The sequence below is a fragment of the Strix uralensis genome, chromosome 8 (genome assembly GCF_047716275.1).
Source record: "Strix uralensis isolate ZFMK-TIS-50842 chromosome 8, bStrUra1, whole genome shotgun sequence".
In the NCBI taxonomy this organism is placed as follows: domain Eukaryota; kingdom Metazoa; phylum Chordata; class Aves; order Strigiformes; family Strigidae; genus Strix; species Strix uralensis.
The window spans coordinates 34,180,669-34,252,757 of record NC_133979.1 but is presented as its reverse complement, the minus strand read 5'-3'; positions in this window follow the sequence as shown (position 1 = coordinate 34,252,757).

The window sequence follows — 72,089 nt, the reverse complement described above, 5'->3', positions numbered from 1 at the left end:
GTTAAATCCAGTTGGTGGCCGGTCACGAGTGGTGTCCCCCAGGGCTCGGTTTTGGGGCCACTCTTGTTTAACATCTTTATTGATGATCTAGATGAGGGGATCGAGTGCACCCTCAGTAAGTTTGCAGATGACACCAAGTTGGGTGGGAGTGTTGATCTGCTCAAGGGTAGGGAGGCTCTGCAGAGAGATCCGGACAGGCTGGAGCGATGGGCTGAGGCCAACTGTATGAGCTTCAATAAGGCCAAATGCCGGGTGCTGCACTTGGGCCACAACAACCCCCAGCAGCGCTACAGGCTTGGGGAGCAGTGGCTGGAGAGCTGCCAGTCAGAGAGGGACCTGGGGGTGTTGATTGACAGCTGGCTGAACAGGAGCCAGCAGTGTGCCCAGGTGGCCGAGAAGGCCAATGGTATCCTGGCTTGTGTCAGCAATAGTGTGGCCAGCAGGGACAGGGAAGGGATCTTACCCCTGTACTCGGCACTGGTGAGGCCGCACCTCAATGAGTGAGTTCAGTTTTGGGCCCCTCACTCCAAAAAGGCCATTGAGTGACTCGAGCGTGTCCAGAGAAGGGCAACGGAGCTGGTGCAGGGTCTGGAGCACAGGTCTGATGGGGAGCGGCTGAGGGAACTGTGGGGGTTTAGTCTGGAGAAGAGGAGGCTGAGGGGAGACCTCATGGCCCTCTACAACTCCCTGAAAGGAGGGTGCAGAGAGGGGGGATGAGTCTCTTGAGCCAAGGAACCAGCACCAGGACAAGAGGTAATGGCCTCAAGCTGCGCCAGGGCAGGGTCAGACTGGCTCTTAGGAAGTATTTCTTTGCAGAAGGGGCTGTTGGGCGTTGGAATGGGCTGCCCAGGGCAGGGGGGGAGTCCCCATCCCTGGAGGGGTTGAAGAGTCGGGTTGACCCAGCGCTGAGGGATCTGGTGGAGTTGGGAACGGTCAGGGTGAGGTTCATGGTTGGACTAGATCATCTTCAAGGTCTTTTCCAACCTGGATTATTCTGTGATTCTGTGATTAAGGGCCAGATCTTAGAGGAGTGAAGTGTGCACTGTACTGAACTGAGATGTGGGATGGGGCACCCAGAGTGAGACCAGGAGCACTGTATGACCTTCAGAGGCTCTGGAAAAAATCCAACAAGCTTCAGCGATCCTTTATTTAGAACTAGTTAAGAAACCAAGGACAGAAATAAAACCCCATCTTCTTCCCATGCCTTTACTCATGACTGGAGAAGTACTTTTGTCAGTGGCTCTAGAAGGCGAAAAAAAAAAAAAAAAAGAAAGAGAAAAATGAACTGCAGAAAATAACTGTACAATATAGTCATTTACCTAGAAGTGGGTATGTTCTATTTCCTACTCTGCCAAAGTGAAACAAGTCTATCTACTTAGGGACCAGGAAAGGTGATCTTCACCTTGTCCAACACTAAACAGAAAAAAACCTTCAAGATTACTAAGGCACAAAGAGAGAGCAAGCAAGCTGGAGCCTGGCTTCACAAAGTACTGGCTGACACATTCTTGTGAGTCCTGCTTGGTTCCAGTCCTTGTTCCAAAGGCTATTTAGGTATTTCAGCTAATTACTGTATAATCTGACAGAAGTGTCTTCTTTCCTGTGCCTGTCTTGCACCAGGGAAGAGCCCTGTAGACTTCTCATGTTTGTATAATCAAATTCATGTTTGCCGACGCTGCACTAAAGGGGGTTCACCTCCCTTACTCCTCGCTTCCTGCACAAAGGTAAGCAACAGTCTAACACAGTGGAAAGATAACAGTATTTAGCATGGACACCTTTCATTTCAAACTACATTTATTTCACGCAGAGGGTAATACAATCTCCATTTTCATAATATTTCATTTAAATACATCCTGTGTAATGGAATCTTGGTATTTTAATATCACATCGCTGGTAAATGAAACTCTCATCTCATTCAGTAAGAACAATGTTTGCTTTTGGCCTAGAGCAGAGAATAGTGATTGAAGCACTTGGGAATTCATTTCAAAGCACTGTGGAATGCATTACCATGGCCACATCCTCTCCTTCAGAAAACACCCACAAACAGTGTCAGTCTACAGGGTGCAGTTTTTGAAAACATGTGTTAGCAATTGTCAGAAACTAAATGTGAGCCTAAAGGAATGATTAATTAGGAGTGCAGCCAGCAAATTGGCACACATGGCGAACATGAATAACACTTGTCTCAACAAGCATTTATAATTTCCTTTCATATTGTCAGAGGCAAAGCCCAGCAAAGATGAACACAGAACCAATTTTCAAAGTTTTTACTCACTTTGATTGGATCATTCATGTAGGTTTTGATCCCCTTTAATGCCATCATACAGCAATATTTTTCTCTGTATAATACAGTGTCAGGATCATTATTAAAAACTAAGATGGTCAAGAGAACAAGAAATGGAGGGGAGGTGTAACAGGCAGAAGCTGGCGAAATGTGCATCACTTATATCCATACTGCATCAAATTGAAGGAACAGGAAAAGGTCATTATTTAACCATCAGGATAGTCTTTTCCATGCTGGACAATTCACAGAAAGTAGAATTACTCCACCTTGTAGATAAGGAAGTGCATATGATCTACAGGAATGCCCCAGGGAGTGAATTCTTCCCATTGAAGTATTACAGGTAAAATAATTCTTTGCAAAGATCATCTATCCTCATTTAGAAAATGTCACTACATAAAGAATATCCAGATTTGTGTTACCTTCATCCACCAAACTTGCTTAGATATGGCCTTCTGCAGCTGTAGGTGGCTGCGACAGAGTCCCTCCTTCTTATCTAGAGTCACATCAGACATTACTTTTTTTTGAGGCCAAGTGAAGGGAAATCGCTGGCATAATATTTCTCTTAAACAATTCAATACATCAGAGTAAACCAATTTTTGTAGTTCTGTACTTATGACAAGTTACATGTATTAATGAAGGAAAGCACCTGTCTTCTGCTTGAATAAATCTTGAGTGCCCTGTTTTTATTGCTCAAGTACTCATAGTTATGTTTTAGTAGAGTATGAGTTTTGAGGAATAAAAACATAAAGAAATAGTTGGAACAAGGCATGAGTTTGAGCACCACTTAAACTGAACAGTTTTAGCTTTGAAAGCAGAGGGAATCTAATACCATTCTTTACGTTCAAAAAACCCCTTATGAATTCATCCAGGAGTTGTGATCAAACTTAAGAACAGAATCACTGAGCAGCTAAAGAAAATGGGCAATTATATACATTTAATATTAGTGCTTATTATTACTTAAATAAATACTAATATTAACTTAAATTATAATAATCAAATACAGCTTCTTTACTCCAAAAGTGGAGGGTAGCCAATACCAGCTACTGGTATCTTTGGTGTCTAGAAATTATTGACAGGGCAACATTTATTAGGAAAAAGTAACAAAGAATATTTAATGCCCAGCTACAGTAGAAACCAACATGAGTATTATATGTAAAAGATAAAGTGATATGGGGTAGATCTTCGATACTTTTCCCAAACTAATTAACACTGTTATTTGAATAATCTCCTAGTCTTCATTCACAGAAAAAGGTATGGTTGAAAGTCATTCCTTTCCTGTGGAGGGTTTGTTTCAAGTCAGTAGCACTCACATACACTGGAAAACATAGATTTTCAATGTTTTAAGAATTTATCTCAAGTAAACTCAACATTTAAAGGGTTTGATAATTATTCTATTGTGCCTTGCATTTCGGTACATTTCTAGTTAAGTTTTTAGGACAAAATAAAACTTTGGCCAGTTTAGCGCTGCGGTAAATAAGATGCTACTTGCTGTGAATAAATATCCAAATGTTGTTAATATTTCCTTGGTGAAAATAAATGCTTCCTTTGCTACTCTGTAAAAAGCATCTTTTAAAAGATTAATGATAATTTATACACAAATTCGTATATACATATAATAAGACAAAGATTTTCAGAAGTGAGAAAGGATGTAAACGCCTGGCCTCTCACAGATTCATGGAGCTGTATGAGACGTTACTGTCCCTTGTTGTTTATTGCTCCTCTCTTTGCAGATACCTGATAGCAGACGTTCAAGTGTTTCTCATCAAAATTGTTCATGGCTTTCAGAAGGATAGCCCAGTAATCTGCAGGTCTCACAACACAGCTATTTCAGGTTGTAAAGCCAGGCGGTGTCCTGTTGTTTGATGGGCTCTGTAAGCCATACGTTCTTCTCTTCAGGTCGTGGCAACAGACGCCACGATCTTTGGAGCATTTACAAAACAGAAAAGCAGACAACTTAGCCAACCAGTTTACCTGGGTAATTATAGCCATTGTGATAACAGCTAGCCATGATGAACATTTTTTAAAGGCTGGTTTGAAAAATAAAATGTTACACAATAAAAGCTTACAAGGCAAACCATGATTGAAGGGAGGAGGGAGGAAATCTAATACTGATAAGCTAGCTATGCATTAAAAACACTCCTGTCTTGACTACTTCCCAGAGATCCCTTTTATCATATAACTTAAGGAATATGTGATGAATACAGCTAAAAACAGAAACATGCCCAAAATATCAACAAAACACCTGAAAATAAGAACCAAAGAATTCCTTTAAAATGTGTTTTCACAACCAGGGACACACAGAAAGCATTTCAGACAGTCTTGATTCACTTCAGGGGAAGATAGTTGGGTTTGTGGGGTTTTTTTAAAGGAAGATAATAAAGTACATGTATAATATTGTTCTGCATTTTGTGGGGGCTGAAGAGACCCTGTATATCCAACTGTGAATTAAAGAGATGAGAAGCAGTCAAACTAGAGCAATGGCCTTAGATAGTGTTCTTTTATTTATTTATTTTTTAATTTCCATAATAAGTCTAACAATGTCTAAACGCAACATTGTTTAAAAGCTAATGTTATTAATTCTTAATGAAAAAAATTCACTGGCACTAGAAGACTTCTGCCATCTGGCTAACACTCAGAATTTTAACAGAGATCCTAATTAGGTTTCAATACTTGAAAGAAGACACTAGGTGAGGTTTCTTTTATCTCAGAAATCATGACTCCTACAAAGCGTGTGAAGGAAGCAGAGTGCAAGGGAGCTGAGAAACTTTCTCAGCTGGTATGTGAAATCCACAATGTTGTTAAGGAAAGAGCTTACTGCTTCTCAGGTATTTAAAAACAGATGTTACAAAAAGAAGTAGTCTTATAATGAAATCTGGATGGGGGAATGCATGGAGGAGTTTGGTTGTTTGATTTTTCTGGAACCTTCATGTCTGCATTGGAGAAAGCCTGTATTTATTATAGTATTATATTTAGTTCAAAAACAATGCAGTCCACAGCCTTTGTGTCTTTCACAGTAATCCAATTCCAAAGAATGCAATTGCCATAGCCACAGCGAGTCAAAATGGTTCCAGCAACCAGAGCTAATCCTGTAGAAAACTATCAAAATAGCAGCCTTCCAGAGACCGATCAAAAGAAAGCCAGCGCAGAGAGCACTGACCACTACTTTACATGCATTTTGTTGCGGTGGCTCTTGTAGGGTATGTGGCTTCATTCCTGTATCAATGCCAGTATAAATTAATAAAATCTAGAGGTTTTATAAAATAAAATGTATTCTGTATGAAACACATCCGAAGACAGGAGTGGTTGGATGGAGATCAGAAAATCGACAGTTCTCTTGGCTACCCAAAGGCTCATTTAGATCAGGTCTAGACACATTTTGTGAATTTTGTTCACAAAACACATCTGAAACACCATTGTGGACACTAGTCTTTAGCTAAAAATACCACAACCATCCTTTAGCATATCTTTACCCATCTTACCTTTCTACAATATTTTCCTGAAATTGTGATCGCAAGAAGATGAAAGGGCAAATAATATTTACTCAAATGTTAAAAAAAAATAGTTTATTCTAAAATCCAGAAGTTTTCCTTGTACTGGAAACCATCGTAATTGTACACACACAGAACTATGGTCATGGTCTTTAAATTTTGTTGCTTATATTTCATATATATATATATGAAATATTTTATAACTCCTCCATTCTTGGAGTCCTTAAGATTGTCAGTCTCTCTGTTTTCCTTACAGAGAAATGGTTCCAGCACTAGCAGTTAAATTTATAACATTAACATTATAAGAAAGATATTAAAACATTGGTCAGACTGGAAAAAAAGAGAAGACCAAAAGGAAGAAGACCCTTTAAAAAAAATTATCAAAACTTTTAAAGTCATGTGGGACAGGCCTGGCTCATAGTTTTTTAATGCTTCATGTGTACCACACTAAGTACTTTCATACAAAAGACAAAATGAGAATCTCCCTCTGGATGAAAATGTCAACGATTTTTTCAGAAATCATAAAAGAACAATGAAACGTTTCCAAAGGAAGTATTTCTGTTTTGAAAAGGCAGAGCAAGGTTCACACTACTATATTGGTCTTCATGAATGTAGGGTTTAATAAATTCCTTCATTAAGTCCTTTATAGACTCCTCCAAAAGACAGTTTCCATGTGACAGGTCACCTGATTTGTCAATGGAGGGATTAATTTTGCAATACAAATTGTATTTAACTGCCTGATCTTCCCTGTACTGTATTGTCCATCAAAATTAAACCCTTCTTGGTATAAGGCAGCTGTTCTTGTGACATCCTTAATGCTATACTGAGTTCCTCAGGAGAAGAGTTGGACCAAGAGTTCCAAATGTAGGACACAGGTGGGTACCTCATGCTTTTATAGATAGGTTGTGGAATATCCATCCTTGGAAGTATTCAGAAGGCAAACGGACAAGGCTCTGAGAAAGATAGAGTGACTTCAAAATCAGATGTGCTTTGAACGAGGAAAAGAGCAGGTGGTGTCAGGAATCCCCTTCCAACCTAAAGAGTTGGAATGAATAGCACGGAAATAGAAAAAGAAATGGAATTATGCTGTTTAATAGAGAAATAAATAACTTAATTTACTAACTAAATGGTAAGCTTAAATATAAAATTTAAATAATTTAATAAAGTGAAATTCTATTATTCAGAAAAGCAGCTACAAAATTATGCGGTCTTTGAAGTAAAAAATTGAGCTTTACTACATGAAACAACTCCATTTTTCATGTAGGCCACAAATCATATTCTTAAGTGCCTAAGAGTTGATGACAAATTAGATTCCCACTCACAGTACAACTTGCGCTCCGTTCTTCTGTATACCAGTAGACATTAATTTTAAAATGTTTTATTTTAAGCAGATATTAAAAACCAATTTATGTATAAGTTTGAAAAGAATATGTCCTAATACAAAGTTTGTTTTTTTCTTGAAATCACAATATAAGGCCTGAGATGGGAGGGCACTTAAGGATGCAAAGTCAGGGCATAGTATGAAAGACTTTGAAGACCTATGTGGCGGTGAAACATGGCTGTGCAGTGCCTCATCCTGAAGGACATGACCACTTGTACCCACGAGAGCCTTTAAGCTCCATCATCGTGCAAACTGCAAACCCTGAGGGGCTGTAAGGAAGACAACTGACTGCACAAATAACATTTGCTAGATTGAGTTTACAACCTCTTACTGCTCAGATAGCCCCGACCCCCAAACCCCATTGCCTCATTTAACTAAAGGTCACTGTGTTTACAAATATTTGTTCACTAACGAGATTAACATGCTTACATAAAGCTATTGAATTTTATTCCTATTTCTGAGATGCACAGTTGCATGAAACACCGTTTGTGAAAAAATGCTGTGGGATATTTTTCAATCCTCTAAAGTAATGTTTCACCTAGAGCGAAGAAAATAACCTGAACCCTTCAAGTTACTATCTTTTCTCTGGTTTACTGAATATTTTATAAGAATTCCATAACAAGATTGAAAATGTTTGTGCATAAAGAATCATGATATTGATTTAGTTCCCATAGTTATAAAATATAAACCAACTACCAAAGAACAACCATTCCTAGTCTTTCAGTTGTTCTATTTTGTATTCCATTTCATGTTCACAGGATGGTACAACATTTATTTATGTTATTGCAACAATCTTCGCTGTACCATGGGAATTCATTATGGGAGTTTTCAGGGTACCGGCTATGTGAACATTTTTCCTGGATTCATAATTCAGTAACAAAATACAAGTGATGAGTCTAATGATGATTTGTACATGTTTTGAATTTACAATAAATATCATTATTTATCATTTACATATGACGAGTAACCAGCACATAGGCAAGTTATCTCACAGGCTTAGACTGAAGTTTTTTGATGCATTTTTGCTGCATTTCAAAAGGACAACTTTTAAAGTACTAAAGAGCATATAAATTCAATTTAAAAAAAAAGTAATCAGAGTTCACAGATATTTTATGTGCTAAAATATAATTGACTAACTTCATTCCTAGGGAGGTCAGTAAAATTACTTCATGCAATTGATTTGCTTCTTGTACCAACCAACCTATTTTGAGTACATAACATGTAACTCACAAGTTCAGTTCCTTTAGCTGATTGGCAGCTCTAACCCTTTTGTCTCGTAGCTTTCATCCAGCCCAGTTACTGCTGGGGTAAAGGACCAGACATGTAAGCAAAGCTACAGCAGTACAAACTCCTCAGGAGATGCCACCATGTCCTGCCCCACCAGCTGACAGAAGTGGAAAGATCTTCCCAGAGTTTCCAACAAAGTTTACCTTCTTTCCTCACTCTCCCTCCACAGATCTGCCTGCCCGCCCCCCCCCACCCCCCCACCCCCACCCCCTTTTTTTTTTTTTATGTCTCTTCTGAGTTCCTTCTCAGCATCCTGGGAGGCACAAGGCAGCGAGCCCTGGGACTCAAGTGGATGCAGAACTAGAAGGCTGTATGGGCAGAAAGCAGAGAAATTAAATCCCTTCCTTCCACCTTGCAGTCCCACCAGTCCCAGCAATCTTTTTTCTTTCACCTGAATCTTCACTGAATTCTTCTTTTTCTTTCCAGCCCTGATTTTCCCCTAAATTTTCCTCCCTCATCCCCTCAGCTCTCAACATCCCTCTCAACGGCTTTTTTTGTTGCTTCAGCAAAGCTGAATTTTGTGTACATACTGAGTGCTTCCTGTCTTAGGTTCATTAAGACTAGCTGATCCACAAAAAGCAAGTTTATTTTAAAACCTTTATGTGCAGCTAACTAAATGCTTGCTGGAAGGCTTCTAAAGCCCAAGTCCTGCCTCATAATCATATGTATACAGCTTTACAGTATTTGTCTATTCACAGTAGACAAATGCAAAAGAAAAAGTCCTACGTGATCAGACCTGTTAGTAGGAAAAGGCTGTGTTATTTTTTAAAAACTGCCAAGCTAAGTGTAGTTGCAAGGATATTCATAACCCTGAACCCTTTTAAAAAGGAATGCCCACCAAGTAAATCCACATCACTGTGAATTATTTAAGTAAAACTAGTGAAAATGCACCAATGCACAGAAAGCAGAAAAAAGGAACCCTGTGGTATACCGAGGACAGCACAGAAACGCTCCCTAGGAGGCTCACTGACTCATAGACTCCCGCCCCTTCCAAAGCTTGTGGTCCTCATTGTCTGAGATTATCAGTAAAGTTAACATGACCCAAACACCTGGGTCGTCTTTTACCCATGATGAGCTGAGGATGTTACTTTACTGCAGATGACAATGGAACAAAAGCAAAATTAGGGACAGAAAAAGAGGAAAAATAGGCTTTTCAAAGTCTGAATACATCGAATTTTGTTTGGCCAAAGCAAAGCTTAACTCCAGTTTTATTCTACTATGAACAAAAAGACCTTAAACTGGTACCTTTTTAGCAAATAAAAATAATAACTAGTATTAAGCTATCAATTTGTAGTCACTTGTGCTATATGACATACACCAAAGCTATGGAACAAGATGAATGTTCAAACACATTTCAGCAAAACAGGAGCCAGTTTATAGAAATTGAGGATCTGATCCTTCAGATTTAAAAAAAAAAAAAAAAAAAAAAAAGTGGCAGATTCAGATTTTCTTTGTGGAAGTTAACATCTCAGTTTGGCTTCTCTGTACCTCTCAGAAAAGTACTGATGGAAAATCACATCAAGTCTATTAAGCTTTTGTTCAGAGAAACATTGCAATCTAAAATTTCCATGGCCCCAATTGCCAAAAATGTCAGAAAACTGTCAGGTTTTATGTCTGCTTAGGAACAAAACAGTAATAATACAGCTTCTGCAAGAGATCTGATTTTCATCTGACGGGTTGATAAGGCAGGCTGAGCAGAAATTAGACAGGCATAGAAGCAGCAAGGGAGCAGCAAGCAGCTCCAGCACTCATCGGGGTTTTCAACAACTTATATCCCTCCTCAGTCAGAGTTGTTAAGCTGATGATTTAATTAATAGGACCAAAATACATTCAAAATTATCCCTTTGAAAGATTCCTGTCCAGCTTGTTTCACTGATGCAGGTGTTCTTAGGAGGCCCGAAATGATGCAGCTGTCATTGTGTTTGGCTTTTTAAATGTTTGTATTGTATTATTGTTGTTCTAATGCTTTTCATGTTGATGTTTTAATTTTTGTTTCAGACACTTTGAAAATTTTTGAAATACAATCCCTACAAGACAAGCTTCTGCTTTAGCATAATTTTACTTTTGGCAGAAAAAAAAATAATCATACAAATAAACAAAAACAAATCATAGGGGTTCAGCTTCTGAGTTTAATACATCTGAGGGATGCATGATCTCGGGTTTTCCACAAATTGCAAGCCAGGCATTAGACTCAACATCTGTGTTCAGCAACACAACTCTCTTAGAAGATGATTCTGGCAATTCCTTTAGTGGTGAATGCGTTTCTAAATTGAGATGAAGCTCGTGGACCTGAATCATCTAAGACCTTTTAATTTCACACTTCCCCATTGTTGTTAGCATAATCTCTAAGGGAATTCTTTGTCATGTGTAGGATCCCATTTCCACCCAGCTCTATAATTTCATCAGTAATGAGCGCGTTAATGAGCACACATGTAAATATGAACTCCCTCAAGGCCCTCCTCAACGGCAATCTTGGACCTATTACTTACTTCAAGATATATAGCAAAATTTAGATATATCTCAGCATTTTGGATCTTCATCACCTCCTTCTACAATTTTCCCTCTGATGGTGGTATGTACTTAAATGGAAGGCATGCAATTTCATAACATGAGACCTTTAAAATGGGTTTTAAAAACAAATATTTTAATGAAAAATCACATATAGAAATAAAAAAAGAAAGGAAGGCAGAGTTTCTTTTGGCAAAAGTGTTTTACAAGCATAGAGAAAAATAATAGTAATTTGGCAGGTTGCAAAAGGTTTTAAAGTCTGTACCCAGAGGACAGCACAAGAAAATCTTTCCCTCACTAGGAAATGTCTTATCTGAATGAGACAGGATGCTTTACAACACCTGACGAGCATTGAACTGAGGAGCAGGACATGCTTGGGCTGCAGATGGAAGCAGCAAAAAAGCAGAAGAGTCAGAGGTGTCTAAACTGCAAGCAGTCTGGGATCCAGATGTACGCGCTGACTGTCTCCAAGGGAACATCCTGGAACAACGCTGTGCTCCTGAGCACATCCCTGACGGTAGAAATCTTCCCCAAACACCTGCAGTTACACCTCCATGGCCCACCGAAAGCTGCATCCAAGCAGGTACTCACCATCCTCCCACCTTAGCCCAGGGACCAGGAAGACAACCCGCCTCACGTAACTCATCCTATCTGACATGTCTGGAGCAAACTGAGATCTCAGACAGGACTGAACATTTCTCTCATTTTAGCACACACACACACACACCCCTTTTTGCCTGTAAGTACAACAAAATAGTAATATGGGTAATTTACTCAGCGAGTGTCTGCCTCAGGGTGTGTGCATGGATGCCCTCCTCTCCCTCCCTAAAACTGAGGCTGCCTGCTGTGCCACAGGTTAGGATGGAGAAGGGCGCTGCTCCCCTCTTGCATTAAAAGCTGTACAAGATTTGTAGTGTTATATAGAGAGAGAGTATGATGCCCTGCAAATATTTACTCAGAAGGGTGGAAATAGGCAACGGTTTCAGTCTCTGTTCTCACAACAGAACCGATTGTACAAAATCAATAGTTTTATTAAAAAGTAAAAATAAATCTGCCACCAAAGCCTTCCCTTCCCCATTCAGGTAAATTACAAGTCATGGAAGAGGGATGTTGCGTGGTGTTTTCTTAAGTGTATACTGATAATTGGTTAAATAAGAAGGAGCTAAAACTCTTTAGAAAAGGTTTTCTTTTCTCCTGATTTTAATTGTAAAGGGTAAATTAAAAGTCAATATTCACATCTAGCAGCACAACAAACATTTTGTTGTGTGTACAGCTTGGAAACATTCTCAGTGGGCTATAGCACACAGGATTTGCCTTTCAGATGAGGATCTTGTGGCTGTTGGAATATATCCTTTAATAGAGCTAGAGACATTGGTTAAATTATTTGTCAGTCATGATTAGCACTGACACAACCATGCAATCAACAAGCTAATAAGTTCAGCATCTTCAGTGCTATATTATACTTAAACTGTTTAAACAGTATAACTAGTACCTTCTCTGAATACATTCATTAAAGGTGAAATTATAAAACTTTCTTTTTTATGTATTAGAGACTCCATTTAACCATGCTCATTTACAAACTCAGTCATGTTACTTCTAATATCATCAGAAATAAGTTCATGTTCAGTAAAAGCCACTAATCTCTTCAGTGAAGTAACTGAGGGTGGAAAAAGTGTTTTTATTCTAATCTGAAGCCTTGTCTGTGTTTTTAACAGTCCATTAAATCAATTTGGTGCCTCTTTGTCAAGAAAGATCTGAACTTAATGTTAGGCAGAAGCCTTCTCTGAAGGGCAGAAAGAGCATCACTCTTTGTATCAATTCCTATCACTTGAGCTGAGTGCTTTGGTAACCTGTACAATATGCAGTAAAAATGAATTACTGAAAGGACCCAACCTCTTAACTGTAAGGACTGTCAGCTTGACTTCAGTGCCTGGGAAGCTGATGGAGCAGCTCATCCTGAGTACCATCACACAACACATGCGGGACAACCAGATGATCAGGCCCAGTCAGCATGGGTTTATGAAAGGCAGGTCCTGCTTGACAAACCTGATCTCCTTCTACAACAGGGTGACCTGCTTATTGGATGAGGGAAAGGCTGTGGATGTTGTCTACCTTGACTTCAGTAAGGCCTTTGACACCGTTTCCCACAGCATTCTCCTGGCGAAACTGGCTGCTCGAGGCTTGGATGGGCACACGCTTTGCTGGGTAAAAAACTGGCTGGATGGCCGGGCCCAGAGAGTTGTGGTGAACGGAGTTAAATCCAGTTGGCGGCCGGTCACGAGTGGTGTCCCCCAGGGCTCGGTTTTGGGGCCACTCTTGTTTAACATCTTTATTGATGATCTAGATGAGGGGATCGAGTGCACCCTCAGTAAGTTTGCAGATGACACCAAGTTGGGTGGGAGTGTTGATCTGCTCGAGGGTAGGGAGGCTCTGCAGAGAGACCTGGACAGGCTGGAGCGATGGGCTGAGGCCAACTGTATGAGCTTCAATAAGGCCAAATGCCGGGTGCTGCACTTGGGCCACAACAACCCCCAGCAGCGCTACAGGCTTGGGGAGCAGTGGCTGGAGAGCTGCCAGTCAGAGAGGGACCTGGGGGGGTTGATTGACAGCTGGCTGAACAGGAGCCAGCAGTGTGCCCAGGTGGCCAAGAAGGCCAATGGCATCCTGGCCTGTATCAGCAATAGCGTGGCCAGCAGGGACAGGGAAGGGATCTTACCCCTGTGCTCGGCACTGGTGAGGCCGCACCTCGATGAGTGGGTTCAGTTTTGGGCCCCTCACTCCAAAAAGGCCATTGAGTGACTCGAGCGTGTCCAGAGAAGGGCAACGGAGCTGGAGCAGGGTCTGGAGCACAGGTCTGATGGGGAGCAGCTGAGGGAACTGTGGGGGTTTAGTCTGGAGAAGAGGAGGCTGAGGGGAGACCTCATGGCCCTCTACAACTCCCTGAAAGGAGGGTGCAGAGAGGGGGGATGAGTCTCTTGAGCCAAGGAACCAGCGCCAGGACAAGAGGGAATGGCCTCAAGTTGCACCAGGGAAGGTTTAGACTGGATATTAGGAAGCATTTCTTTACAGAAGGCATTGTTAGGTGTTGGAATGGGCTGCCCAGGGAGGTAGTGGAGTCCCCATCCCTGGAGGTGTTTAAGAGTCGGGTCGACATAGCGCTTAGGGATATGGTGTAGTCGGGAACTGTCAGTGTTAGGTCAATGGTTGGACTGGATGATCTTCAAGGTCTTTTCCAACCTAGACGATTCTGTGATTCTGTGATTCTGTAAGTACGCAGTACTTTCAGATAAAAATTAAATGAGAAAGTAAGTAATAAGATAGTATTGTGAGCAAAGAGAAATCAGACTAAGTTAGTCTTCACTTAGAGACATTAAGCAAAGCAGCAAGGTCAAGTGCGCTTTCACTGGCCAGCACAATAGCAGGTAACTCTAAAACCCACACAATGGCAGAGCTCAAGTCTGGTGGCAATACTAAGACAGCGTTATGTGCTATCAGATTGTCAGGGTAACTGATTATATCATGTCACAGATAGAAGTGATTACAACCAGCCCTGAGATCTGAGGCCTCTTGAATTTAATGATAAGAGTTGAGCAAAGTTACAAAAGCAGTAGGGGCATAGAGTGTACCTGCCAACGATCCAGCAAAAGCACCAACACTGGGATTTCTTTGACTTAAGAAATTGCAAACACAAATGTTAACATGCTACGCCAAGATCATCACACCAGATTTAGAACCTGTGTCCTCAAGCGCAGATTTGGGGTTTCTGGAACACAAGAGTTGCTCAGTCATTGTACAGTGACTATGCATTGTACAACACAGCACTGAGTTCATCTCTGGGGCATGCTCAGGTTGCTGGTAACTTCTGGCCTGAGCACCCACCAGATCCTGTGCCATGAACAGCACTCTGAGAAGTCATCTACAGCATCCAAGACATCTTAGAAGCCATTTGCAACACTGAGCAATTAGTTTCATCCAAGTTAAAGTGAGGTGATCACACTTGTTAAATTATTGGCCCAGTCAGTCTATCCACAGCTCCACATCTGTGGATTCCCACCACATAATAGTGCTCCTTCTCCCAGGAGATCTGTCACAGTCAAGAACAACTGGGTACTCCTAGAAGCCAAGGCAAAAGTTACAGCTTGAAGTTCCTGGGGTTCATCTCTGTCACAGTTTTCAAAAGCGTTGCTGAGAAGGTTTATATACCTACTATTAAAGTGCTCTTTTATTCTGCAAAGCAACTCTTAAAATGACACCTAGGGGTTCTACATTTAATGTTTCACAGAACGAGTTTGCTCAGTCTACAAGTAAAAAGAAGGTTTCTTACCACTGTCACACAGACCAGCAAACAGAGTACGAGCAGTGCTTCGCTCAGTCTCCTGTCATTGTCAGCAAACAACATTATGCAGTACCGAAACTCTGCCCTTCTGCATACTTTTCTATTTTTTTGCCTTTATCGCCTTTCTACTTCCCCCATCCACAGATGTATAGACACAAACGAAGACAGCATTTGTTCCTGCACTTTTCTGACAGCACATTGCTACAAAAATAGAAAAAAGCTTCCATCCCCAAAACAAGCCTTCTCAAAAAAAAAAAAACAAACAAAAAAAAAAAACAAAAAACCAAAAAAGACTTCTTGAGTAGTTTTTATGTGGTTCTGTCTAGTTTGCTCTCTTGGGGATGAAAATGCATCCAGCTGAATAGCTCTGCCCATGTTCCCTTCACAAGACCAACAACCTTAAAGCAGCAGTGTTCTGGTGTAATTTTTCCCGGACACTCACTTGGAAAGTCCCTATTTCTCCTCATCCCCTTCAAGGTCCCAGTGTGACAAGTTCAATGGACCTCGCAGCACTTCACCTTTAATTGCATCTCAGCAGGTCTGTACAGCTTGTGGTGGCCACAAGCCTTTTCAAGAGGGGGCTGGGAGATCTGTACTGCCCTTTGAAAGTCACAGCTGAATACAGTCCTGAATATGATGAGACATGGGGAAAACACTCCAGCTCCCTCCTCTCTGCCGCTTCTGTATCGTCTTTGAGAGTTCAAACGAAATGACAGTGAGTTACAAAAATGCCTTCTCATTTTAATCCCCAAAGAGGGTCCTGAGTGCAATTACAAGCAAAAGGAAGAGATCACTGTTTTAATAGGTATGCTTCAGCTGGAGCTGAATTGCTTCTGAACCCTAAACCAAAAGTTCTGTGGCACGCAAATAACTTCAAGAGAGCTGTTTGTTAGAGAAAGCCAGTCTCTAGGGAGCTGCGCCGTGTTTCAGTAGGGAGCCCTGCTCTTTGCCACACCTGGCAGCCCTGGATGAAGGCAATCCAAGCCAAGTGCAGCACTTAGACCTCTGCAGGCAGGTAGAGAGGAGCATCTTTAACACCAGCCTTGAGGAACTGAGTAATCACACAGCTGAAGAGCCGTTTGGCTAGTGCAAAGGTTCAATGCCTCAGATGTGTTGAAAACCTACTTTCCTTCAAAGGGCTGCTCTTGACTGTGGAGAATGGCAGATGATGTAGCCTTCCACATGCAATAGGTTTACTTGACCATGAATGCTGCTGCAAAGTGGATGTGCTGAGAATTACTCTTTAGCTACCTTCTTAAATGCACACATACGTACACATATCTTAGAGCACTTTGGAAAATACATTTTTATTGGCTCATCGATGGGGAAAATAAAGTTGCTGGCAGCAAGAACTTTACGTACCTTAAAAACAAGAAATGCATTAGCATCTTTATTACAAATGTAATTGGGTTTTTTTAATTTGTGATTGAGGAAAGGGTCACCAGTTAAAATACACCACTGTAAAATTTGCAATTTAAATTTCATTTCACGCTGGAATGTAGAAACAGTTTACATAAATAGTATCCATTAATCATTAAAAAGAAAGGTTAGATGTAAATTAGGCCGCTATTATTTTTTCCTGTGATTATTTATGGGTTGGTGATGAAATTTGTTTTCACAAGGAAGAAGAATTAAGGCTTTTCAAAAGCAAAATCACATTCCTACAGAAAGTATAAACTTCAAGCAAGGAAAACAGAGTACTTATTGATTTGACCCCCAAGGGCAACACAGAAACACAGTTTAGTCTTGTTTACCTTTAAGGCAGAAGCCTTTCACTTCAACCAAGTTCAAAGGAGCACTTTTTGTATTGCCACTACTCAGACCACCAGTTTCTGGCAATCTGTTTTACATATCCCCCTTTAAATCTGGGGAAGGAAAAAAATTACAAAAGAGAAGAAAATATCCTGAGGGTAGAGACTGCTACCTCATCAGCTAGTGTAGACTGACTTAATGGCTCTGTGATTAGCATAGATATTAACAATCAGCATTTTACCTTTCAGGTCTGCTTTTTTTAAGGCATCCAGTTCCAGAAGTAGGAACAATCCTTACTTTTTCAATGAAAATCACTATGAACAAATCCGCATGCTCTTTCAGAAGAATATATCCAGTCAGCAAAGATGTAAGATGTTCTGCATCCTCTGCAAAACCATTCATGTAGATTGTCTTTGCACAAAATCCCAAGAAAAATTATTTTCCCTTCAAAGATATCCATACAGTACTATTGAATACCATGTAAGATATATCACATATGATACACCAGTGTGGGATACCATACCGTGATATAGTATGGTATGGGCAGGAATACATTCTGATTGCAGCAGAAGAGATGATTAGAAGCAGTGCATTCATGTGCCCTGAAACTGTGCTTAGAGATCATGAAAGATTAAGATTTTTTGATGGATGTGAAGATAAAAGGAGAACGTACTGTTACACAACAATTTATTCTACTGTTTTAGGAAACCTTGGGCCAGCTTAAACTAATTCATCTCATCACTCTTTTTGTACAACTGATAGATAAATAAGAAATGTTTTCTCCTGGCTGAGAGGAATTTTATCTGCTCCTCTGTTGTGGAAAAAAAATTTTGATCTTTGAATTATCTGAAGCCTATTCTTTTATAATAATGTAACTTTCCTTTTTACAAACTACAGAGAGCTTTAACAGATGTTTTCAGCTGCATTTCCAGGCTTTGGGGGAAAATCTCTCTTCAAGTTTATGTTACATATTAGTACGTTGGTTTGCACTAAAATTAAAAGTTAAAATATACAAATCTTTTACATAGAGATGTATTAAAATTCTATGATCCATTCGTTACGCTCACTCTACACAAGACTTCCTGGGTCCAAAACTCTAACATGGATCAGACATCCCAGAGAGAGGACCAGTGAGAGCCAGTCTAGAAATCCTTCCTTTTTCTCAGAGAAAATTGAAATGAGACAGACATAGGAAGAGTATATAATTCAAGAGTATTTGAATTCTGGACCTCCATGATGGGTGAACCTGTTGCATGTCAGTAAGACATTGTCCTGTAGCCAGCAGGTTCTCTCCAAATGCACCGGGAAAAAGGATGTAACACACAGTCTCTGGTTTCAGAGCTACAGGTTCCAGCTCTTGTTACTGTTGAAAGTTTCAAATATCAACAAATCAGGATTTCACTAGCCCTGACTCCACAATCTTAATTCAACACGAAAAGTGATAGTCCCATCCTAATTCATCACAGATGAACTTTACACTTCCCTGAATTAATTCCTACTAAAGCAAGGACTTTCCCAAACTCTCTAAAGAATTTTGAAATAAAATTATAAATAATAAAAACTGATTGTTGAAGTGACTCAGTATCATTGCCTTTTTATAATACTTCTTCACTTATTAATACACAGACTTTGCTTCTACACCATTAGGGGTCAAATCTTTAGTGCCACTCCTCTTTATGTACTACTTGATTTCTCATGGGGCCTTGGCTTGCAGATGTAGCATCATTTTATTTAGGATTTAGTGGAGAGAGCCTGCTAACACTTGAAAAACAACAGAAAAATAAGAATTGCTGAAATGAAATAATTCAGTATCCAAAAGATGAGGGGCTTTTTTTCTTTGCAATCTAATAGTTTCAAGATTGATATTTTATCAGTTCATGGAGTGCCCATGGTAACATGATCTCAAGATACACTTCTGTCTCAAATTTGTGAAGTCTTACAATAGCATGTATTTTCAAGCCTGGTGCACTTGACTATTCTCATTTTCATCTATGTTATTATATTAATTGTCACTGCTTTAATGTGTGTTATTGTATAAATGGTTTCAACCATAAAGTTTTATGACTGCATCTGCTGAGGTCCCCACAGATGCTACAGAGCACCCCAGGGGTCTTTAGAGTGAAGCAATTTAAACATCAGCCTTTGCTTGAGGCTGTATTCAAGACCACAGTCAAGGCCTCGTCAGGAGAAACTCTTTGTTTCCACTGTGCATAGTGGTTATTTCACCTATTAAAAACAGCAAGAAGATAGAAAGGCTTAATGGCTTTTGTAATCTCATTGCAAGTACATACAGAAGGGGTTCTTAAGGTTTAATATATTATTGACTAGACCATTGGCCTGAACTTCTTTCCACTTATTTTTCTCCCCTCCATATGAAATGGAAAATGAGGGCAAACTTTATTTTATGTCCCCAGCTGAATCGAAAACCACTAATAACTTACTCCATTTACACAGGGAAAAAGTGAATAATCTAATTTAAAATTTCAAGAACAACTGTCAGACAAAACAAGTTTCTGATGTTATTCCTGAAGGACAAGCACCAGCCCTTGAACTCTGTATGTGGTCTTCATTATGGTGCCTTGGCGTAAGCCCAGATGCTGTCTCTTACAGACACCTCTTAAAAAATGTATGAAGGCCTAGAGAGCACAGCAGGGCAGCAGAAACCTCCTGAAATCTGCATATTAACATATTCATTAAGCATAATCAATAATTAATATGTCACTTCAATGAAACATATGGATTAAATTATGTCTTGGCTAGGACTATTCTGAAAAGATTCATAAGTATTCAGTCCATTATTTATTGTGCAAATTTAATCTCAAAGTAGACATCCTGGCATTAACAGAGCAGGACTTTCCATCCTTTTTTCAACTGACAATGCTGAGAACTTCCCAGTGGAAGGAGACATCCCTTGAGAGCAAAACCAAGCCTACTGATGATAGACTTATTTTTCTCAGGTACCTTCTGCAGCTCCTTCAGAGGTAGCTGAGGAGCGATCAGGGGTCTCGTAGCGCAGATGCATGAGGGCAGTGTAGTGCACGGGATGATGTGGGGGCACAGGCAAATGGGACACGGGGACCCATTAAGTGTAAACCCTGCTGATGATCACACTTCTTGCACCTCCAGGAGCATAAATATATACAGAAATAGAATATATATAGAAAAAAAAATCCAGCCTTTCCATTTTTAAGTATATCTCCCTTGTTCCCATCTTCAGTACAGGATATAAGTCCTTTTCTCCCTCACTGAACAACCATGAGCCATCTACTAGTTATAGCAGAAATGTTAAAAATAAATACACTTTTAATGCATTTTCCATTCTCCATTAAATCTTCTTACCAAGTGGGAAGGGTAACAGAACAGCAGATCACACATTATTTTGTAGAAGTTGTTGGCCACGTTATTCTCAAGTAGAATAGGGGAGGGAAAAAATGAGATTAAAATGTCATTTCAAAATGAGAATTTCCTGCTCTGTATCTGTCCCTTTCTTTGTCTTTGTCTCTGTCGCAATCAGATCTAAGTGATATTCCCTTGAGTTTCCAAATCATATTATTATCACTTCAGGAACATTAAAGAACTGTGACGCTCACAGCAACAGTGTATTTTTCAACAAACTCTGATTTAAAATGTGGTATGAAATGTTAATGTATGAGATAGAGAACCCTACAGAAAGATTATATAACACACTCAGGTTTTTCCTCTAAAAATCCATTCCCATTGAATTATTAGCTTTTCAGAATGAAATATTTCTGAAAGATGATTTAATTTCCCCAAGAGCTATTGGTCTTTGCTTGAAATGGGATATTGGGTTCTGTCCCTGATGATTAATTTGGGATGTGATGAATTGCATCAGATGCAGAAGTTTTACTTTGCATATATTAATAGTATGAGAATTTAGGTATTTTTTCCCATTTCCAAAAAATGTTATGACATCTAAAAAATAAGAACAACATAAATGCATTATTTAAAAAACATGATTTATGACAAAAATAAACAAATTAGGAGTCCAGTCCTGAAACTGCTAAGCAAGACTGGGCTGTACAATACCCCTGCACTAAAACCTTCACGTAGCTAAACATTTGGGGCTTGGATGTTATTTGTCTTTTGCTTTTAGATTTTTATACTCTTCATTTGCTATTAGCAAAATATTTTTAAAAGGCTAAGAGACACCTCCAGTCATTACTCCAAAGAAAATTGGATGCTAAATATGGTAAATCATCACACATGACCAGAACCACATACTGCATTCCAAATTGCTGACTAAAAGAACAAAAGTCTTCAAATAAAGAAATCATTGTTAAGCTAAAAATACCTTCATTTTCATTTAGCTGTAACTGACCGTGTTTAACACAGATTTTTTACAACACATTCCTTGTCTGACCACAAATTTCTAACTAGGTATGAAACACAATAAATTTTTCTTAAATTAAAAAAATCTGAAAAAAATAAGAACAATTTACTGTAACATTTTTCCTCTCTATGTCTTCTCCAGAACAAGTTCCCCCACCTCAGGCTCTTGTTCTGAGAGATACACACTCTGCATATCAACAAAAAGCAAGACTCAATCGATAGCTAGTTCATGTCTCTGTTGGCTATATGATTACAGCTTACTAGCTTTAAGACCAGGGTAGACTCATTTTTATAACCCAAATGGCACTTCATACACCTTGAAGACCACAGAACTCCGTTCAGTAATTTCCTCCCTGTAACTATAACTCATTGTGCAACTCACGTATGTATTCATATATTAGCCACATATTCAATTCTGATCTAAAGAGTTCAAGTGGCAGAAATTTCACCATATCCCTAGATAAGTTTTTCTTGCAGTAAACTGCCCTCATGGGTAAAATCTTGAAATTTATGCTTAGCCTTAAATTACACTTGAAGTAAACAAATAATTGTCTAACGAAAGACAATAAATTGGGCTTTTCGATGTATGTTCCATTACCTGGAGTTATCAGTCACTGTCAGTAAAAACAAGAGCCACAAGCGTGTGGGTGAGGAGCATCATCATCCTGTTTTCAGGTAACAGCAAGAGCCCAGGCAGAAGCCCAGTGCTCAGGCTCAAGGTGCAAACACCTCTGAAGGCAGCAGCACTCTGCGGACGTGCGCTGCACCTATGTGCTTGTAACTAATCCGTGTCTCTAGATGTTGTATCACATGGGGAGAGTCTTGCGTTACCTTCCTCAGAAACACCTGGAAACAAAAAGCATGTCATTTATTCCAGATAGTTACACGTAAACTTTTTTTCAAACCCCATAACTGCATATTTTAAACCCCTTGTTTTAAGGTGAAACAGAAATTTTTAGACTTTTTCTTTTCCAGGCTTCCTGTTCAAAAGTTGTTTCTACACATGTGTTTCTATCTAGCATGAAGTACCGGCGAAAGTATTTCACCATTCATAAGTTTTCCTTAACCAAAAAAAATTTGGAAATCGTGTTGGTATTACTAAATACACCTGCATTTATGAAGAAAATTTATCTTTACTTTGTGGAACAAGAGGTTTAATATTAAACATACATTCTTCATGAAATGTCATGAACCATTTCACTGTCTTCAGGTACATTAACTTTAAATGGTTTGTCATTTACATAACTATATTTAAGTAATGTATAAGCAAAGTCTACTGACTGCGTTATTCTGTCCATATAGGTAGATCGCCTTTTTAAATTGCAGAAATGTTATTCTCATTTTCCCAGATAGAGCACCTGGGAGTTTTTGCTAGTGATGCAATGATTTCAAACATTGATGCCACAAAGGAATTTTGCTCTTTGTGTATTTTTTTTAAATAAATATTGCAGATATTTAAAAATATAAATTAGGGAAATGATCTTGGAATTGAATTTTAAAGTGGTAACTAGAAAAATTATTAAATTAAACCGCTGTAATTTAGTTAATAATCCCACTACATTTCTTTAACACAAACTCAATAGCTCTTTTCCAGTTATATTTTAGTCTCTCTCTCTCCCCTTGATTAAACATTATGCAGCAATATATGGCAGTGCAAAACTCTGAGTCGTAATGATAATTATAATTCATTAAATATTGATCAAATTAAATCTAAAATTGTTTGGATGCCATTTGTTTGCTAAATATAAAGTAAAATTCTATAACATGCAAATAAGTTAGTAGCTGTATACATAAACTAATAAGATGAAAATATGAACGCATAATAATATTCTCAGTAAGAGAAAGGTTTTGCTTAAATAAAAACTGTAATTTGAACAACATGATTATCCCTGATATCGTCCTTGAAATCCTGTCATTTGACTGCTGTCACCAGCAGCTTAATTCCAAATGCAATGTTAAAAATTTTTAAACAACTTACATAAAAGTTTCATCTGCACTTTGAAGATGGTAAGTGCATATCAAACAACTGATTTTTGCAGACAAGAGGCTTACATCTACCATTTTGTATAGAAAACTGCCACTTGCAATTAACAACTGTTTCACATTTTCAAGCAACCAATGTACCCTCCTGCCAGAGAGGCATCTGGTCCAAGACCCATGGAACAAAGATGTTCCTTCTGGTTGCATTTTGACCAGGCTGTTGAGCTTCAAGTTTCACATTTTTTACCCTCAGCACCCACTGATGTTAGTAGGAAAACCTAAGCAGGAACAGAGGATTTTAGCATCTCTGTGGGCTGGACCTCCATTTCTTGGTTTTATTTAGGTTTCTACACTATTAAGATTTTAAAGGGTTGAAGGTGCTCACTATCTTAGCAGTGATACAGCCTCACACATAAACTGTTATGGATGTTTTTCTTACTCCATTCCTCATCCGACTTGCTTCCATCACTCCGGCCACGAGGGTGGTACTGGCATTCCCACAGGATTTACCAATCAGTGAGAACCTTTCACCTTCCACCATGACTCACAAGGAGGGTATAGCCATCCACATAGTGGCATTTGGGACAAGCAGCTCCCGGAGGTTGTTGGGTCTTTTTCCTAGTAGCTGAGAAATGCTTCTACAATGGAGAAACTGTCATCCCATTGAATAGCAGCTGTGTGGTTTTCATGCCTTCATCCAGCTTGCTTGCATGCAAGTATTGGACAGTCATACATCTTCTTTTCCCACATTTTATTACCCTGTTATCTGAAGATTATTTAGCCTTTCATAATTTAAGAGCCCCAAGTAAAAACCCATTGAGGTCTTACAAGAAGTGTCATGAGAGAATTATGGAGATAGTTTCTTAACACCCTTTATAAACATTTCTACAAGTTTTGGAGATACATTTATTACTGTCCTTAAAAAGTGAGAAATACTAGAATTAATATATTGTCCAACTTGTATTGCTGAGGAGTTTATGATTTTCTTTTCTTTTTTGAGAGTTTGCTCACAGAAACACACATTACCCAAAAATAGACCACAGTGAGGATCAGTTGTCCATCATGGCAACTTTGGAAATATGGACATTTGAGTTGACATAATTCCATACTGTGAAAGTATCCTAGGCATTTTTTCATAATTTCATTGTGGAGCTAAAACAAAGACAGTTTGCGAATCTGGGTTCTTCTTTATTTTTCAGAAAGTGACCAAAGTCTTCTGGACTGCAGAAGGCTTCCATTAAGAAGGTCACCAAATCAATAGACCACTGCTTTGGACAAAAGTAGCCCAGCCAGCTCTTATGATGTATTGTTGGGATGTCCATACAATAAGGTCCTAAATTCAGGTTTTAATAGAAAAAGAAGGAAAATACAAAAATCCAGGTCTACTACTGTACACAGCACACAAACCTGGAACATCTACGGCTGACTCATTTCATTTCCACCTCCAACGGTAGGTGCTGCATTCTATTCCCAATTTATTTCTGTATAAAGGTACAACATGAAGCATACTGATAACTGCTACTTTCTATTCAGTACTTTTATCCTTATTTGCAATTGTACTTATTTAGGGATGTACAGCGTGTTCTAATTGATGTGTGGGAAAGGGTGTCTTTTGAGCCTCTGATGCTGACTTTGATGCTTACTGCACTCTTGGTAAGTTCAGACATGACACAAGGCCCTGTATACTCTGAGCCCGGGCACTTCACCTTCATGTTTCCTTCACAGGCAGTTCCAATTCATGTTCCCTGAAAGTGCTACCTAGGCTTCCAGCAAGGGCCGCGGCCATCTGGTCCTCCTGACATCAGATGCATAACGCAGGACAAGTGTCTCTTCACTCAGTCTCCACGGTGCTCCGGCAGGCACTGAGTCTGGTCTTCAGGCCCATATGAAAAGGACAAGATGTCTAATAGCATGATTTGGAAAGAAGTTTGATATATGAAAACTCTTAAATGACCCAGAAAAAATCAGCTGGTAATTTTCTTCATCCAGGCTCACTTATTTAGGCCCTGGTTCAACAAAGTTTTAAATTCATTCCTAACCTTAAGCAAATGCTTCACTGTTTTGTGTTGGTTTGGATTCATTGGTGGTTTTTTTCCTGAGTAAATGTAAGAGTGAGATCTAAAGCAAAAGCAGCTTTTGCCGTGGTTTTTGAATGGAGTCATATGGGTGGGCATGCTTTGTCATCACCTGGTATAGAGAGGGTCAGGACCTCAGTAGAAAAGACCCCATAGGCATTCTGTAGAGATTTCACTTACTTTGCATGTTATGCATAACTGGGGCACGTCCGGTAATGATAGCCAGTTTCATAAAGCTGAGGGACTTGTGATGAATTATAGTATTGCAGAAAGAAGGAGCAAACCAGGGGCTGGCAGGGGTGGGCAGTCAAGCACACGCAACAGGGGTAGCTGATGGAGGACATGAGGACATGAATAGTAGGAAAGGTGAGCAATATGCAGGCTGATGTGAATGGTGAACTAAATTTGTAAAAGACAGAACCTTGATAGTGGGAACGAAAAGCACATACACAATTATGGAGAGCTGCTGAAAGCAAAATGCATGGCTATTTGGGAAAAGAGCAGCTCTGGTGAGATCTCTGTTCTAGCAACATACAGCTGTTGACACTCAGCAATCTCCTGCATTTTCTATGTGTTTCATCAAGAAACTTTTAAAGAATAGTTTCAGTTTATTCTCCCGCAATTCTTGTCACCAACTCTGTGTGTGCAGCAGAGCACAAACTGGCTGCCAAGATCCGCAAACCTTCCACATCTGGAGACAAACTTGAGCATCCACAATTGATTTTAACACAGATTTAATAGTGAATACCAGGGACTGGAATAATAGGACATCAAGAAATAAATGATTACCTGAGAAATTATTTTAACAACCTAAATCAATTTGTTATAACACAAAATTTTACAGAGGTGTGACTATGTCAAACTTCTTGTATGTACCTTGAGCAAGACAGAGGACAAGTAAGAGGGTAACACCAACACAGAGGTAGTACATCAGATATTTGTCCAATGACTTGAGCAAGACTGTTTTACTTTTCAGATGGAAATTTATATGAACAAGCAGCAATCCAACATGTTTTTCAGAACAATAGTTTATAACAACAGAAAAGTGAGTATTTATTTTCCCTGAGCAATGTCATTTCCGATCGTTAATACGCCACAGACTTATGGATTACTTCTTTGGCCAACCAGGGAGCAAAGTCATTGATGATCAAAACAGTTTGCTACAGTTAGATCAACAGATAGACAAAAGGAAGTCAATACAGTCCTTGTGCACCAGAGTTCATTCACTTGGAGGTAAAGTTAGATAAATGATTAGTGACCATGTCGGGGATAAATGATTACTGGCCATGTCAGCTGCATGGTGCTTAAAGTGGCTAAGAAAGAGTGAGATATTAACTAAGAGGAAATCTGCATTACACTAGTCAAAACGCAGTATTGATTTTAAAGAAAAAACTTTCTAAAAAGACCACAAATCAAGATGAAGTGTCTCTGGTTTGGAATTTATACCAGAAACATTGCCTGAAATCAGCACCTCTCTCAAATGACAATTGAAGGCTCTGCAGTAAGTTCAAGGTGGTTTGGTTCACACCTTAAAGATGATGATTCCAATACAAAATAGGTCCTCCCTCACTGTTTAGTAGGCGTTGGTGCATCTCCCAGCCTCAGGATGATACTAAGGAAATAAAAGAAAGTTTGGACGTATATTCATCCTGGTGGTAGTTGGTAGCATGGCAGATAAGCAGTTTTATGTAGCGTTAATTTTTCACAACCGTGTTGTATTTCGTTCCTCCTTTGGTGAAATAATGACATGTATAAAAACTTGGACTGAAAGATTATCAAACATTACTACAGAAAAATATAATTTAAGGGAAAAAAATAGAGTACTAGTAATGTGTATCAAACACTGTGATGAAAACAAGCAGATGTTTTCACCGAGACTGCCAGCTTCAACATGAGCTATTATTTCTTACAATTAATTATTTTTCCACATTCTTATTAATTTTATATATGATGTCTTAGATGTAACTATTTAGAAGTGTTTGGATTTATGTCATGATGCCCTAAAAAATGTAGCTGGAATCACTACAACAAAATGTATCTCAATGAACAATTAAATTTGGTTTTATTGTTTACAGATAAATAGCTGATTATTATTATAAACAAAGAGTGGATTATGAATAAATCTAATACTGCAACTCGTCTCTGTTGTTACACATTATAGTTGCTGGACAGTTATTTTTAAGTTTAATTATACACAATGGGAAATAGGATACCTAACAGAAATTGAACTTGATTAAACAAGATTTTTCAGTAGGTTAAGTTATACAGTCCGATTCTTATTTACAGGATGAGCTTTTCATTTTATACTGACAATGGATGTAATAAGTAGTATAACAGATCCTCAAATACTGGTATAAATTATACCTAGACAAACTACAAGCCTGTTTAATATGGGGGTAAATCATCTTTCAAAATTATAATAGATTGTGGAGTCTAAAAATCTCATTTGTGTTAAAAAGGCTTCAGATAATAGAGGACCAGGCAATGGCTTATAATCAGTGAAATTATTGTATGCTATAAGAACATGTACATACGACAAAAACTTCAGCTGTCAGGGTGTAATTAAGGAAAGATACTGTCTTTATCAGCCTTGTTTAAGTAAATGAAATAGCAAATACTATGAAAGAAATATTAGCATAATCAGTGCAAAAGCAAATAATTTCCATCAAAAATCAAGGCCATTTTTTTTTATCAAAAGTCTCCATTAAACAATTCAACCTTCTTTCCTTTTCCTGGTGGCAAACCCAGTGCTGCCACACACAACCAAGGTCACCTACTGCCCATGTGCCCCAAGAAGAACTGCAGCTTCAGAAATTGAAATTGAAATAGAGCCTTTTTTTAAAAAAAAAAAGTAACGAAAAATGACCAGACTGGGATGGGAAGTCCAGCACAAGTTTCAGTCCACAAAGTGGCAAGTTTTAGCAGCAGTTTACAGCAAGGCTGAATTAACTTTCCCCAAGTGTCTTGAAATGACGCATGCGAAGCTGTCGTAAGAGGCTTGGGAGCTGAGTGAGGATGTATTGGGAATGCATCAATGCCCATAATTTAGATGATGTATCAATGTGACAGACAGATGGAAGAGTCCTAATTGCATGCCAATAAGGAAAGAAAGTCTGCCTATAAATTTTCATACTAGGAATAATATTCTTTTTATGTTACTTTGAAAACTATATAAAAAAATTCTCTATTAAACTCTATTATACCCTATTAGACATAGAGTATACTTCTACAGAATCCTATTCAAAGGTTATTGCTTACCTTCCACAGAGTTTATAAGCTGTATATCCTCTAATTTTTTCAAGTGATCTTATGAAAAAGAAAATAACTAGTTAGGTCACAGAGACCTGTTTACTCCTACCTGTCTACTAAACTTCATAGCTTGAAATATTTTCAAATGCATTCTTATATGCATATGTTCAACCTACTCCTATGTTCATTTTAGGATTTTAAGTGCTGCTAATTGTATAATAAATACCAACACTCTTTTCTGTTACTTCCTTTATTGCTAGACAAGAGAGAAAAATGAAGGGGCCTCAGTGAAGAAACCTTTTTTAAAGGTCACCTTTATTAATAGCAGAGATTATCTCACCAAGTTATCAATGTTCAATATCATTGTTTTGATTAAACGTCATTCTAACATGCAATGACTATAAAACAAGCTTTTCTAAGTCATCTCTCTGTGGGTAATAGATAGAAATTCTTAAATATATTTAATGGCAGGTTATAACCATCTGTTTCACCCGGATTTTCCAAAGCCACAGTATTGTGACACGCAGGATGATACATCGGTGCCATTGATGTTAAGTAAGCATTTATGTCCTGGGAAAGTACTGTTTTCTGTTTTTCATTCACTGTAGTCTAAGCGTCTAATGGCAGACAGGTAATCTAACATCCATTAAATGTCTAAATTATGTAGTCATTTACAGACGTGAAACAGTAGACAAATCTGTTAAGCACTTCGGTAAGACCATAATTTGAAAGCCATGACATTATCAAACCCTTCCACAGTTCACCACAGCTAATGCATTCAAATCCAACACAGTAAATTTGTTAATGCTGTCAAATCCTGTTTATTCGACACTGCTTATCTGCCAGGGGCAAATGTTTACATTATCACTCCTTCTGAGACATCCCTCTGGTTTCATTGAGGAGTGATGTTGCCCTTGTAGCAGGGAACAGCAATATCTGAAATTTTAGCACTTTTCAAAAGAAAGAATAAAAGAACAGATTGTTCAGTTTTACTCTCCATTAGTGAGTTAGTTACAAATTCTGACAGAGGAAGGCTCAGAGATTTAAATAACATTTCAATCATTAATCACTCAAAATTATGGATAAGAGAGTTGAGAATTGCATGAGAAAGAATCAGGCTGTAACTGAATCTGGTACACAATTAAGTAGAACTCTCATGCATCAAGGAGAACATTTGGGGGATTGTTAACACTTCCATTCTTACATATGTTTCTCCAAGCCATTGTTTTAAATATATACCAAGGCAAATTTAGCAAGGTTTCTAATCCTTATGTAAGATGGATAAATACAAGAATGTTTCATGTTTAAAAGCGAATTTTTCAAATTATGCTACATTTTCAGCAACCTTGAAAAACCTAGAGCGGTTATCATTCCTTCCAGTATATTACTGCAAGTTTGAATTTAAAAAAAAAAAAAAAAAAAAAGTTATCTAGTTCATCTAGTGAAGGGCCTCGAGAGGCAGGAGAAGACAACTCTGTGCCAAAGGCTTATTCTTTCCAGTCAGCTTGGGCACCTCTAGCCTGTGTTAGATTCATCAGTGTAAAGATACCCAAGTTAGTTTAAGTGTCATCTATGACTCTGCTCCTTCTTTCTCACTGAATATACAGGCTATGTCCTAACAGGTTATAATTTTCTCAATTAACTAAAATATCCAGCTTTTCCCATCTGCTCAGGTTAATAGCCAAGATCGCATCCCTTATGGTGGCTAAAACAAACTGCCACTATCTGGTATTTTCAGCACATACCTCACAAATACATTGATGTTGACTGTGTAGTCCTGTTGTCTGCAAGCCTGTTACAACATTTTATAATCATAGCAAATATCCGTTACAAATAGACCTTGTCAAACTCACAATCTCCACTTGATTTTGGTTCATACGTGAAATTAGTAGTCTAGGTGCTGCTACTGCTTTAGGATGCTTATCCAAGTACCTCTAAGCAATTTCAGAAACTTATGCTGCCACAGTGACTATGATTTTTTTCTTATTTAAGTGTGGGGTTTTCTGGGTTTGGGGGTCAGTATTCTTTTACTTTTCACTGGAAGTGAACACGACTAAGCAAATGCAATTGCAGAACCGAATTTGTATCAGGATAAAAATTTCTCTTGGTGTACTCACATCAAAGCCTTTCTTTCCCAGAACTTTCTCCAGTTTTAGCTCCTTGTTATTAAATGTGTGCATCCATAAAAAAATGACAAATACTCACTGCAAGTTCTTGAGCCTGAGCTGCTGAAAACATTACCAATGACATACCCACTGCTGTAACCTCGAGCTTATCACTGGATTTGTGACGCCATGGGCCTTCCATAAGAGTTGGGCTTCTAGTGGACATGACTTTTTACTGATTTCCAAGGACTGTTGAGAAGATCAGAGGTCCTCAGTACTTTTTAGAGAAAATATAAATCATTGTTCTTCTTGATATATTAGGACATGTCATGACCTTCTTTCTAAGGATGCTTTCCAAGGGTCTCACATTATTACAAACTTGGTGTTCTTCATTTCTTGCCATTTGAAAGCAGCTAGTATAAAAATAATTGAAAACTAAACCCATGAAGATTCTTCTTGTTTGTTGTCTATTAAAAGAGATCCCCAGAAGATCTACTTCAAAAGAAAAAGCAACTCTACATCATTAACCTGTACAGAAAGCATTCTCTAGGAGAACAGAAGCTATTACATTAGTGGGTAATTAAAACCCTCAGATATGTTTCATACCATATTCCACGCACGTGCCAATATTTAAGCATCTGCCAGATAGCAGGTGGTTTGTAAATCATTATCTTTTCAAATTATGTTGCTAATGGCATGTGTGAAATGACTGAAAAATTACATGTTTCCCCTTCTCCATCATTAAAATAAAATAAATTGCTGCAGTACATTATCTAAAGCTTGAGACCCATAAAGCATTGGCAAACCTGGTTTTTCCACTTTCCACCTTACTCTGTTAGCATTGCTTCCCCCATTAATGGTGGACAATACAGTCTGTGATATTTTACTTTTATGACTTCCCCCTACTAGGAATAACCAAAGACAACCAAAAGCATCAGCATCAACTAATTCTCAAATGAAGCACAGCCTATTAGTTAGGAACAATCAGCTATTTCTTTGAACAGTAATGACAGATAGCGCAGCCTGGCTATAAAAATAGTAGAAGATTCCTGTAACAATATGCGAACATAAATGGAAAAACAAACCCAAAAACATTGTTAAACAAAGCATAATGACAACTATCATTTTTGTTTTACAGTGAAATGGTAAAGAGCCTAATTATGCAAATACCAAATGTATTTGGTTTGCATGGCAAGGTTTGGGGGGGGGGGGGCTACAGGAGTGGCTTCTGTGAGAAGGTGCTAGAAGCTTCCCCCATGACCCATAGAGCCAATGCCAGCCGGCTCCAAGATGCACCTGCCACTGGCCAAGGCCGAGCCCATCAGCAGCGGTGGTAAGTGCCGCTGGGATAAAATATTTAAGAAGGGGGAAAAAATACCTGTGCATCAGCAACTGCACCCAAAGAGAGGAATAAGAATATGTGAGAGAAACAACCTTGCAGACACAAAGGTCAGTTAAGAAGGATGGGGAGGAGGTCCTTCAGGTGCTGGAGTAGAGGTTCCCCTGCAGTCTGTGGTGAAGACCATGGGGAGGCAGGCTGTCCCCCTACAGCCCATAGAGGTCCATGATGGAGCAGATGCCCACCTGCAGCCTGTGGAGAATCCCATGCCAGATCAGGAGGATGCCCAAAGGAGGCTGTGACCCCGTGGGAAGCCCACGCTGGAGCAGGTTTGCTGGCAGGATTTGTGACCCCGTAGGGGACCCACTTTGGAGCAGTCTGTTCCTGAAGGACTGCACCTCATGGAAGGGACCCATGCTGGAGCAGTTCATGAAGAGTTGCAGCCCATGGGGAGGACTCACATTGGAGAAGATCATGGAGAACTGCCTCCCATGGGAGGAACCCCACGCTGGAGCAGGGGAAGAGTGTCAGGAATCCTCCCCCTGAGGAGGAAAAAGTGGCAGAGATAACGGGTGATGAACTGACCACAACCCCCATCCCTGTCCCCCTGCACCACTGACAGGGAGGAGGCAGGGAAATTGGGGGCAAAGCTGAGCCTGGGAAGAAGGGAGGGGTGGGGGAAGGTGTTTCAAGATTTGTTTTTTATTTCTCATTATCTTACTCTAATTTGATTGGTAATAAATTAAATTCATTTCCCCAAGTTGAGTCCATTTTGCCCATAATGGTAGTTGCTGAGTGATCTCCCTGTCCTTATCTTGACCCATGAGCCTTTCATTATATTTTCTCTCCCCTGTCCAGCTGAGGAGGGGAATGAGAGAGCATCTTTGGTGGGCACCTGGCATCCGGCCAGGGTTAACCTACCACACCAAAATATGGACAAAGCTCTTTGGGTTTTTAATCATGTTTCAGTTCACTGTTCACAGTGATTGTTTGCTCCTAATTCTCAGAACAACTCAGCAAATTAGGAATTTAGTTTGTTTTCTGCAAAGTTAGTGTAAACTGCATGTGGTGTGCAAACATTTGTCCTTCCAAGTTGCATTGCCAACATCAGAAGCTTCTGAGGGTAAAACGTTTTTACAAGTCCTTGTTTTGGCTCCCCAGATGCTGATCACAGCAGCTTTTCCAAACCAGCATACCTATCACAGCCTGCTGGGCAATCCAGGTATTTGAAAGCAGAAAGGATACATCCATGACTGTCCGGTTCCTCTTTATCCAGAGGAAAACCATTTCTGCGGCCACAGATGTCCTGACTGAAACCAGCTCAGAGGGAAAGGTCAGTTTCTGCCTTACCAAGTGAGCGTGATGCGTGGGTTTCTGGTTTATACCCTATATAAACATATAGACAAAGGGAGAAACCTACAGCCCTATATAACCACTCCATTAGGAAATGACCAGAAAACAAATTATCTTTAAATATGTGGCTTTCAGGGTCTACCCATATTACAAATGAAAGTGGCAGAAAAGACACAGCCCAATCATAAAATCAGGTAGCCATCAGTTAAGGATTTGGATAGCAGGCTGACTTGATTTTGTGCTGGAAAAGTTTTCTGAAATAAATTAAGTAAGACAGTTCATCTTTTTTTCCATGCTAATTTTATATCACTTCTATTAAATGAATAGTTGCTTCAAGAATTCATACTGTTTCCAGATCCTGAGTATTCTAGGTGATTCGAGACTTCCAGATATTTTACATCAAGATAACTGCCAGTTAAAATGACAGATGAGCAATGCAAAAGTGTTCATAAGTATCGGAGGATAGCTGTTATGTGCTCTAGCTCAGTAGCCTTCTGGCACAGCCAATAAAGACAAAACAATAGGGAAGATTTACTACAGAAATTAGCTGTAAACAAGGCGCTAGTCAGTGAAAAAGTGTGTTGCAATGCAGACACCAACTCACATACCATGCAATTCAGGGATATTTTTATTTTGCTACCTAAAACAAACATATAAAAATCATAGCCAACTCAAACTAGATTTTTTTCATTTTAGAGGATAGGATTGGTACATTAGAAAAGACTTACAGTTTCTAAGGTCTTCATACATATCTCACGCTGTGAATTAAAATACCATAGCACCATCACTGATTACTATTATATTTTGTCTGCGTCCATCCTTTATTGCCTTTTCCATATTAGCTAGTAGCATCAAAAGATGTGCTTCATTTACTTTAATCAAAAGTTCCCCGCAAATACCTCTAGTTAGTATTTAGTCTAAATGAAAGACCTCATCAAAATCTCCAATGATTCCACTAAACACAGACCACCCAACTGAAAGGCAACAGCAAAAATACAAAATTGGTATAATAAATCACAGAGAACGGGTTTTCTCCTAAATATTTCCAGCTTCATTAATTAAGAGAGCCTTATCCAAGGTTTTTGAAGTCTTCGGTGAGTTTTAGAGTATAGCCATGTCAATGGTTCTCAGGTCAGCTGCATCACTGTGCATACTGAATTATTTTCCTGGAAGGCACAAAGCAGTTCAATATCTGAAGAAGTGATGTGTTTAAGAATCTTCTGCAATGCTTGGACTGAAATTTTCTGACTATATACTCAAGCTAATTCTGGCTAAAGCCTTCTGAATTGTTTTTTCACATTTTATTAATAAAGGAGTTTGGATTGCCAGTTCAGTTTTTGCACCATAACCAAAACAAGAATCTACAAATTGAAGATTTGTTTTGTTTCTTTACCACAAAGGCTCAGATGAAAGCGGTGATGAACAATGTATGCGATGACAAACAGTGTATGTGCATCTGGGTTCAAGCATGGAGATACTCTGTTTTAAACACATGTGTATGATCCAGCAATATCAAAAGGGACCACAGTCCTTTCAACTCCCTGTTGTGATTTAACTCCAGCCAGCAATTAAGCACCAGGCAGCCACTTGCTCACTGCCCCCGCACTGCAGTGGGATGGGGGAGTAAATCAGGGGAATAAAAGGAAAACTCATGGATTGAGATAAAGACAGTTTAATAGGAAAGAAAAGGAAGGGAAAATAGTAATAATGATAGAATATACAAAACAAGTGATGCACAATACAGTTGCTCACCACCCACTGACAAATGCCCAGCCAATTCCTGAGCCGTGGCGCCTCCTGGCCAACCAGTTTATATACTGGGCATGACGTCCTATGGTATGGAATAGTCCTTTGGATCGTTTGGGCCAGCTGTCCTGGCCATGCTCCCTCCCAGCTTCTTGTGCACCCCCAGCCTCTGCTGGCAGGGCAGCATGAGAAGCTGAAAAGGCCTTGACTTAGCATAAACACTGCTTAGCAACAACTAAATGTGTTATCAATGTTATTTTCATCCTAAATCCAAAACATAGCACTATACCAGCTACTAGGAAGAAAAATAACTTTATTCCAGCTGTAAACAGGACACTTACATAAACTAAAAAAAAAAAAAGTGAAATGGAAATGGAAGATTCAGGGGAAAAATAAAAATCATTAAGAAATCTTGCCACTGGGACAGCTAACATCGTGATATTACTCAGTCCCTTTGAACTCTTGCTCTGGCATGCTGTTAGCAGATGCAGCAATACTGGACATGCTTAGTTTAAGATGCAGCCCCCTAACTGCTCTTCCTATACCCTTATACGCTTCTGAGAGGAGCAATCGTGTTTCCAGCACAGTTGGTGTTGTGCAAGTCAGAAATATATCACATTTCAGCATGCTAGCTACAACCTATTCAGACAGTCTCCTCTGCATTTCTGCTGTGTGCAAAATTAACCTTAATTTCCTGTCTAGGGCTGTAATTTCATGTTGTTGATTATATTAAGGAACTGTCCTTCATAGTTAATGACAGCTACAAATATGCAGTATAGAATATACATCTCAGATAACATATTTAAAAGCTATTAAGTAGCTTTAAGTCCAGAAAAACTCTAAAAAAAAGGTTTTGTTCCCAGAAAACAGTCACTTCAGAGGACAAGCAGTTAAAGGCCACATTTTTAGTGGCATTTACCTAACTAAAGATGCAGAGAGATTTTAGGGTAGGAACGTGTTAAGATTTTCCAGAGTATCTAACTTTGCATCTTTATTCATGTAAGCACTTGTAGAATTTTCTCCTCTGTCATGTCTGAAAATGTAATTTCAACTCCTCATTCACTCAGGCTTTCCGAATCAGGTACCTGCTGTGAAGAACACTTGTAAAGCAGTTTAAAAAGTAGTTACATAAAATAACATGCTATAACAAATACACCGATTTTGTTATTTAATCTGAAATCACTTTCGGCATTAAAATTTTATAAATATTTTCAAATTTCTGTGTCTAAGGTGGAAGGTGCCTTATTAAGATTTTACTATTCATCACTACAGCAAGTGAGAGTCCCTGATTGTTGTGCTAAGCATAGTGATTAATACATTTTAGTCCAACTAACAACTGCTTTGCACTTGTTGTTTCAGCCTACAACCTTCCCTCCTGTCTATCTGAAATTTTCACACCAGAAGCAGAGAACCCAAAAAAAGCCCAGTAATGGTCTCGTCAATGACCATACCTTCTCCAAAGTCAAATGGTTTTCTCCAGTGGGTAACAGAAAAGGCACAAGAGGCAGGGAGTTGTGGGGAGGGCATTAAAACACATTGCGTAAGAGCAGTGTTGTCCATTTTCATCATCCTTCACTCGCACTATGCTCATTTCACTTGGTAAAAATTATACTCTAGAAATAACTGCAGACAGAAGTGAAGCACTGTAAGCAAACCTCTGCTTCACATTTCTCAGCTGGTGTCATGATTATTACTCCAAGATCATGAACTTTGCAGATGACTCCTTGCTTCTAACACTATGGTTAGAGCCTTCCACTCAGCTTGCCAGAGTTCATCCTAAATGTTCTCTGAAATTCATTCTAGGCAGAGTTTTCATTAAAATGTACAGGAACTAGACTGAAAACATATCCTTTTTCTGAAATAGGGCAGAGTTTGATCCTTATACTGCAGAAAGTATGGAGTTTCAGGATTAAAATACGACTTAGAAGAGACCATGTTCTTCATTGCCAAAAAGTAAAGAGAGGTCTTGTTGATAAATTAAAGGGCACCTTAGTCTGGGTTTGTTTTTAAATTTTAATCTACAAGTCCCTCATCTTCCTAAAATAGGATGTAGGACTGGTTTTGCATATTAATAGATGCTAACAACACCTTCATATTGCTCTGTTCTTTCCAAATTAGCTAAAATTTTACTTATGCAATTAATTCACCTGCTGTAAAATGTTAATCTGAGTTCCCTCTCTTCTATTAAAAGCCAGTGAAGAATTCACCTTCTTTCACTCTGAGGAGCTCTGTCCTCCCATGCATCCAGCTTCTCCTCCAATCTCACTGAAGGCTTCTGAAACTGAAGTCATACTAGCCAAGAGCTGCATGACCAGCTTTATTCAGAGGAATAAAGCGATGGGAGTGGTGCAACCATCATCTTCCCACCAGCCTGCTCCCGGACGTTGTTACCTCATCAAAGTCAATAGGAATTAAGTCAATGGCAAGAAGATAGGTTTGTGCAGAGACAGATACATTTCAGAGTGACAGCAAGATAAGAACTGCAAAAACATGTGCTGTAGATAGGAGTCCCAGAAACAGGGCAACAATCTGCAGGTAATTTAAGCCCCTGGGGAAGAAAAGGAGATACTATGTAAAACTTTCACCTTGTTAGCAGTAAGAAAACAAATCAAAATGTAATGCGTCAAGTCTCAGAGATCTACTAGGTCTCTACAACAAATAGGTAACTAATCTTAGAGATTAATAAAAGAAACAATCTCAGAGTAATAAAAGAAATAAAATCTTGAATTTAAATAAATTATTCCTATTCAATAGGAGAACTTGAAGGCATATCTGGAACCACATTTTGAAACTGGACCTCATTTTGCAAATGGAAATCTTGAAGAATGATTTTTAAGTGTTCAATCTTGATCATCTTTAATACTGTACATTAATTACAGATGGGTTAATAGAGTAATTATTTTATAATTAAAATCACTGTTGGAGAGCGATACTGAAAGATTATATAAATAACTTCATTAAATGCAATGAGAAAATAACTGAAAAAAACAATTCAATAGGCAGTGGTGAACTTCATAAACAGAACAAGGGTTTGTTTTTGCAGACTTGACTACTTCATCTGAAGTAACACTTTCTGAGGAGTGGAGTACACAAGGAAAGAGTTCAATTTAAAATTATCATTTTTTTAATAGAATGCCAACTTGTCTTAAAATCACCACATTCAATGGCTGAAATAAATGGTTGTATAAGTGAATAGGAGACTAATTATGTACCACATATATTAAATTTCATATTTCAATTATTTTATAGATAAGAAGCTTATTTGTGTGTTATTTCCAATATGAATTTTATGACTAACACTAATAAATAAAAGAAAATATGTTCTGATTGTTAAGAAAATACAGTTTCTTATCACAGCAGTTTATCTCAGTTAAAACAGCATCTTATATCTAGGGACAAGTCTACGGCAAAGCTTAAAAAGGAAGTTAAGTTATATTAATTCTGCTCACTGTTACATAAATACATACTATATTCTTTAATTGCTTACCACCACTATAATTCCTTCCCATAAAGTTAATTGGTAATAAACTTCCTACAGTGATAATAAGATTTGAAAAAAACCAAAACAAAACCAAAAAGCTCCCAATCATTTTACAGGAGTCACCTTTCCCTAGCAGTCAACAAACCGCTATTACCATACCACAGATCACAGCATGACATCTGCTTTTTTAATTTCCTTTTTCTTCCTATGAAGAAAGATTTTGACCTTTTCTTTAACTTCAGGTTAGCCTCTTAGGTTGTATAAAGCAATATAGTAACATGAGCTTTGACAGAGCTAAGCCAGTTTACAACAATTGATGATATAACCCCTTGTCTTCACACCCAATTAAATATTAATTAAAAACAAGCAAACAAACAAAATACCTTGTCAATAGAGGATTTGAAAACCTATCCAGCATTATACTATTTTCACTGACAATCAGGACATTACAGATGAAGGTCTGAACACTGAAAAGAGTGAACTGTGGTAGAGGAAGGGAGTGATCCAAAATCTCCGTGCAATGCAGTGCCTAAAGCTTTCAAAATATTCTTCTACTCATAGGTGTAAGACCTAGCATGGTGTATCTATACATACGTATGGGTATAAAATATGCAGTAACGTGCTGCCTTGTTATTGAAGTCACAGTTCTGTCCTGGTTTATACCAGTACATGGAGAATGTGGATTTATCACATTTTATAATGGTGATGGACTCCCAAGCACGTAATGCATCTCTGGAGAGAAAACCAAGACCAAGATGAATTTTACATTGCCTGTAGTCATTTCAAGATCTAGAAATTTAAGGTATATTGCTGTAGGGTTAAAACGTGGAGGAGGAAGGTTCTGTAACTTGGTGAAGCAGGCCAGGCACTGACAGGGATAAAGTTACTCCATAATTCAGCTCAAGGGCAGGTCCCAAATCAGCCTTTTAAAAGTAGAATCTCCTTAAAAGGGGAAAAATACTGGGGAGATGTTTTTTCAAACGATTATAAAAATCCTCTTTCTAACTGTTTGTTAACTCTATAGATCTGAGTGGATATCAGCCCATAACTACTGTAGGAGCTAATGAGCTTAATGGCCCAACTAAATTAATCAAAATTATTTGCAATACACCACAAGAGTAGGCAATGTACAGAGAAAGTCTTGAACACCATCGTGGTCACCAGTTCAGTTATAAGCATCATAAATCCAGAAATGATGGATGACTCCTTCCTTTTGCTGATAAAGGGAACAGCCACTTTTTTCTCTATGTTCAACATTAAAATCAGTGGTTTACCTGTTAAAATATCTGTTTGCAAACTTCTCTGGGACAGATTCAGAGGTCATTTATTTGCCTGGCTACGAAGATAGCAGAAGGTGAACCATTAAGATAAAAACCTGTGAAAGGTGATTTGTTAGGAGACGGATATCTTCAGATTAGAAGTAGCAATAAGACTTACTTAAATTCTTAGATTTTCTTTATTTCAAATTAACTGTTATATAATCTGGATTTTTGAATTCATTTCATTACTGATTAGTACAACTTAACATTAAGCATAGAGATCCATAAGTATAGGGTTTGGATATGTCTTTAATAACACCCTCAGGTCAGCATTCCTACTTGTGCCCAAAAACTGCTGATAAAGTTTTGTCCCTAAAATAGATTTGCAGATGTACCTAGGGGTCAGCTGTGTCTTTATTTGGGTATTGAGATAAAGAAGAACACAAATCTGGGCAACCTGAAAACACAAATGGAGAAAGAGGTTTCTTTCTCCATACTGTATGTTAATGTTATGACTGCAAACCTTTACCTTCTTTACTATGTTTATGCTCAAATTCACATGCAAATGTGGAAATATATTTTTCACAGGTTTTATTTTTCTGATTCCTAGAAGATGTTAGGCACAGCTGCCTTGAATTCCAGATGGTAAAGGACATACTATTGCACTGGTGGGAAGTGAAATGTCTTTCTTTTTTTCTTCTTCTTAAAAAGAGATTTCAATTCTTCCTCAAAACATCTAGGATCAACAAACCCTTTCCAATGCAGAACCCACAGACTTTTGGTTTATTTTCCTCTGGAATTAAGGATTCTGTTTAACCATAGTACTGAGAAACTTTTCCTCTCTTCAATATCCATCATCTGCCACGAAAAAATCTTCTCAGCATTGCTAATTCACAAGTGATAGCTCAGTTCAAATATCCTTCACAGATACCTCTAAGGATAAGGATGTGAATAAGATGAATATCCCAGTACATATCAGAAAGCAATTAGACAAATGGAAGGTCATTTCAATATATTCTGTTTCTTCTCTAATACACCTTGAAAATGTCGAAATATAAAAATTAGATTCTGGGAGCCTAGATTGATGGAGGGTAAAGCTCAAATCTAATCCATGAGTATAAAGAACAGATATGAAAAAACTTGAATCACTGAAAAAATAGTTTAAATTAAGAAAGAAATTGCTCTTTGTATAGAAAAGACACTCAGAAGGAGTTTTCATTAGACATATATATTTACATATGTATTTTTACTTAACAAAGATAAGATTTTTTTTTTTAAAGAAGGTCAAAAAATTTATATATGAAATATATTTGCCTGTCTCAGCAATTTAGGGCTGCAATGTTCCAGATTACATGTAGAAAGGAAACATGGTTCCCAGAGGAAAGGAAAAAAAATAATTATTAAACATTGGTAAAACTCATGATAGTCCTCTGAAGGTTGTTAACATTATGCCAACTTCTAATGCCATGATGCATATTAAACCTTGTTTACCACAGTTACTTGCTTTTGCACAGTCACAGTGAGAAGCTAAGCTTTTTTTAATACTGATCCATGGAGTATAGAGGACACTGCAACTTGGTACAGGTGGCACACCTAAGTGTTTCCTGATCTAAGAACACCTGCCTCTCATCGACATCAAGACGTAAAGACATTCCTTGATTTCAAACAAATTATCTATAGTGCAGTAGTTTTAACACTGACTTTTCTTTTGAAAGAACAGTTATGGCAAAGTAAGAGCTTCATGTGAAACTAATAAAGAAGTTTATAAAATGTGCTGGATGTTGCTCCTTTGAAAAAATATCCAAGTTAATGAGATCTGCTGACATGAACACTCCCATTTTCTATAATCTGCCCATTACTGAAAACTATTTACCAGGTTAACCAACAACTCTGGTCCCCTGGGACTTTCAGAAAGTTGGCCTCAGTCTTTTCCTAGCAATGAGAACAAAACACATTTAGGGTTATGAGGACAGCTTTATAAATCCTATTTTGTACAAATAAGCTTTTCCTTTCTTGACTGTTGCTTTTATTCTGAAATTTCACAGGCTACGAAGAGAAAGAGAGGATGTACAGTCCTGATGGGTCAATGCAGGCCTCAGGTCAAGCATCTGCACTGGTCTCAGGACTCCTCTCTCCTGCTTAATCCCAGCATCATTGGAACTAACGAAGTGTGTCCATGTTATGCTTCATGAGCATAGGAGATTCTCATGTTATGAGATATATGATATGAAACATATCATATGTCTCATGTGATATGAGACAACAAAAGAGTTTTCTGCCAGGTCGCAGTATCCTATGCAGGCATTCACTTTTCTGTCTGGAAGTAAGTAATATTCATCTCTTCAGAGCACTTTATTATGGGAGGTTTTAAAACACCTCCTTAATCACAGCATGTATCTCAAACCTGTCTTTTTAAAAGATGGTACGTTGGAGTTATTTTCCACTGTTGATTATGTATTCTGTGCAAGTAGCATATAAAGCTCTAAGCTCATCATTGTCAGTAAGTCTCATGCATGTAAACAAGGACTGAACTTGCCTGCTATTTAAGAACAGAGCTCAAGTCTCTTTTCTGATCCAAGCCCATGCTGCTCTTACAATTTCTGAAGGTTAACACAAGTCTGTTCTTAAAAAAAAAGGGTGACACACAAAATCAAATTCTGATTGCAGTCTGGTCTCCAAATCAGCAATTTAATTTGCTTGGGTTTTGTAAATGTCCTATTCATGCCACGATACACAATAATGTTCTTGCATAATAAATAGCAGGTCATTTAAAAAGGAAAATACTAAAGTGAAAAAGAAAAATACAAAAAAAACCAAACAACCAACCAAACAAACATGTAAAACCACTACATTTATTCTGCTGCTACTACCTTAACCTTTTCATTCAAGCTGAAATCCATCTGAGGTTCACATAGACCATTAAAACTTGAGATTTGCTCATAAGAAAATCATGTTTAATAAACAATGCAGAAAGAACAGATCCATCTGTACTTGTCTCCCTCTGGTAGCTCATCCATGTCAGCTGCAGACTTAAGGCAGCTGTTCTTAGGATAAGTTTATGAGTTTCTCCCATTTCCCCTTTTTGTCACTAGATATTCAGTGAAACTGTCATCAAATTCCCAGAAGCAATTTCCACTGCTTAAGAGCACTTGAGCATTTGCTCAAACCACAGTTAAAAGAAGCCGAGGTGCTATATTTAGCTACGGACTTCTTATAGCCCAGACAACTCACACCTCCATGTCATACCGATGTGCCTCAGCTGTCTTCCAGTGGAGCACCTAAGGGTAGCCGTTGCATGTCCATACAGCAAATTCTTACAGAAGTCAAAGGATACCTAGTACTCCACAGATAATGTTCCCCAAGCTCTTTACACACACAAAACATCAGAAACTACAAGGAAGGGTCCTTCAGGTATGTAAACAGCAAGCAGAAACAGAAGGAAAATATTGGCCCATTGTTAAACAGAAGAGGCCAATTAGTCACCAACAATGTTGAAAAGGCAGAGGTTCTCAACACTTTCTTCACCTTTGTCTTTACCACTACTCTTGGGCCCCAGGCCTTGGGAACAAAAATCCAGGTCAACACAAATACAGACTCCCCATCAGTGAAGGAAGAGTTGGTATGTGAACAGGAGCTTGAGCCCTACAAATTGATGGGCCCTGACATTATCCACCCAAGGGTGTTATGAGAGCTGGCTGACGTTGTGAGGTCATTCTCCACAATTCTTGAGAAGTCATGGAGATCAGGATATGTGCCAGAAGACTGGAAGAAGACTAATGTCACCCCCATCTACAAGAAGGGCTTAAAGGAGGATCCAGGAAATTATAGACCCATCAGTCTTACTTCAATCCCTGGGAAAGTTATGAACAAATCCTCCTGGGGGCTGTCACAAGTCACATGAAGCACGTGATTGGGAAAAGCCAGCACGGATTCACCAAGGGCAAATTGTTCCTGACAAACCTACGACAAAGTAACCTGCTTGGTTGATGTGGGGTGAGTGGTGGACATTGTCTACCTGGATTTTCCAAAGCTTTTGATGTGGTTCCCCACAGCCTCCTCCTGCAGAAACTGGTGCACTACAGTAGACAAGTGGTCTGTGGGTGGGTGGGGAACTGGCTGACAGGCTGCACCCAGAGGGTGGTGGGAAATTGCTCCTTTTCAAACTGGTAACCTGTCACAAGTGGGGTTCCCAGGGATCGATATTGGGCCCAATGCTGTTTAATATCTTCATAAGTGACTGGGATGATGGCATCAAGTGTACCCTGATGAAGCTTGCTGACAATACTAAACTGAGTGGGGAAGTGGACACTCTGGAAGGGAGAGCCACCCTGCAGGAAGACCTGGATAGGCTGGAAGAGTGGGATAACAAGAGCCTTATGGGGTTCAACAAAGATTAAGTGTAAGGTCTTGCACCTGGGAAAACACAACCAGGAGTGCAGCATAGGCTGGGATCTACCTGGCTGGGGAGCAGCTCTGTGGAAGGGGACCTGGGGGTCCTGGTGGAAAACAAGCTCAGTATGAGTGAAGAGTGTGCTGCTGTGGCAAAGAAAGCCCACAGGGTGCTGGGTTGCATCAACAAGGGCATCAGCAGAGATGATGAAGTCGTCATTATCCCACTCTACTCAGCGTTTGTCAGGCCACACCTGGAATACTGTGTTCAGCTTTGGTCCCTGCTATACAAAAAAGATGTGGGCAGACTGGAGAGGGTCCAGAGCAGGGACACAATGATGATGAAGGGACTGGGCAGCCTGTCATGTGAGGAAAGGCTGAGAGAATCGGGTTTGTTCTACCTTGAGACGAGAAGGCTTAGGGGTGACCTTGTCACCATGTTCCAGTATTTAAAGGGGGGGCTACAAAGAAGATGGAGAATCCTTTTTCAAGGAGTCCCATAGAAAAAATGAGGACTAATGGGGACAAGTTACTCCTGGAGAGATTCTGACTGGACACAAGAAGAAAATTTGTCACAATAGGAACAATCAGCCACTGGAATAATCTCCCCAGAGAAATGGTGGATTCTCCAACATTAGACACTTTTAAGATTCAATTGGACAATGTCCTGAACCATTTTGTCTAGAGCATGCTTTTGCCAAGAAAAGTTGGACCAGATGATCCTTGAGGTCCCTTCCAACCCAGTATTCTATGACTCTATGATAAAATGAAGTTTCAAAACAAGCTTGTAGTGTAAGACAGTTCAAGGTGAAGATTTTGTAGAGGTCTGAAAGTAGACTACGTTCCTCCTCTTTCACCTATAGCGCCACACTATTAGAAGACATGGGATGGACCAAACATGGAGGAAGCTAAATTGTAGTGTGGTCTCCTCTAGCCTCACCATTGAGGCCACATCCAGGCCTGAGTTAAGAATTATTACCCCAGTTTTAAAGAGTGGAAAGTGAAAAATATTTAGCACACCTGAAGGCATTTAACAAGTAAGAATGGAAGAAACTAACCCCAAATTACCTACCAAAACCACACTGTAGTAGATGCAGAACTGCAAGTTTCTGACTCTTGAAATGGCTCTAACATGAGTTTTATTTAGAAGTGCTTTTTTTCACTAGCACTTGGAGATTGTATCAGGCTCTCTGAAGCTTTATATATAGAAAGACAGACATATTCTTTCTATTATTTCCAAATTCAATAACTAAGACCAGCTATATAAAAATCTTGAATTTCAGCTGTAGTCAGATTTTTCTCCTACCTCTAAACGGTATTCCAGCAACAGAACTGAAAATTCCCAAATGCATTATTTAGGAATATAAGAAATGGTTGTTTAAATTTAAAGATCAAATTATGTTGCCTATGTGTGAAGCAAAGAAAGCTACTTATTTATACAACATGTGTCTAAACTGACATTTTCAAAACTACTTTAAAGAACAAAGAAAAGCTTGTGATACACAATTTAAATTATAAATTGAATCCAAGATAAAACAGCATTATTGTATTAATAAATATTTTACAATTTCCATAGCAGTTCCTGGCATCTTACAATTTTATCAAACCTGTAAGTACTTAAGTATTGCAGCACTGATGAAATATGAAATAGCTTTTCAGCTAATATATTCACAATGTAGGTGGCTGTAGGGTTAAAAAAAAAAGTCACCTACATCTTTTCAACATTAATCCTCGAGTAAGCATATGAGAAATTATTCGGTCATCAAGGTTAAAAGCAGATGTGTTCAACTGAAACAAAAGCAAACTTTCCAGTGTAGAATTAATTATAGCAGGCATTTGAACAGCCAATAAAACCCAGGATTTTTTATGTCTTTGTTCTAACATATCTTCATGCCATAATTAGGAGTCTACTCTGCAACTCTAGAAGCAGAGACATTTCTTTGTCCCAGTAGAGCTAATGACAGTTGATTTACCAGGTTTCTTGCTGACAAATAGGCCAGGAGGAAAAGTACATTTAAATTAAAATACCTGGTGGGGGATTGGAAAGGAAAAAAACTCTGGTTTTGTTTGCTGAGTGATTACCCAGAGCCAAGAAGGCTGACAAACCTCATATAAAGTTTAAGTGCATTAGTGGTTGCCATTACCTGTGTGAACTGAAACATAGCTTGATAGCCAGTTTCCCACAGTGGTGGTTCATCTTAGAGTTAAAGGCAAATTTAAGCACTTCTCCAAATATGAACATACTTAAGTATATCCTTAAATGTCAGATACATGCTTAAGTGATTGACTAGATTGTGGCCTAAAGAAGGGAGGACTCCAAAAAATATAAATGATCCAGTAAAAGCACCAAAACTGCAGTGAAACCATTCATAATATGATACAGAAATCTAGATATTCTTAAAAAACCTGTCACAAATTATGGTGTGCTTCTTCCCTATTATGCAGTAAGTAACTATCAGAAAAACTCGTGTTATTTCGCTGACTTCAGCGGAGCTGTATCAGTGCACACGACAGCAGAAGTTGCCCTGTAGGCAATTGTGAACAATTTCAGGCAGATACCTGCCCTCAACCCTGATCCTCTGTCCATCAGTGGAAACTTTTTGTACTCATATCTTGGGGCACAGAGATGATCTTTTTGTTCTGTCTTTGTTCAGCGACAAGCACGATGCTCTGTGATTTGTGATTTCAGAAGCACCCTAATGCTCTATTTCCCTACAAAACCACATAAATCTTCTCAAGAAATCTGAGACCTTCTAGCTCTCAGATCAGTTTATTATCTCCTCATACAGAAGACATTAAAAATCTAACATTTTAAATTGCAACCTAATTAAAATGATACATATTTCAGGACTGTGATATTTTGTGCAAACCCACTTATAATGTAAAACATCGTCTTAGAAAGTTTCTTTATGGATGACAACAGCTATTTTAATAAAGCATGTAATTTAATGAAGCATTTACCCTTTTTTTTCCTGAAAGAGTAATTGAAATGTTGATTCAGATTGGATTGGACAGATCGAAAACCTGACTAATTGAATGTAAACAAGAGACGATGAGGAGTATTAGTATGCCAAGTTGACATCTTCTACAGTAACAAGGGAATCGTGGTTATCATTCCTATTTTCCTAAGTGATCTGGAAGAGTGAGAAATAATCAAATTAAGAAAACTGGCAAATTATTCTATATTGGGAGACATATTTAACATGAGAAAGGCAGACAGAGTGGAAAAATTGGCAGGGGAGAAAAAAAAAAGATATCGTTTGGACACATCTGAGGTCATGAGAACATCTTAGCTAATACAGATGGTGAAAAAAAATCCAAAGCATGGAGAAACTGGTGAAGAAACAATCAGATGGTGATGATGGAGACCTCATTAGAGATAGCTGGAAAAACATAGTTGGGCATACATATGTATAGAATAGCACATCCACATAAGAACCACACTCCTGCTCAGTAGAGGAATTACTCCAGCAGGAACACTTTTCTCCAAGAAGCCTCTGGAGTCAACGTCCAGGAGCAGTCTAAAAGAATTGCAGTCAATGAGAAAATGGGAGCACATGGAAGATGGGTCAGATGAAATGTTTGCATGGTTAAAGGTAGTCATATGCTTAAGTGCCTTGTTAAAAGGGGCCTCAGGGACCAAATTATATGCAGCCAGGGTGAAAAGAGGTAAGAATTAGTTTACACCGGCCTACGTATATTTTTTGTACATTAGTCAACAACTGAACTTCCCTTAGTCCTTTATTCCAATGCAAGGTGGGTACTACTACAAAATACTATTACAAAAATGGACTGAAGTGATCGTATGAAATACATGACCAGGATCTCTGAAAGGAAAATGAGTGATTCAACATAGTGAGCTGAACTGTAGTACTACTGGATAAAGAGAAAAAAAACTGAGAAGAGATTAATGGACTGAACACCTATAAAACTTGCATGAAAGTCTTCTCAAGGAATGCTGGAAGCTTAAAGGAGGATTAAAGAGGTGCCAGGAAGTGGATAGTCCTTTTGACCAGAGTTGGGCTAGCTTACATAATAAATCTGCCTTCTATCTATAAATTATGGCTCCATATTAAATAATTTGAAACAGGAAATTCAAACATCTTACTTTGTTTTTCCATATGTAACTGGCATCTCAATCAACAAATGTAATTGCATATTTTAAAGAACATTATAAATCACTCTCTTCTCTAACTGTATTTTTCAACAGAAGTATCATTTTTGCTCCTGATTTTTGAAGTTGACATGTTATTAGCATCATACATTATGTCTAAAACAATTGGAGGAAATAGAATTGATAAAACAGAAATACAAAGTGTCCAGAAATGAAAAAGTAAACCAATAACACACTCTGAAACATTCATCAAAGCATATTAGCAATAAATTTTAATCAACGGTAAGTCACTTCCCATTGAGTGGAAACAGAGATGATATGCTATTTCCACTTACTGACATAATACAACCAGCATTACAGAAAAATTCATTATCAGTGGAACTTTCAACTTAAATCAGAAGAAAGCAGCAGGATAAAGTTGAAATGGGGAAAATCAATACAGAAGAGTGTGGAAGAGCATGTATGTCCAATAAGAAAATTGTTCAAAGAAGGTATAGTTGCAAAAGATGTATTAAAGGCCTGAAATGAAAGGCCATCCCTACGAAGTCAATGGGATGTTTTTCCAGCCCCTAAAGGCACATGATCTGCCCCTGAGTGATACATAAGGAGCCAGGCATAGAGCTGAGTGTGCAGGACGTATCTAATCTGCCTTTGCCAGCCTTACTGCAAATGTGCACATGCAGTGAACCAAGAGAAATGAAACATCCTGAAGACATATCCACATCAGCATTAGCCTTCCTGCTGGTAGCAGGTACCTACTGTTGAACTTAGCCAATAGTTTAAAAACCCATCCCAAAAGAAGAGAGTCCTGTGATGCCATGACCACAGGACCATGCATACCCAGACTCCCCAGCTGAAAGCCGCCACTGACTTCTACCAGCTCACCATCTCTCTCCTTATATCACACTTTAATATTCCAGTGATACAGGAAAACTATTTGAATAATGTTCAAAATCCAATTAATAATCTTCTTTCTCGGCCTTGGGGAGAGAATTCCACTTGTAGCTTATCAATCAAGAGCCAGATCTCTTGCCCACACAATGCAGTCTTAGACAGTGATGTGTCTAACAATTAATAATTGCAACATGAAGAAATTACCAGTGATACTAGTATTAAACTCACCTGCAAACTAAGGTTACAAAAATAAACCTGTAATAAGAATACAAATTCATCTGTAGGATGCTGTTGGCCTCTAACAGCATTTTACATGGAGTACTGCCATTTAGACTTGGGTAAAAGACTACTACACACTAGCACAGTGAAGCAAAGAGTAGTCTGCCCTTTCCCACATAAAGCTAATATTTTAGGCATGATAACTGAACAGAACAGATATTACCAGCACAGTCTCCATATCCATAATTTTTCACAAAGCTGTTTTCTGCCATTTGAGGAACTAAAATATTTAATTTTAAAATTGGCCAAGTTTTGACTCCTGCAATGTGACTTTGAGAGTCAAAGTATCTGGATGCAAGAGATTTAGAACTAGGAGAAATGCTCATTATCTTTCACTTTACCATTCCTCTGAAATATTATGCAGTCTGTCAGTAAAGCGTGTTCTGCCATAATCTAACTTTATGACTACATGTAGAGAAGGTTTTGAATTATATCTGTACAGTCAAGCCAAATATCATGTAACATCAAATATTCACATTTTTTAAATTCATTTTCTTTTTGAAGGGTACATTTCTAGTATTCACACAAGAAAACATTCACATGTTCAAAAATATATAGCACAAACTAATTACTTGATTAAAATTATACACTCACAAATACAAAACAATTTATATGGTCTAGTACCTTACTGTCATTTAACAACTTTGCTTTGTTATCTGTCCTCTAAGCGATAATGTTTTCCCAATTAAAAGAAATTAACTATCTGCTTTGGATCATGTTAGAGTCTCAACATTAAAACCCAGAAATCTGGTGGAGAGTGACACATTTTTCTAATATCCTTTTCTTTGTCAGACTTCATCATATACTGTTTGATTCTTCCCTCTCTCTGTTCGACCATATAGCTATAATCCTTAATTAATGAAAGAAGTTAAAAGAAAATTTAATAATAGCATTCTGAAACTATTAATTAAAAACTGAATTATCCCTCATTGGATTGAATGTCTCACTATATTTCTAAAGGCAAATAACGATACTGAGATCCAAAGTAATCCATCCTCAATGACTACCACTCCTTGCCATTTGATTGCCTCGATACAGCAGATAAATTCAAATGGCTTCAGTCCAATTTGAGGCATATGAGTGTGAAGAGCACAGTAATAATAAAACCAATTGACTTAAAATGGCTCTGCATGTGGAAGTGACTACAAGTGATATCTCTTCTTCTGCTGTTCATACAGGCAAGTAGATTACATTTTTGCATCGAGGTCTGTAGCTATAAAAGAATTAAAAATAATCTGCAGATACCTAGAAATAGAGCTTAATGTCAGGACTAGGCATATAAATGCCAAATATATATGCTATAAGCTGATTAGCCCTGGACTTCCCTGAAAGGGAATTTAAATCAATGGGAGCACACTCAGTGGTACAAAGGAACCTTCAAACATCCTTACCTTCATGTTCATTAAGTAACTTTATCTTTATAAACAAGCTTGCACAATTCGGTCTTCCTCTGAAAAATGTATCTAAAAAATATAACTGAAACGAATGTAAACCAAAACCAAAGACAAATGTCAGCAAGGACAAGAAAATACAGGTATTTGCCAGCAAGGAAAAAAAAAAAAAAAAAAAAAAAAAGAAAAAAAGAACAGAGTAAGAAATGCTGCAAAACAAAAGTAGGCAAAGCAACTTATTAACAGAACCGCCCCCAAACAAAGGTTAGCAAACAGTTTTATCTCCCCCCTACATTGAAATCAACTTTAAAATGCCTCTTGCAAAAGAAAGGACTGTAGCTGTGGCAATCCCACTTCACATAAAAATATCTCTCTGAAATTCTGTGCTCCCCAAGGTAGCTGATCCCCAGAGAGGCAATCTCAAATTATGGCCAATGTAAAAGTCAATGGATTTGGAAGGGACATTCTCTTTTCGTCAGGATAAATCAAAGATATAGTCTCAAAGGAAAAAAAAAAAAAAAAAAAAAAGGCTGACCCACTGCATATGAAAGGGCCTCCTGCATATTCAAGCATATGCTGCATCACAGTTCATACCATCCTGGTCCTGCCAGCTCTTCCCTACGTGCTTGTTACGTGTGTTTGGAACAGCCACGATTCCTGCTGTATTACAGCCTTTTCATAGACCCATGACAAAACTAAATGAAGAATCATCAGAAATTATCCCTATGGCTTCTCAGCTGAGGATGCTTTAACTTTAATTAAGGCTTTTGGCATCAAAATAAGAGTAATTTCAGAGGTGTAAGCACATCCTGTGGTTCCATAGACATTCACAGAGATACGGATGAGTTCAGACCACTTCAGAGATACCAGCTATTCCAGGTTCAAACCTGCCAATAAAAGTCAGAAAGGAGGATCCCCTATATTCACCACAAGGAAACTGTATGGAAACTTCGGGGTACACAAAGTCAATATTGCCCCACTTTAAAGCTTGAATCCTTTCAAAGGCTATGTTATTTGGATATTATCTCTAAGCCTCTGGAATATAATTTGGATTTCGAAACCCTAATGAGGTTTCATGGTATTAGCTTCAGTACTCTAATGTACATTTTATCTCAGATATACTTATCCTCCCTCTCCACACCCCTGTAGTTGCAGCTGAACACAGGATTTCCATTCACTCTTGGCCATAACGTACCATGAATCACTCTTTCCTATCCTAGTCCCTCTGCCACATTCCACTTCCAGAATGTTGAAAATTAATTTGGGATTAAAGCTATTATAAAATCTAGTATTGTTACATAAACCCACAACCTACTGAATAGACATCAGGTTTGTAAATTATTAATCATCATTTTCAGTCTCTTGGGAGCAAGAAACAAGGTCATTTTATGGGCAGAGGGTATGAGTTCCTATTTATTCTCCTTTAATTTTTTCTCCTGTTAGCTAAGCTGTCCTATTGAAAGCCTAAACCGAAATTTTTACCCTTTCTGGTGCTCCAATATATCACCATCCTGGGGTGAAAACTTCTACCAAACCTGATAAATGATTTTACTCTGTGCTCTTGCCTTTTGTCCTAGGCAGGCTGAGTGCTGAACGGAGTTTGGACAGCACGTCCAATCACGCCACTGCAGAGAAGTGCTCCTTACCAGAAGGAGAGGAGAAAGGTCAAGTGCCACAATGAAACTCTGCACTGGGCCAGCTTGAGACACCCTCCTTATCTCCACAAATCTCTCCTAAAAATCTCTTCTTGCTTCTTTCATCAGCCGAAATGGGTAGAGAGCAAATGCCTTCCCAGACGTCACAGGCAGTGAGACTTGTCATGGTTGACGAGTCTGGAAATGTCAAGCCTCTTCGCTCCAGCAGAAAGGTATCAGGTGCCCGGATGAGTTAGCCCAAGGACACACCAAGTTAATTTTTCCATTTATTAGCCTAATAAATATGTCTGAATACCGCTACTCCTTGCATGTAAGACTTTATATGCATTACCGCCCATGGGAATTTAATGAGCTCTCCATTAAGCACTGAATTTCCTTAACTTTCATGCTGGGAGAATCACCACACTTGCCAGTTTCCCTAGCTGTTTTAGGAAAGTATTGAAATCTTTGACCTGTGTCTGTTTTCACTGACATCGGTAAAACCGTGCCCAACAAATTCAGTGAAATCTCAGGGGAATGACACCAGGAGAGTTTGGTTACTTGTTAAACTTGATCTCAATCACTCATTAGTCCATGTGCATTTTTATTTAAAAAGCAAATAACCATATCAGACATACAGAGATAAGGAACAAATCCCAACAAACTTCAAAATAAACTCTGAGGGTAAAAAGAATGAATTAAGATAACCTTTCAAACAAACGAGCACTGCTTAATTAAGTTACCCAAAAAACCCAAGATGCATAATGTGGAAACTATAATGAACAACACCAGCACTGCTCAAACAAAGCATGAATGAATCACGTCACTTGAAGTAATTATACCAGATGCTAACTAGAAGGGCATCACACACAAAAAAATAATTCATATCTTTTACTTATTAATTAACATTGCCTATTCCCCTTTCCCTTCCACTCTTGCCCAGTGTTGGCAGGGAGCTGCTCATTTCATAGAATCATAGAACGGTTTGGGTTGGAAGGGACTTTTAAAGTTCATCTAGTCCAACCCCCCTGCAATGAGCAGGGACATCTTCAACTAGATCAGCTTGCTCAGAGCCCCGTCCAACCTGGCCTTTAATGTTTCCAGGGGTGGGGTATCTATCACCTCTCTGGGTAACCTGTGCCAGTGTTTCACCACTCTGATTGCAAAAAATTTCTTCCTTATTACCTAGTCTGAATCTACCCTCTTTTAGTTTAAAACCATTACCCCTTGCCCTATTGCAACAGGCCCTACTAAAAAGTCTATCCCCGTTTCCCTTTCAAACTCTCACACTTACCTGTGCTCCTTACCCAATAGCTCCAAAACTCAGTCTGATGAGTTTAATGCTATCTCTGTGCTTGCAGTGCAGTTCTTTCATCATTTTCTTACTCAACAGGAATGATCCAAAAGCACTGACCTACAAATTCAGAGTGAGTTTTAAGTAATAAGCTCAAAAATGTCACAAAACAAAATGTGAAATTGCAGCCTGACCTATTCTGCTGCTTCCACAAGACAAGATTTCACCTCCTGAGTCAGCTTAGGAAGCAACAGCACTTTGGTGGTGTAGGAATTAACCTGTCCTTCTCCAGAGTTCCCACAGAAACAACATTACTGAGCATACACAAAGAACTGCACGACTCTAAAATCTTCCATTCAGGAGCTGAGGAAAAATATCCTTAAAAAATTTAGAGTGAGAATAACACCAAATTTACTTTATTGTCATCTCCTCCTCTGAAATGAAATACCCCAAGGGTGGAAAACAACAAGTAAAGCATTTCCTTTAAGTTCATACACAACGTTTTGGGTTTCTTGTAATGGAAAAAATGGAAGAGTTGGGGACAGATTCCCAGACCTGAAGGGAAAGGAGGAGGGGCATGCCAAAATTTTATCAGTTCCGTGGAGGTAAAAAAAAATATGTTGAATGACTTCCTCTGACCAGGTCTGAATCCTGACTCCTCTAAAAGCATGAACCCTTTGGCACAGCCTCAGATGCATTTGTATGCAAGAAGGCTACTGCTAACCCTGCTTCACTTTACATAAATAAAGAATCATCTATTGCAGGAAGGAGCTAGAATATGGGCAAGTATTCCTTCTCTAGGCAAGAAAATCAGCATTTCAACTACATTTTTAGTACATCTTCAAACCTTGAAAATGGAACTATTCAATTTTTCATAGTCGTGGAGCTGGGATGAGGCATTCTCCAGTAGCTTTACCTCTTCCCATCTCGCCTGGGAGCACAACGGGACATTTCTATCCTATTCGTAAACCGTGGGCAGGAACTTCACAAAGATGAAAAGGGAAATTAGAAAGTGTTATTGCCCTTTGCATTATTTTCACAGCTGACACATATATATTAGACCAGCTGTCAGGGACTTAGTTTATTCACAAAGAAAGCAATATCTTCTTTTTGTCAGAAAATTCACCAGTCTTGCTGGAAGTCTTGTTTCCACTCAATTACAAATTTCCCATCAACTTCCCCGGGATCTGGAGTTCTCTGCTTTTATGGGAACTAAAAACAATCATTACCAAGCAGAGCAAGATGGTATTTTGAATGAATTACAGTGAGTGCCACGTTGATTTTGATAGATAAAAAGGAAGTATCACTTTAGGAGTGAAACATTAATCTGTGCATGCTTTTAATGTAAAAACCCATAGGCTTTGAGTTAAAGTTGGTAGGAAACAAATCTAGTAGGAAAAATGAGCTAATCCTAATATTACCACAGGGCTAATCTTCAGAAATGTATCTGCATATATGGCAGCAAGGCAGACTGGGAAGACTGAATACCTTAGGAAACTGTTCTGTAATATGCTGAAATTGGATATGAAGCAGAGGCTGGAAGAAAGAACCCAAAATAACAGGTTTTAGCTTTCAAATAACTCTGGAATTTGTGGCTGCAATAAAGAGCAAATACTTTTTTTTTTCCCCTTCCAGTCTACACAGGACCATCTGAAGCAGCTGACCGCAGTCAGGCTGTAGATTTCCACTTAAATCCAATTCCAAACTCCAGACTCGAGGCAGGTCCCAGCCTAAGGTTCAGTTTCACCTATTACAAAGTTAAAGAGAATGTGCAAAAGAGAAATCACAGGTCATAATCAGCTGTGTGAAAACCACATTGTTACATGCCCTTTGATCAAAATCTGGTGAGGCTCAGAGGTGAGCACTGAGAGAGAGAGAGATTTAAGGTATCTCTGTGAAATTAAATCAAAGAACAATTCAATTAAAGAACAATAAATACTCCTTATACACCTTTGTACTCTATGTGAAAATTACCCTACTCGGGTTTTTTTCAATAATTCAGGTTTATTCAGGTTTATTCTTTAGCAGCATGCTGTCAGAAGAAAATCTGTGATTTAATTTGTGTCTATGCCTGTGCAATTTACAGGTAGGTTATAATGCTGGAAACGGGCTCACAGATTTGTTTTCAAGGAAGATCACATTCTGTCCAGGAGTTTGAAACAGCTGAGTCCAAAAGTTGGCAATTCATAAGCTCAGAGCAGGATGGATGCTGAGCCTGGGAAGAGCCCTTGCTTGCTCTTCATGCAAGCCGGGGCCCAAATATCTAGTGAGTCCTTCAGGAATTTACTTGAACCTTCAGATACCCTACTTCCTACAGCAGAACTGAAGATGCCTAGGGAAGAAAGAAAACAAGAAAGAAAGAACAAAGAAAGAAAGACAGTAAAAAAACCATGCACTCTGAACAAGGAGTTGCTAATTTAGAAGAAGTAATGACTTTGCTGTATTTCTATCTCTCTGTAAGTTTTACAGTTTTATTATGTTCAGAGAGTCCAATTCTCTGATGTAATTTACGTGTAATAAAATACAACAAAGAGAGGATTATTTTTGTTGTTGTAAAATATAGGATTTAAATTTTTTCGCTTCATTTTTCCCTTCTAACTACCATCCTTCACTCTCAGAGTGGCCCACAAGCTTAAAAAAGAAACAATTACAGAAAGGACAGGAATACTTTTTAACATCTGTTCTTGCCCAAAATGGAGAATTTATCTAAGGGAAAGGCAAGATATATTGTTCCATATTTCTTTTTACATTTGAAAAGGGTTTCTGCAGATCCCAGATTCTACACTTGTTTGTAACTCTCCTTATTTCCCAATAAATCCCTTGTTCTGTTTTTCCTTGGAATTGAGTTTCCTCTTTCTTACTCTTCCAAACACCTCTTCTTACACGCTCTCTACAATAAATGGAACTTAGCTTAAAATTCAGGTCATACATTTGAAGCAAAATCTTTTGCATGAATTCCAAACTTTTTAAATAACATTCCTCAATATGCAGATAGATAGATATAGATATAAAAATATAAATAGAGATGAGCATGAGGGAGAACCTCTCTAACTATCTACTCCAAGCCCTAAAAGCTTCCCCCATGCCAAAAGAGCAGCTTTTCACACATTTTCCTGTCCTTTCCCTGCAAGTCTTTCATTTCTCTTCCTTAGTATATCACACAGTGATTAGAAAAGCTACAGCAATTGATGCCCTTCAGTGGTCTGTGTCTTCTCTGCACTTGTTAGATTGGCTCTCCTTCATGTCAGTGGGTTGTGTCATATTACGAACTAATAAGAGCACAGCCACCAGGAAGCCAGGCTCCCTGCCGGGAGTGATGGCTCTCCATGTGTGTTGCTTTCATACATAGCTGAAAAAGTGTCTGCTAGGTTTGACCTCGTCTCTGCCTTTGCATTTCATTCTCTCTTCATAACCTCCTGTAACACAAAAAATACATTTTCCCCTACCTTTCCACCCACAGTGAAAAGTCAGGTACTCTTTTTTAAAAATCTGATTCTAAGTATATTCTAGGAAAATTTTGCACACTTGCCTAGGAAAGGGCTACATTTGGCTCCACATCCTTTGCTATTGATTGTTTGTGTCCTTGTTTGTGTTTTTGATAAAATGTTGGTGCTGGATGATTCAAATGCCAGGGGCTAACTCCCAATCCATTTGGTTCAGCTGTTGCTCTGTCAATCCACCTTCCAGCTTTCACTTCAAGCCTGCCTCCGTGTGTTTCTCACTAGCCACCTTCTACATATCCCTTTATTTTTGAAGTCCTTTACTGGAACCGATGATCCTCTTCCCATCCCAAACCATACATTGCAGCACCACATTAGGAAAACTTTCTTATTCAGGAAAGCAATGGAGCATATTTGATTTTACCACGAGGATTTGGGGATTTTTCACAGGCTCTCTTGAACCACAGACTCTGTTTAATCCACTTAGTTTTGTTATTGATGAGCTCCACTGCCCACAGGCTCAAGTCAGCAAACCATTTATGCATGTTTAAGTTCTATTGACTCCATGGGTTGTTTAGGATTAAGCACATGCTTAGAAACTTCTCTAAATTGGAGCCATGACTTTTTTTTCTGCCACAGTGGCACAGCAGTAGAGCTATGAACCTAATTCCTTAGAGTCTAAAGAGGAACAGACTGGTTTCCAATTAAACCACTTTATCAGTCAGGTCAAGTCTTATAAGATTCAATGACACCACTAACCAAGTTCACAAATATAAAACCAACATCATTGCTTTACCCTACATTCCACAGATAATAAGAAAACGTGATGTAATACTGAGAGATGCCATTTGAAATGGCCACAAAGCACAAATGTGGAACCCTACTGTAGAAAAGCCTTGTTCCTTATTTTTTCCATTTGACGTTATCTTTCTGTACTTTGTTAGAGGTATTTATGTTAAATGTGTCTCTGAAATGTTATTTTTCAACTTTATATAATTAATAAGAAGCTAGAATAGTGATTGGTTTTGAGGTACAACATAAACTTTTATATTGATTTCCTTTTGATACTACTCCAAAATTAAATCCCTGGAATTAAAGAGACAAACATTACTATCAAAGTTCTCATGAGGAGTAATAAGCTGATACCAATAATCACCTTTCCTGCAAAGTAGAAAGATTTATTTTGTGTAGGAATTTCACCTTTACATGCAACTACTTTGAATTAAATTCTGATCGCTTTATACCCGTAAGCAAAATCTGCTCACTGGGATTGCAGAAAACAAGGCTCTTCAGGGAAGCTCTTAAGCGTGCACGTAAAGCAAAGCACACAAAAAAAAAACTATGGCACTCTTATAAGAGTTCCCAGTTAAGTGAAAAATTGTCCAGCCCACATTGCCCAGACTGGAAAAAACACATAGGCACTTGGTGCTAAGCCTCTCAATAACCTCAGTAAAACCCACAGGAACTCTTATATTCTTCAAGATTTTTGCACAACAAAACTCCATTTCTAAAATGGATTATTTTCAGTAAATGGGTCATATTAGAACTGGTGTCTTAGAAATTAGAAGGTTTATAGAGCTTTATGAACTGGTTCCCTCACACCACAATTGTTCTTCATTATCCTTCAATTCCTGCTGTATTGACTAACAACAGTGCTTCCTATAAAACGAACTGTATTTCCACACTATTAGAAGCGCTCTGGAAATAGCACTTCAGACTTTCTAAAATGTCTCCCATAAATGATCTGCTATGCTAAAGTCATTGCACAGATAGCTTGAGAAGGTTATTCTCTCGTCAGCTCCTAACATAATCACCTTAATAGGAAATACAGTAAAAGAAGTAATGAGTTTTCACTCCAAGCATTTGAACCTGAAGTCGGCAAGCTGGCTTTGAATGTAGTGTTACATAGAACTCAGCATTCCAACACCCAACTACCACATGTCAGATTTTAATAGGGCAATACTGGTAGGTCTGTAGCAGGGATTATTTACTTGTCCCTTGCCCACGATGAGAAAGTCAGGAGCTGCCCTTTATTTCAGCCCATGCTTCACCTTCTGCTCTCTTTCAGCTTGCCTGGAAAAGATGAGTGAGAAGAGCTCTGGTGTGCGTGGAGACTGCAGAAATGGTTTGACTTAAGAGAAAGTATGATAGCAACCGCAGTTTGTCACCTTTGTGTCATGTGAGTTCAAGGCTGCCACAAGAAGGGAACCAGCACCACAAAGGAGGGAGCGGCTTTTGCTGAACTGTGGCCTCCAGTGTTCTGGGTTTAGCCTTAGTCTTCATATCATTTAACCAGGGGACTACAAAAGGTCAATTTGACTTAGCCAAATACTTTGACCCCTTATCTGGGTACCTTCATTTAGGCGTATGAAATATCCCCATTGTTCACACAGCTTTCTCCTTTCTGTCTCTGCTCTTTACACATTTTATTCTCCTACATCATGAGCTGAAGGAAGACAGTCATTGAAATACTTTGCTCCTGAATATCACCTTCCTACTGCACGTAACTCATGAGAGGGAGGTTGTGAAACTGCGGTCAACAAGCACCCTCCAAGGTGAATAACACTTGCAGGTTTTCCACTATTTCTCTAGAAGGGATAAAAAATGCAAAACTGAAGAAGGAGAATATAATAAAGAGTAGCCAAGAAAGGGGAATGTAACATGCATAGGAAATGTAACATACATAGGAAAATAATTCTGGTGCTAAAGAGAATGTGTAAAAACCAATTTCTCAGATTCTTTGTAATTCTAAAGAAAACAATATACTGTATTTACTTGAAGCAATAAAATACAAGAAGAAACTGTCAAACACAATCGAGCATTGCAGAGTTTATGGGGCCTTAGTTGATTCTCACTGCATGATCTCTGACCACGACACACCAGTGCTTCCTCACTAAAAATTACTGGGGGAGTGAAACCCCAACCAAAAAAAACCTTATTGATTTATAAAAGTACAGCTAACTTATTTCTCATTCCAACAATTCATAGAAACCTATGCCAAGGCCAGCTAGACCCGTAACAAAACAGGCAGTCGTCTTGAGATTGGAGATTTTGTTTTCAGCTCAAAGCTCAATTCAGATTTTCTAATGAGTTTATAGTGCATCTGTGAAAAGCCTAACTGTGCTACCAAAATTTCCTGTTCAAGATCCCCAAGGACTATTTTGTATCCTTTACCAAACTCATGAAAAACCAGTAGAAAGTAAGTAGTTATTTGGATGTTCAGCAAACATCTAATCTGTCCCAATCCCACAGCAGAATGAGTTCAATTTAATTTTAAGGCCATGTAAGAAATCTGAGCAAGCCATAAGAAGTGGAAATCCCATGCAGGTTACCCCCTTGCCACTACCTTTGTGCATGGGGTATCTCTACACCTAAGGACCACAGAAAAACTAATGTCTCAATGGCTCTGCTATTGAGAACTGCAAGAAGTCAGCTGTTTTTGATTATTCTTTTGTTAAAGACACAGGAAAATAGATCCGAACCAGACAGCAGTGCAGCACAAAGGTCACACTGTCTTCCTTCCACTAGAATTTACATAGAATATTAAACAATGAAAAATTTTGATAATTTATGCTTATGACAAAGGTTGTAACAAGAACAAGGAATGGAAGAAACTAATTCTTCATATGGGAAACAGTAAAATTATAATTCACTGTGATCACTGCCTTAGATTTTAATTTTCTGGTTCCCCTGGGCTCTATAGTAGGAGAAACCGAAGGACCTCACAGAAGGATTAAAAAAAATTTATATCAGTGAAAAAAATTAATTTATAAGTAGTTATCAATTATATCATAAGCTCTCAGCAGACCTGTTAAAACCAAAACAGAAAGCTTTATCTAACTCGTCAGAGCTTTTTAATAATGGTCCTTTCAATTAAAAATCCAATAAATGCATAATTGAAAACTTGTATTGTTTTCAGTAAACAAAATTGTGAAAAGAACTGGTGGAAAGCAATATGCCAACCAAAACTCTTCTTCCCTCCTAACTGTTTTACTCTCCAATTTTACTTAGTTTTGATCTTTAGCTAAAACACAGACTAGAAAGTATCACCGACCGATCATTAGCCTAGAAAGTGCAGCACATTGTGTGAAATCTGGCTCCCTGCCTCCACATAACAAGAACATTGCCCTGCCAATGCCTGGCAGTGACAGCACAGAAAGCTTATGTATTCTACCTTTTGTTTCCAAAAATGTGGTTCGCAATGATGACAACGAAGACCACAGAGCTGGAAAGCTGTTTGAATAGACGCTGGCTATTAGGGCAGCATTTTCGTGCTCACGCGTGTACAGGTCTCACTCGGTCTGCAATCAATGCATGTGAATGAAGGGAAGGGGGTGAAAAGAGATCAGTGAGACAAACCCAGACTGAGACAACAGCTTTAAAGTCCTAAAAATCAGAAAGCCTCAGCTTTTTCACCCTCTTCCCCACACCAAAAAAATCCACAGACCCCCCAAAAAACCCCTATTTGACAAGAGCTATTAGGGTTGTTCTAGTCCCTTTCCCAAACACAGTCTGCAATTTTCAAGTCAAATGTAGTGTCACTCACCTCAAGGAGTACTCCTTTCACTTGCAGGGCTGTCTTTCAAAGAGCATCTTGGCAGTATCCCAAAGAAATTCAAAGTAGACGTATCTCACTATGGGGCATATTTCACAAGTGCTCTGCCATGAAATGCTGCTTTGCCTACTTCTTAGGGTGCTTGATTTCATTAGAAAGCAAAAATAACTTTTTGTAAAAAAAATGAAACAATAACTCAAAAATGCAGAAGTTCAGTTTTATCCTACAAGAAACATAATTTATTAACATTTTTAGCAAGGAATCGTTTTATTTTAGTGCAAATTCATTCAGTTAATCTATTCATTAGCAGAACACATAGATTAGATACACATTCAGTCCTGGAGAAAACACGGAACCTACTTGGCCTGAAAGGTCTGGCATCTCTAAGTAAAGCAATGCCAATGAGAAAAGATGCTCATCTTTTGAGAGACAAGCACTCTCAGAAGTCTCCTAACCCTAAACAGCTTTGGACATTTCTCTCCTCCTCCTTTACTGAAAGAGGTGCGTGAAGTGGCGGGAGAGCAGCCTTCACCGCGGGTACTATCAGCCTCGGAGAAGGGATGATTGCCCTCAGGAAGGAATGGGGCCTCTTAAACAGATGGAACACTACATGTGTCATGACGGGAGGGAGCAGCGTTCAAGTGCTTCTTATTCTAAGAAAGTCACAGAATGAGTCAAATTTGCAATTTGCACTCTACATAACATATTTCTATGGTGCAGCCCCAAATCTCACTGGAGATAATATGACTCTGTACCTCCATCCAGATTTGAACCCTCACGAAAAAAAGGCACTACTTGGGGATAGCAAGTGCTTCTTTTACAGGATGCTACAACACAGGTTTAACAACACCTTTGCCATTTCAGAGCTGCTCATACCCAATCCCATTATGAACAGTGGGAGATATTGCTCCCGCAGTAGGAGCAGCCAAAAGGAAAAACGCATCCTTAAGCACTAGGATGCAGGAAGCCTTCCTCTTCTCCCTGCCCTTTTCATTACAGTCCATCTCAGTTTGTCTCTGGCTGTGAGACAGACACCTATTGCACCCATGGTACTGCCTGATGAAAACAAACCCATTCAGAAGCACTGATGCGCTTAAGAAAATATATAAAAGTGTTTTATCTCCTACGCAAAGAGAATGAAGATTTTTGGTGGGAGGGCAGATTTCTGGATAAAAATGTGTTTTTCTCCCTCACGCTTGAGCTAGCGGGGAAAATGGAAAAAGAGAATCATTTAGCTCTATCTTTACTGAATTTTTTTGTTTTCGCCTAAGGTTCTTGATTGTGCTTTGCTCAATCTCTGTTTTTTGCATGTCTTTCTAATAAACCAGCAGAGTTTAGATTGTCTGTATTTTTTGTGCGTGTTGGATAAACCCATAGTTTATGAGGTGTCAAACTACCACACACAGCTGAACCCATATTTCTGTACTTTATTATATAATAACTTAGTGTTGTGCATAGCTAACAACCTTGGTAGTACAAAATCAGGTGGTTTTCCCATGCCTTAGTCCAGGCATAGCTGGGCTAAGCAGACCAAATGGGGTTTGGACACAACAGTTCCCTACAGCTTTCACTGTCTCTCTCCAGGAAAATACAGAGCTCGATTCCCTCTCCCTACCAACAACTGCAGCAAATCATCATTTGCAACTAAACAGTCCAGCTGAAAAATGTGCATTCTGCAATACTGTTTCACTTAAAAGATATGAAGAATCAATCATAATAGAATAAAGAAAGGGCACCAATGTGAAGCTAAGAAAGTAAAGCCATGCTCTTTTCCAAAATATTGTGGCATGTTTATCTCAATCAAAACATTGTACCATTATGGTCAGTTCTTCACCTGCAAAGTTGTCTCTTCCCCAACTGCAAAGTACATGAGTGTTACCTGAGAAGCTGTAGGCAATTTTTTTATTATTATTTTATTTTTCATTCCAGGGAGGATGGTTTGTATTCAGCTGTGGACTTTTAGACACTTCATCCTTAAGGCTAAACATTAGTACTAAAGAAAAGAATGAAACTGATATACCAGTTCTCATAAGAATCAGCCTGATTAGGTTGTTATTTACTACTGCATGTAGATAGATTGGAATTATTTTCTGTAATACTTTAGACTAAAAAGAAAAGTTCTTTTTCATGTTTCAATTTGTACTGATACAAGATACATCTTTTTTTAAAAAAAAAACTTTAAAGTATTTTCCTACCTCAAGCAAATCCTTTTATCTAAGGGTGAGACCAGGTTGTTACTTGAGATTGTTTGCATAAAATCTCATTAGCCTATTGATTCTGCTTCTAACACCTTAGGTAGTACTTCATTACCATGCAAATAAAGACAGACTTTGTACATGTAGCTTAATGCAGGACTGATTATCCTCTTTTATCTAGCACGACAACAAAGCACTATTAATGAAAGTCATCAATAATTGTTCAACAGGTGAAAAATATTAGAATCAAACAGACCCTTTCTTATCAGCAGGAACCTCCTTTTCCCCTCCAAAATACAAATTTTGTTGATTACCACCCTCAGGAAACAGCACCACACCGAGTTTCATCTTTTTCTCCCACAGATGGACGCACTCCGCTAGCAGAGTAAAATATTCTGAAATTCAGAAAGCGAAATCCTGACCCCAATGAAAGCAGTGGGGCTTTCAGGGCTGGCTTGTTCCTCCCAATCCCAGCCCTGTGCCTTTCAGCTCATTCTAGTGATGGCTCTAAAGTGTGCACCACCTCTGCTTTTAATTTAAACACTTCTGATGTGGAAGGTCACTGCTTTAATGTGGCACACAGTTTGTGAGAAAGAGTAACATCTCCTGTGAACTTGCACTGTCTTTATGATTTAGAATATAATAATAATAATAGCCAACTAGTCTGTTGCTACGCAGATTTTAAGAGTAAGTCCTCATAAATAAAATTGCCATGTGGTTCAGAGGAGATAGTTCATCCAGAGAAACGAGAAGAGGCTGAGATTTCAGATAGCCTGCTACAAATCTTATTTTATATAGGAAGTCCTCAGACACCTTGGAGGTAGCTTCTTAAACAAAGTTATATATTTACTCTTTTTATGTATTTACTCTTTTTGCCCTAGAAACTCCAGGTGGTAAATGCTGAGGACAAGTCAAAACCTGTAACAGATCATTGCTTCTCTTCTCAGGGGAGATAGGCAGGAAGACAGGTGGAAAATATGGAACTTTTAGTTTCAGCCACCAAAACCTGCATACACGTGAAGCTAAATGGTAACTGGTTTAAATAACACAGGCCTTGGCAGAGATCTTGCACTGCCCTCATCCCATAAAGGGGTATTCCAAATACAGGAGGTTCCAAAGCTGCATTAAATTTAACCACAACTGCCCTGCAGAATGTAAGCAGAATGTCACCGTGACTCTCCTCGGGACAGAGACTGCAAGTGCAGAAGCTCCAGCAGGGAACGTTTGTTGGCAAAACAGCCTCTGTCGGAATAACGAAACAAGCTTGCCCCAAGTAACCAGCTTTTTTCAGAAGGCCCGCAGCACAGATCTGGCAAGTAGCAAGAAAGAAACCAGACAAGGAGAAGGAAAAAAAAAAAAAATTAAATCCCCAAAGCAGATTTGAAAGGCAGCAAAATGCAACTGGGTTCACTGGAGCAAAAATGTCTTGACAGAAAACCCAGCATGAAGCATGTAACTTGCTAAGCCTGATCGAGCAGTGATTTTATTGCTTTTCCTTTTGTGTGATCACACGCATGAGAAGTGTGCTGCCATTTGACACCACAGACGTGATTAATAGGGGCAGGCACCATTAATGGGGTGAAATTTGTGTAAAGCCTCACTGAAACCAAAAATCTCTTCTTCAACTCACAATCGGCATAAGGAATCGAGGGTAGCTGGCTACAACAACCTGCTGCGCCGATAATGCAAAACCTACACGTGAACAAGGTCAACCAAAAGCAGAGGTGTACAGAGAAAAAAAGGGGAGTGCAGTAAAAATAGCTTCCAGCACTTTTTCCGTAACATGTACAAATGCAGGCACAGAGCAGCGGACAGAAAGCAGCAGTAGCAGCACTGGAAATGTGGCCGTGAGAGACAGTAGGAGAGACCCCTTTTTGAGCAGAGTGCTGACTGGAAAAAAAGAAAAAAAAATATTAAAAAATACCTAAGATTTAAAGTGAAGAAAACACTCCCTATCTGTTTTTCATAAAGTTAAGGGCAACGGGGCTTCCCATGTAAGTAGACAGGACTTGGCTATTAATTTCTCCCACAAAAGAGAGCCTGCAAGAAAGAAAGCATCAAGGAACTGGCCAAATCAAAAAGAGAAAACAATTTTGGTCTCATAGTAAGAAGAATCTGCACTGTATTTTTGGATTATTTTTTTGCCTAAGAACTCTAACAAGTCCAAGGCATTGTTCACTACGTCTGCTTCTTGTTGGCAGTGAATAAGGAAGAGCAGCAAGATGCATTTGCATATCGTATTTATTGGTGTTCTCATCTAGTTCTTCTGCAATCTTCTGCAGCCCAGCAGAAATTCGAGTAATTGCTTGAGTTTCATGTTGAGCTTTTCCCTTAATTAAGGATAAGAGATACGCAGTATTTTGGGAACATGTTTATGAAAAAAAGGAATGAAATTTCAATTACATGTGCATACAGTATATAACGAATTGGGCCCAATTTCTGTAACAACTGCTAGCTGAAATCGAGAGGTTTGCTATAATTCAGTTTGATTACCATTGTTGATTTCCTTTTCATTATTTTTTCCAAAAGAGGCAGCTTCTATTTAGAAGCAGGAGGAAAAGCTAAGAATCGATTATCAAAAAGTACAACAAGGGGGGAAGAAGGACTGAATACATGAAATAACAAAAAAGTAGGTGTTTTGAGCAGAATCTCCTGCTTAGAAGAAAAGGATTTTGCTGCACAGGCAAATGTTGCTTAATTGCCAGGAAATAACAATCAAACAGGTAAAAAATAAATATGTAAGAAATTCTGTTCAGTGTTGTTAAAAGTAAACCAAATCAATTGTGTAAGCATACATAAAATACTAATGATATTATACAACTCAAGCAAAACCAGCTAATGAATCCCACTGACTAAAAATGTCTAGTTCAGTTATTAGCATTCCAGTCACAACTGCCACAATTTCCACTTCTGCTGTCAGAAGACAGAGAAGGCATTAAAAAAAAAGTGCAAAAATCTTAGAAACGCATGTATATTTACTAATAACTACTAATTCAGAAAGATTTAAGAATTCATATGCTTTTCACCACAAATATCATCTGAAATGTTTTAATACTCTCTAAGGCCTTTATTGTCCTTTCACTTGCAAATTTTATAGACAGGATTACATTTTCTTGGTTCATTTTTTTTTCAAAAAATTGTACTCTATACAAAAAAATCAGCATTATATGATTAACACAGACAAGAAACAAACAATAATATTAGTACTGCAAAAGCAGCACTCAAGTCATATGTAGGATAAGAAAGAAATGCCATGTTTCTGGCACTATTAAGTGAATGATTCCAACCCATTGATACACATCAAATGAACCACGTCAGTCAGAAAACTTGATGTTTAATGGAAAAGATACCAATGCTTTCATCACGAATAGGTCCTGGCACAAGATAGTCCGAATTTGCTCCACTGCTAATTCAGACAGATGCTGCTATTGATTTCAGACAATTTTCTCCACGCTCCTCTCTTTGATGACTTCAAAAAACAAGCAAAATTAAGCAAGCTGAGGAAAAACGCAGTCCCAGAGCTTATCCAGAAAGCTGTGGGGCTTGTGCTGCTTTTTTGTTTGTTTTCTGGTTTTTAAGCACTATAACCCACTTCCCAGAATTTGTATTTGGTTAGCCAAACCCAAACCTGTATTTGTGAAGACAGTTAGCAAAAAACCTTTCTGATGGGGAGAAAGAAAGAAGCAGCTCACCAGTTCTGAAAGGGTCGTTACTGGACAGGGTCAGTGTTAATAAACATAAATGTTACCTGGTTCACCCTTCATACTGAGGCAATATATGTTAATATGTAACTAGGTATATAGCTAGGTGAGCTGTTTCTGTTACAATTCACTTCAAAAGCTATTAGATTAAATTGGACCATTGCAAACTGCAAGACAATTTGCATTCCTGTTTAAAAATCTATAGTTTGAGTAAATCGCCCTCAAAGCTTCATCTCAGTTAAACTAAAATGTAAGACTCAATATTAAAGAGCAAAACTTACCTGTTGACCGTAGTGATGGACTATCTTTGCTTAAAAGACATTGCTTAATTAAAAACAAATGGAGTTAACATGAATTGAAGCTACTAGCTCAAGTGCAATCAACAGTCAAGTCAATCTAAGAGTGATGTGACCTTTAAAGGAGAATGTTTTCACTCGTTAAACACATTTCTGACTTTTTAGAAAGAAATATTAAAAAAACCCCCAAACATTTAAGGGGATGTTAATAGGCTGTGAGAAAATAATCTAGAGAGAAACAATCTTACATCTTGCTCTTCTGTGGCAAGTAAGGCAAAGACCCATATTTTTAATGAATATTTTCTCTACACTTTCATTTGTCTCCTCTCTGTTGTTCTCCCTAACTGGCTACAGTTAAATCAAAAGAGATACTCACTAGGGAAAAATAACCCAAATGAGCCTAACAACAACAAAAAGTACTATTATCCACAGGAATAACACAACTTCTAAGAAAAAAGAAAATCAGGGAGCCATTAATTAGAAAATTAGTTCCAACCAAGCTAGCAAGGTTTATTTTTATGTGTAAAATGGGAATGCTGCTGCTTACATCTCTCAGAGGTCTTTTATGATACTGACTGTGAAGGAAGTTAGAAAGGCTGAAAGAGAAAGGATTTTTCCACACTTCAAGGCTTAATGGTAGAAGGATCAACAAATGACCTCCAGTCTTCTCCACCCGCACATGAGCCATACTGCAGAGCCAACCTGTAGCACTGGGGAACAGGGCAGGATACTGTTCCTGAAACTCACTGGTATAAGTGCATCCTGCAGACCAACACTGGCCCCTCACCACCATCAGAGAGGTCAGGGACTGACCAGCAGTGTAACAGCCCTGCTGGTGACAGCCTCCTTGGCTTGGCAGGCTCCCTGCAGGATGGAGTTGATCTGAAACAGAGCAGCAAGCAGTTACCCAGTTTAGAGGTACGGGGCTGCTTCTTTTATATTTTATTCTATTTGTAAGTCATGGCAAGTGGGTAGAAGAGAAATAGTAACATATCATGAGTTTTCACATAATTTCATGTATTTTTAATTGGCAACATACCAAATTAATTTTCCCCAAGTCGAGTCTGTTTTGCCTGTGATGGTAACTGGCGTCTTTTTTTTTTTTTTTTTTTTCTTAAATCTAATTTTCTCCCCATGATCTGTTGAGCAGTGAGGAGTGAGAGAGCAGCTGGGTGGGCATCTGGCAGCCTGCCAGGGCCACCCCAACCCATTGTTAACCCACAAAGATTCCTAAATGCTTGAGAGAAGGTTAATTCCCTCCCTTCTGAAAATTACTAATAAAAGAGTCTTTGGAGGATTCCATACTGTCAACAGAGCCCCAGCCCTGTCCATTTGGGAATTTCCATTAGGACAGAAACACAGGCCTGTGAGAAACTTCCTATGCAATGAAGGAGATGACTGTAAGCTATATAGCATAGTTACCTGCAGAAAAGTTATTTTGTCTTTTACAATTCGCTTGATTGCTTTTTCCGTTATTATTGGAAAGTCATTCCAGAACCTCATTTCCCCTATCTGTGAGCAAACTTCTGAAGTCCAGCCTGAATTTATGAGCAGACTATTTGAAACAACTCATTCTTATGCTAACATTTTCCTACAACTTTCTCCATTGATTACTTTTCTCTCTCAAGTGCTTCTAAAGAGAAAGTCTATCACCTGTCAACCTTAATTTCACAAGGTATCATCATATAAAATAGATCTCTATTTCTTTGGTCAATCTAATCATTTTAGAAAAATATGAGACATTTTGCAAGATAAATGTTAGAGAGTTAGGATTTAATGTGAGTAATAGGACTTTGAGTCAGAGGGAGCCTTGAGGCAGGACGCCTTTCTGTTCTCCAACTCTCCCATTCCCTTCTTTAAAGTGATACCTCCAAAAGATGCTTTAATGACTGAAGCACACAATAAAACTTTATAAATACATATCATCTACAAATAAATTAGGAGTTATCTTCAGTAATGCAGCAATTTACAAGGATTGAAGCATACAATTCTTTCCTTTCTTTCAAATCAAGGGTATATGCACATTTTTTTCTCAGTTAAAAATTAATTTAAGACTCTCTTTCAAGGAATATGAAAGGCTACAAGAGACTAACAGTCTTGCAACTCATTTTCTCAGGAAAGTTCCCAAAGTCCCAAACTGAAGATTAAATGAGCTAGATCAGGTTGATCATGCACAGTTCCCAAAGCCAGGAGAACAAGCAGAAGGAGTACTCTGTCTGAACACTGTCGAAAGAAAATATGGAGGCCTTAATTTACTTCAGGAAACAAATATGTAAAAAGAAGAGCTTTCCATTACAGAAAGGATTCTGGAAACAATTGCAGACTCCAAAATACCAGGCAATTTTAGACAAATCACACATTTTTTTTATGTCTTCTTTCTGTGTCTTTTCTTTGTGTGATTTCCATGGACCAGGTTTTAAAAAAAAAAAAAAAAAAAATCATGATTTTTCAGGTGTTTGCAGGATCCTACCTTTGGGACCCGGAACACACTCAGATGGCCACAGCACACCATCCCACCGAGGGGAACGCGCTGATCCTGTGGAGTGCACTGAGGTGCAGGGATATGGTGATATTCTGGGTTGAGTGGGAACAGTAAGAAGGGCAATGCCGCACAATCTGGCCTGCTTCAGAAAACCACAAACACTTCAACTAAAGCTAAACTAACAAAAAATACATTTCATGAGTGGTTTAGAGCTGCTATAAAACAGGATAAGACAAAAGACAGGATAATTTAGTGTTTCATAAAAGGTCACATGAGGTTTGTGACAGATGAGAGTACAATCCATTTATTCCACATCACAAACAGGAGGCCATTCTTTCCTTCTCCAAATCAAGGTTATTTGCCTGTCCATGTCCTAATTTGTAGACAGAGATCATGCGCTTCCATTCCTTTTTTTCAAAATTAAATAAAAGTTATAAAATAAGGCTGCACAACATGTCCCCTCAGAGGTACACTATGATATGCAATGTCATCTAAAGTCTCCCTGATATGAAGAGCTCAGATTCATTTACTGTCTTGCCTGGCATAGATGAAATACAAACAACAGCATTTGTTACGACCCTAGAGGTGCTACTTTCCCTTCTGGCTTTCCTTTTTCAGACATGTTTTAATAAGTTCCAGAGAAATACAAATGCAGAAGACAGACACTAAGTGACAAGAATAATTTACTGAAACTGAGAGATTCACATCCCTCATGATTTTAACACAATGGCAGCTTTCACTCCCTTTAAAAAAAAAAAAAACCAGAGGAGCTCAGCACTCAGCAATAGGGGGGTTTAAAACTCTCTCCAGGTGCTTTCATTTTCTCTGAAGTAGGTACATGAGAAGAAAACAAGAGGCTGCACCACCAGGACCAGGAGCCGGGGATTTAACACATACTACCAAAAGAGATAAATGAGCCCCAAATACCCCTGCCTGGAGTCAGAGGTGAAATAAGGAATTTAAAAGAAGCATTTGCTGCCAACAGGATCCACAAACCTGGCAGACCAGTTCTTCTGTACCTGGTGCTCGGGTAGAGTTTCAGGAGCCAAGAAGGAAATCCAAACTTTTAAAGCCAACTTGTCTATCTCTACCCTGAACCCTTCCTCCCTCAAGAGTTTTGAGAGCATTTACTTCACTGAGGATGTCTGGCTCTGAACTGCCAGCCAGCCAACACTTTCCCACAGCTTTGGGAGTACTTTGGCAGTTTTTGAGAGTATTTCTGTGGTTAGCACAGGAGCTCGTTAACCTTCTCCCTGTCGGGAGAGGAGAAGGAGAGCAAGACACCTTTGAGGGTGATCTTTAGTACAGTCATCTTGTTAAACTGATGTCTGGCAAGATGGGAGAGGAGATCCCGCCTTCACACAGAGAGGGTTGAGGGAGATCATCCTTTGAATCCACTGCAGGGATGTTTTGCAGGTCAGACATATGCTGTGAGCCCCACTAAGGACTTACAGTGTC